This window comes from Miniopterus natalensis, chromosome 2 (genome assembly GCF_054644295.1).
Source record: "Miniopterus natalensis isolate mMinNat1 chromosome 2, mMinNat1.hap1, whole genome shotgun sequence".
NCBI lineage: Eukaryota > Metazoa > Chordata > Mammalia > Chiroptera > Miniopteridae > Miniopterus > Miniopterus natalensis.
The window spans coordinates 144,066,683-144,127,630 of NC_142082.1; the positions used below are offsets into that span (position 1 = coordinate 144,066,683).

The 60,948-nt window shown below is 54.0% G+C and overlaps 2 protein-coding genes across 2 annotated transcripts; one reads left to right on the plus strand and one right to left on the minus strand.

The window, feature by feature from the left end:
* The first annotated feature begins 13,815 nt into the window (after window positions 1-13,815).
* HDAC7 (histone deacetylase 7) lies at window positions 13,816-48,859 on the plus strand. The gene is made up of 26 exons (XM_087814696.1): window positions 13,816-13,958; window positions 29,001-29,051; window positions 32,154-32,341; window positions 32,467-32,569; window positions 32,836-32,947; window positions 33,554-33,669; window positions 33,802-33,927; window positions 34,270-34,361; window positions 34,529-34,639; window positions 34,780-34,960; window positions 35,148-35,344; window positions 35,575-35,748; window positions 36,950-37,169; window positions 38,458-38,591; window positions 38,753-38,873; window positions 39,127-39,176; window positions 40,421-40,528; window positions 41,479-41,534; window positions 41,671-41,758; window positions 42,864-42,983; window positions 43,219-43,316; window positions 44,522-44,640; window positions 44,890-45,023; window positions 45,333-45,417; window positions 46,649-46,787; window positions 46,955-48,859. Exons 1-26 carry the CDS (start codon window positions 13,940-13,942, stop codon window positions 46,998-47,000), a joined length of 2,988 nt encoding a protein of 995 aa, XP_087670822.1. The 5' UTR covers window positions 13,816-13,939; the 3' UTR covers window positions 47,001-48,859.
* A 242-nt stretch (window positions 48,860-49,101) lies between these two features.
* On the minus strand, window positions 49,102-56,245 carry SLC48A1 (solute carrier family 48 member 1). Its single transcript, XM_087814697.1, has 3 exons — window positions 56,105-56,245; window positions 50,862-51,029; window positions 49,102-50,283 (listed from the first exon to the last, which is right to left on the minus strand). The coding sequence occupies exons 1-3, from the start codon at window positions 56,238-56,240 to the stop codon at window positions 50,147-50,149; spliced, it is 441 nt and encodes a 146-aa protein (XP_087670823.1). The 5' UTR covers window positions 56,241-56,245; the 3' UTR covers window positions 49,102-50,146.
* Between the last annotated feature and the right edge of the window lie 4,703 nt (window positions 56,246-60,948).

A 60,948-nucleotide genomic window follows, 5' to 3' on the forward strand; every position in this document is an offset into this window, starting at 1 on the left:
AGGGGACGGCAGGGGCCCCAACTGTGTCTGCGCCTGGTTCCTGTTTCTCCATTTGCCTACCCAATCAAGCAGCCCATCAGAAGAGGCTCAGCCACCAAGGCCAGCCCACCCTGGGTGCACAGGACTGTGGGCACCAGCTTCAGAGTGCCAGGGCAACCCTTCCTGGGGTCCCTCTGCTCTCTCCACCCCACCCCCCAGTCCCACTCCCCGGTTCCACTGATTTAAATGTCACCCCCTCTCCCACCCTGGAGCTCCAGGGCAGTGGCAGGGAGGGGATGGTGGAGGAGCCCTGGGTGATAAAGTGGGGATGGGGAGAAGAGATAAAAGGGGTGGCAGAGAAGCCAGCTCCACTTCCGCTCTGATAGGGACCCCACCCCAAGGGACTCACTGCCTTCTGCTGTGTTGACAGGAAGGCCTTGAGGTGGTAGAGGAATGGATGGGAGGGGAGGAACACTGTCGCTGGGCAGGATATCGGTGGCCTTGGGAGATGCCCCTTGTTGGTTCGCTTGGTTGTTAGTTTGTTCTTTGAGCAAATGCTTACCACAGCTCCTCCTACCATGAGCCAGCAAGGTGCTAGGCTATGAGGGCTGCAAAGTCAGAGAGAGCTCAGGTGCTCTCCCAGTCCCCTTGCCCTGCCACTCCCAGCCTCGAGGGAAGCAGCCAAGGCAGTGAATAAGAGCATGGACTTGGCTGCTAGGTCGCCTGAATCCTGATCTTGTCTCTCACTAGCTGTGTAACTTGAGGGAAATTACTTGACCTCTCTGGGCCTCGGTTTCCTCTTCTGTAAATGGGGACATAGAGTCTTTGTGAACACGAAGGAAGGAAGGAAGGCAGCATGGTGCCTGGCAGGGCCTCATCTAGGGTAGCAGGTGAGAATAGCAGAAACAGCATTGAGGCGGAGCAGGATCTGAACCTGCCGTGGGGCTGCCGACAACCTGTACTTGTTCTGTCTCTTTGTGAAGCGAAGATAATAATGGTGCCCACTCCGCAGGTGTTGTGAGTTCACACACCGCACTTAGAATTGTGCCTGGCAAGTAGTGAATGCTTGATAACTATTAGCCTTTATTAGTATTTTCATCACCACCCGGGGACCCTCTTCCTTATAAGGATCACCCTCCCCCCAACATCCACACGTCCCAAGTCAGGGCTGGGAGAGGTGGAAGTTGGACTCATAGGCGGGCCAGCGCCCCAGCCACGCACTCAGCCCTGTTCACCGTGCCCCTCCCAGCTCCACATGCAGCAAGGCAGCTACTGTCTTGAGCGAAGCCACCCTAGGCAGGGGACGCTGTGGGGGATGGGGATGGGGACAGCTGGCAGAGGGGCTCCTGGCCCTAGGGCCCCTTGTTCCAGGCCAGGCTCTGCTCCGCCCCATTATCTCCTCCTGCAAAACCTCCTCCACCCCGTCAACCCCCAACCGAGATTATAGGCCCTCAACTGTCTCCAACTGCTCTGATTCGGGGATAAGGCTGGACCATCATCCCCATGCCACAGCGTCCCTGGCCACCCCCATCTCTGCCACAGGCGTTGAGGGGAGGAGGTGCCTGCTTCTCTGGGAGCTGGGGAGCTGGAGGAGTAGGTGTCCGGGGGGCTGGGGGACCAAGGAACAGGGTGGCCAGGGGGACACTTTTCCCACCTGTGGGTGGCCTCCAGAGCTGGAAGAAGAAAGCCAGTCTCAGATGGGGAGGGATCTGGTCCTCCTCTGTTCCCATCTTGATTCAGTGCCCGCTCAGTCTGTCTGTCTCCAGGCCACGCGGCAGTTTCTGCCTCTCTCTCAGGCGGCTCTTCCCCCACCCCCAGTGCACACCTGGCTCCTCACATCAGATAACCCAACCACAGCAGCTCCCCTCGCCCCAACCCTGCTTCTAGCAGCCCCCTTCTCGCCCCTTGCTCTCTTCCTCCCCCGCCTCCCCCACTTTACAGCTCCCCAGGCTCACCTAGATTCCCCTGGGGAGGGCTGGGGGCCCCCAAAGCCTTACAGCCTTACTGGGTAATGAGTGTGTGAAAGACAACTCTTCTTACCCCCAACACACACACACACACATACATGCTCATGCACACACTGTGGAAACTTTATACCCCTGTACCATGTAGGAGACAGAGTGAGGGGGAGGGACCCAGGGACCAGCCTTGAGGGATGAGGGAAATCCAGCCTGAGGAAGTGAGGGGGTGGGGACCGCAGAAAGGGGCTGCCTCTGGGGCTGGGGTGGTCCACAGCTTCCTGCTTCTAGGCAAAGAGAAGTTTCTTCCCTTTTCCAGGGCTTTCTGTTCGCATGAGGTCATCCTGAGTCCCAGGGCTGGAGGCTCCCTCAGGCTGGGGAAGCAGAAGGATGTGACCTGGGCCATTCAGCCCCAGACCCTGCCTCCCACTCCCCAACCAAGGCCAGGTAGGCAGGAGCTGGAGCAGAGGTGCAAGTGGGACTGGGAGCTGCTGGGTTCAGGAAGCAGGGTTGAGTGTGAGTCGGGCAAGGGGGGTGGTAGGACACAGGAGAGAGTGGGGCAGGGACTGGTGGGTGCCTAGGAGCTGGGGTTTTAATGCCTCTTGACAACAAATGAATCATAGGCAAATGATGTGGAAATGATGGCGTAAATAAAGATGTGTTATTTCAAGGCCCCGGTGTGTCACTGTAGGAAGGGAGCTGAGAGGGGAGGAGCAGGAGGCTTCCCGGGCCAGATGGTGCCTGTAGGTGGGGGCCCAGGTAGAGTTCCTGTAGGGGGTGGTGGAGGTGATGGCCCACTTACGTCTCATGTCACCTTCAAGGTGATGTGAAATGGCAGGTGGCTGACCACAGCCCACCAACCCCTCCCCCAGAGCAGAGCAGCCCTCCCATCCCCTAAGCTCCTTGGTGATCCTCCCAACCCTCCCCTAACCTCACTCGGGACCCTGCTAACACACACACTGTTCCCTCTTCCCCAGTACCTGCTCTTGACTTCCCTTGTTCTGTCCCTCGGTCCCCTTCAGGACCAGGACAAGGTCTCGCCCCAGCAGTGGCATAGGAGCCAGTGGAACACCAGGAGTTTCCGGTGGACAGAGCACCTCTGGAACCCAGACAGAAAACCTGAGCTTTTCCCATCAGTACAGCACTGAACTAATACCCACAATGACAGTGCCCGGCACAGGGGCAGAGCCCAGTGTAGACCTATACCTGCCAAATGAATACATTTATGACCTCCATGACGATGTCAGGGCCTTCCTTGTAGCCCAGTCTAGGCTTCTGGTCAACCTTCATTCCCAGTCTCCACAGCTCTTTACAATGTTGGTAATTATTAAATAACTACAAAAACGTGTATACTCATACCACCTTACATAATCATTACCTACTGCACGAATTTCCTCTGAATCTTTTTCTCTATGCTTACCCTGTTTTGTTTTGTTTTTTTTAAATACAGTTGCCATCACAGGGCATGCACGAATCTATATTCTCCTGTGATACTATGTTGCATTCATATGCATATTTTTAACAGCTTTATAATTTTCTATTAAGTGGAAATATAACATACTTCACAATTTTCCAGTTGTAGGTGTTCAGATTGTTCTGATTTTCCACATTACAGCTAGTGTGGTGATGAACATCGTATGCACTTATTCCACTCCCCGCTCCCTGAGTTTTGGCTACAGAAATCTAGTTTAGGTACATTGGGTGGAGTTATTGAGCCAAAGGGTAAAAACATTTTATAGCTCTCACTATATATTGCCAAACTGATTTCAAAAGAGATTACACCAACAACAACAGCGTGTGCATTTCATCACACTCTCGCTGGTGCTTGAAAGTGGCTCCAACCTTTATCTTATTTTAATTGGCGTTGCTTTGAACATTCCCCTACCTTTGCTTACCAGCTGTGTTTCCTCTTTCCCTCAAGAGTCGTTTCTGTGCTTTGAACTTGAGCGTACCACCGGTTCAGTGTTTCTTATCAATCTGTGTGAGCTCTCTCTGTAAGAATGATTTTAAAGCATTGTCGACTGCACTTGAGCCCAGTCTCTCCTTTTTGACGTCTTCTCCTGCTTCATTTAAATCTCTCACTGCTCCCCCTCAACCTCCTTCACCGGCCGCCTCCCTACCCCCTCTGACCACCTGAAACCTTCGTTTTCTCGCTTCTGTACTTAGCCTTCTCCCTGGGTTCCCTTGGTTTCCCTTCTCTCTTTTCCTCTGCTCTGGTGGTCTCATCCACTCCTACCTACAACCCCGCTTCTCACTGATGATCCCGGATCTTTATTTGCCCTTTCCCCCCATTCAGAGCTCCAGGGAACAACTGTCCACTCAACACCCCCACCCCTGCGATCATCCCACCAGCACCTCAACTCCACATGTCCCCAGCCTGATTCTGTATTTCCCTCCCGCTTAGCTTCTCCCCTGTAGGCCCTAGCTCTGCTGCCCCTCGTATGCCCCGGCTCTGCGGCCCCTCGTATGCCCCGGCTCTGCGGCCCCTCGTATGCCCCGGCTCTGCTGCCCCTCGTATGCCCCGGCTCTGCGGCCCCAGTGCCTCTGGACTTGGTGCTGCCTTTGGAAGGGGAAAGAGGGTAGACGCTAGCTCTCCTGAAGGGCGAGTGAGATTCTACTCACCTTCAGCGTGGAGGAACAGGGCTGGGAAGAAGAGACCGTTTGTCTAAGAAGATGCTGCTTTGTGACTCAGTTTCCCTGTTGGGATTGGTTCCAGGTCTAGAGATAGATGCTTGAAAGCCAAAGCAGATGGCCATCCTGCTAGAGCAAGTTAACTCTTAACTTCGACCTCACTGGTCTCCTCTGCTCCTTGAAACTCCTCCCCAGCAAGGGACTGGAAGGCAGAAGACGAGGTTAAGCTACGAGTCGCTGAAGCCTGTGCTGGTCAGCACAGTAGCCGCGCGCCACTGAGCACCTGCAGCCTGGCTAGTCAGAACTGAAATGTGCTACAAGTGTAAAATCTAAATTGGATTTCAAAGACTTTGTATGAAAGAAGGATGTTAAATATTAACAATTTTTTTGTTTTGATTGCATGCTGACTTGACAATATTTTACATATATTAGGTTAAATAAATATACTATTAAAATGAACTTCACCTTTTTACTTCTTTTAAAAGAAAATTTAGTTACGTATGGGGCTCACATTCTGTTGCTATTGGACAGTGTTGATCTAGACCCTCCCTGCAGGGGCTCCAGGCTGAGATGCAATGACAGGTCATGACAGATATAGATACAGACCCTACTGGGGATGTCACCAGCCAGTCAGACACCACGGGACAGACTTTCAGTGGCCCAGTGGCCCAGGCAAGGCGGAAAGCAAAGCTAACTCCTTTAGCCCTGGACCTCAAGAGGCCGTCTGAGCTGGGCATGGCTCTCCAGAGCTTGTCTCTTTGGATGCCCTGTTACTCCAGACAAACAGTCCCCCAGAGCCACCCAGAGCTTTGGATCTCCTCACCTCCATGGTTCATGGGGAAGTTCTCCATCATTCATTGGGGCCAGGGCCTGGGCCTCTCTCCAGAAGCCCAGAGGCATCCTTCCTCCTGTCTAAGGCCCTCTCTCCCACCCACCTGGGCTTAGGCTCAGCCCACCTGTGGCTGGGAAGGGATGGGAGAGGAAGGCGGGCTTGACACGCCCCTGGGCCTGCAGATACATTGGCCGTCCTTCCTGTTGTCCCACCGATAGGGGAACAGAAAGGGAATAGGAGGGAGCCAGGAGGGAGGGCACAGCCTGCTGGGCTGCCCTTCTCTACCTCCTTTTCCCAGGCCTGCGCCCCAGAAGAGCCATAGGAGGGCACCAGGAGCTGGGGCCACAGTCTGCGTGGGTCTGCCCCTCCTCCTGCCTGGACGACTCCACCTCTCCCAGGTCCTGGCTGGGATCCGAAGGCCCCAGGCAAGTGGGGGAAGAGGAGCCACTCCTACTTTCCCAGCAGCTGCTGCTGCTGCCTCTTCCTGTTTTGCTAAAACTCTGGCTCGGGACCCAAGGGGGTGGGGGAAGTTGCCAGCTGCTCCCGCCCCCCAAAGGTCAACTTCGTCCCCCTGGTCCTCTTAGCTAGTTATTTATAGCCCCCCAGGCCCTGGCTGAGGAGCTAGATCTCTCCTCCCTCAAATGTCAGCAGCTGTGGCTATTGCCCCAGGGATGCAGCCAGATGTGCAGATCACTCCAGATGTGCTGCTGCCAAGATTGGGGAGAGGAGGCAAGGCTCTTTCTGCAGTTGGCTTGGGCATTCCCTGCAGCTGGGTCCCTCAACTCTGACGCAACTGAGACAATACCAGAGGACCTCAGGAGGGCTGGGGAAAGTTCCAGATAGCGTCCCCATTCCCATAGCCCAGCCAAGCCACCCTGCACACCCCAGAGGGGTCAGCTTGGGCTAGAGGCCCATTCGGATTTCTTTGCATAAATTAGGTCAGCATCACTGAGACTGAATTTGTCGGGGAAAACTGTGGCTTAGAGGGACAGAAGAGACAGGACACTGTCTTCTGTTACTTATGTCAGCTTCGAGCTCCATCCCCAGCAGAGCCCTGTATGCGTCAGGCTCTGTGCTGAGCACTTCATGTCCTGATCTCAGGAGTCCTCACAACAACCCTAATATGGCAGGCACTCCATGCCCCTGTCTGCAGATGAGGAAACCGAGCCTCTGAGAGGTCAAATTACGTGCTTCAGATCACGCAGTGGGTAAGCAACAAACGCCAACCCAAGCAGCCGCCAACCCAAGCAGCGGAGTCCAAATTCTTGCTTTTGACCACAATATGCAGCGGCTTCCCTTTCCCACTCCTCTACAGGTTTTTAAATGGTTCCTTCAAAGCTCCGTGTGGAGAAGCATGGAGCACGTCCTCTGGGTCCGCTCGAGGGTAGTGGCCTTGTCTCTCAGCCTCCGAAGCTGGAGTGATCTAGACTCACCGTCCCAGGCACGGAGGGGGCGGGCCAGAGCAGGACTAGTGCCCCAGCCTACAAGGATGGGTAATCCATCAGGTCCCTCCCAACATGCGACTCCCGTGACTCTGTGAACGCAGCCTCTCCTTGGCAGCACAGGTTGTTGGAGCCCCTTGTCCGACAGCTCTCTCACTCCAGGCTCCGTTCTTCGGCTGTATCCTGCTCTCCAGGAAATGGAGAATTCCTCCCTGGTAGGAGCTGTGGCTTCTTCTGCCTCTGTGCCCAAGGACCTGGCCCAGAGGAGACACTCAATAAATAAGAAGTTATACTCAGTGAAAAAGATTGCAGTGGTGGTCACACGTGGGTGGGGTACTTCAAGTTCTTAGCAAGGACACTCCCACCCACGTCCCTTCCCTTCGCAGCCACCCTCACCCCATTTCACCCTCACTTCAGCTCATTGCTCTTTTCCTGCCTCCACTCCCCTGACATGCAGGGGCGCAGTCCAAACCCACCCTAAAAGACACTCCTAGGGAAGAGAGGTGAGTGTCCTTAGGCCGGGACCTCCTCAGGGTCTTCCCTGGAGGTTCCATGGCTTCAGGTAAGTGCCTCCTAAGAGGACACATTAAAATTTGTAACAAGATGGGACCCTGCCCTCCAGCTAATACAGCTACAGAGTGTGCTGCTGGGGGCATGTGGCAAAGCTGAAGCCCCAGGCCAACAGTGGGTAGACTACAGCATCCCTGCAGGGGCCCACTGGAGCAAGTAACTGTGAGCTGGCTGCAGAAAAACATTCTGCAACTCAGACAAATTTCTTCTTGCTCATGATTAGAGTATGGCCCGGTGGCTGCCTCCCTGACCATAATCTCTGCTGGCACAGGCATCTCCGGGCAGGGCAGTGCTGGCTGTGGAAGGAGCGCTGACCTAGAAGCTGGGATGCCTGAGTTCTCTGCCTGCTCCCATCACTGATTCAGGATTAACCATGTAATCTCCGGCAAGTTACTTTCCCCTTGGGTCTTCAGTTTCCTCTGTAAAAGGAGTGGTTTAGATTAGGCCAGGGGGCCCCAAACCTAACCACACTTTAGAATTACTTGGGAGCTACAGATTACTGGGTACCCCTCACCCCAAAGAGTCTGATCGGGTCTGTGAGGCGGCCCAGGAGTCTGTTTTCACAGGTTGTTCCAAGTGATTTTAATACATTATCAGGTTTTGGGAGTAGGTAATCTTATAAATCACTTGCAGCTCTTAGGAGCATGGCCATATCAAGAGGTTTTGGTGCTGTGAGGTTTTATCAGAGGGCAAGTGGGGGGTAGTTTATTTCATTATCATCATCATCACTATATTATTATTATTGTTATTCTGCTGGCATTATTGTTATAGAGGGAGACGGCAGTGCTCCCATCTGTTTGTTTCCATCACTAATGAGGCTCTGGCTTGGGGGAGGGGAGCCCTCACTTACCTCCAGGTTAGGGGTGAGACTGGGATAGAAGGGAAGGGAGGAATGGGCCTTCTCTGGTGGGTGGGGCCTCTTGGCAAAGGAACCTTTCTTTCCCTCTCTCCTGGGTGGAGTTTGGCTGGATGGGCTTTGGCACTGACCTCTGGGGCTGAGAGAGTGTCTTCCCACCCATACTCCTCCCCCACTTTCGTGTCTCAGCTGCCTCAGCCCTGGGGACTGCCCCTTCTCCTCCTCCAGTCCTGACTTCCTCCCCAGACTCCCTCAATCCTCACCAACCTCATTCCTGAGCCTGCTAATCTGTTTGCCACCCCTCTGCTTCCTTGCCTCGCCCTTGCACATGCCTTTCTCCCTACCTGGAATGTCACCCCCCTGCCCCCACACTGACTCACATTTCTGGGCTCCTGTAAAACCCAGCTCAACACTTGCTTGCTTCATTCCAGCCAGGATCTGCTCAAGTCTCCTCTTTGTTATGTACCCATTTACACTTGGAATAACAGAATTAGCAAACTGCTTTAGACTCAGAAAAATAGGTAGAGATTATCTAAACCAGCTCCCTCATTTGACAGATGAGAAAACTGAGGCCGGGAGAAGTTGTGACTTGGCCGAGATCGCACAGATAGTGAGATTTTTTAAATAGTTGGCTTCCCAAGAGGCTTTCAAGTATTTTATGTGTTTGTTGTGTTTCCTCAACACATTGTGATCTATATGAGGGCAAAGGCTATGTTTTTGTTTTTGTCTTTAACGTTCTTTATCTCCACTGTGATGCGTGTGTGTGTATGTGTGTGCACGCGCGTGTACGCACATGTGTGGGGTGTTGCACCCAGGGCTAGAGTAAGCAGTAATAATATTTCTTATGCTATCAGGACAATAATTCTAAAACTCACAGTGGTCTAAGCTTTTGCATATATTATTCATATGATCTCAGCCCAGCCCAGTGAAGTAGGTAGCCAAATTATTGTTATTTTACAGAGCAGGAAACTGAGACTTAAAAAAGTGAGACCCAGGAAGTTAATGGCAGAACTGGGCCTAGAACTCAAGTTCCTTGACTCCCACCCAGCCCCGGCCCAGGGCCCTGATACCCACAGTGCCTCTCTTAGAGCTCTCTCCTGATGTTTCTGGCTGAGCACCTGGAGTCATCAAGGCGGTGAGCTCTGCCATTTTGTGCATTCATGGCTCCTTCTTGGTCCTGGGGTTTAGGAGAGCCTGTCTTTGGCTTCCTGCCCCTCCCCATCCTGTCCCACTGCTTTCTCCTTGTGTCCCCCCACGACATTGTTGGCACATAGATGCATACACATATACTCAGAACTGCAGGTGTCTAGGGCAACAGACCACAGGGGAAACCACATCACCTTTGTTGACACTGGAGGGAGGGAGGGGTGCAGGGGAAGGGACTTGCTTAGTTTCTCCACCTGCCTAGGTCCTCACGGTCATCTGGCCTCCCAACCAGAGCTATGTGGATTTGTAGCCATGCCCCGGCCTTTTCTTCATTTATCCATCCAATTCTGGCCCAAAAGGATGTATCACTTCTCTCAGACCCTGAAATCCTGAATGGGGGTCTGCCTGGCTGCACCCCAAAGTCACACAACACCCTCCCCAATCCTAGCCAGAATACTTATGTAACTCCTTAATCCCACCTGCACAATAGAACTGAGAAAGGTGGGAAGCAGAGATGAAACGACAGGGCTGGGGTCAGTGAGGAGGAAAACTTGGCATCTAGGATGTCACACATAGGTCAGCTGGGACGTCAGATAACCAGGTTTATGCTGCAGCAGGAGACCTGACAGCAGCCTCTCCATCGCTGTGACCTGCTAGAAGAAATTGCACAGGCTCTAAGTCAGACATATTCAGGATTAAGGCACTTACTGGCTCTGTGGCCTCTGGGAAATCATTTTGTCTTTCTGAGCTTTCCTTTGCTCACTAAAACAATGGGGTTAGCAAAGAGATATAAGTGAAAGGGCCCTGAACATATGATACAAAGGAGGCGCTCAATAAAATCCTATTTATCTTCCCTCCCTTCCTTCCTTCCTGCCTTCCACTTGTTATATCTGGTCCTATGAAACCCTTTATTTGGAAGTGGGGACCTACCTCCCCTATTAATCTGCAGCTTCAAACCCCTATGAATTGGCATTTGATGCCAGGTTCAGAAAACAGAATGCAAGTCCCAGCCCAACCAATGAGATGGCTGCCCTCAGAGATCTCAACAGCCTTTGGGGATTGAGTGCTTCCTGATTGCCTTTGTGGAGAGTGTGTACAAAGTGTGGGCTGAGGGGTGGATTGTGGCTTTGGCTACCATGTCAGGAAGGCTGGGACAGGAATGATCTCGAGCCCTGAGTTTAGACCAGGTGACTTTCTGGAGCTTTGAATCCTGGCACAAGGTGAACACCCAGTAATATTTGTTGAATGAATGAACGAATGGCCCCATCATTTACTAGTTGTGTAACTTTGGTCAGGTTTCTTAACCTTTAGGGACCATACTTTAGTTATGAACATAACAAGGATTATTGTTAAGAATAAGTGATTTGATGTTTGCCAAGGGGATAGTATAGAACTGTTACATGGTATATAATCATAATAAAAAATTAAAAAAAAAGCTAAGTGTGGGAAGGAAGGGAAGGAGAGGAAAAAGAGAAAGAAAAAATCAAGTGGGCCCAGAACCACAAAGAAGAGCAGAAGAGGGTGCCCTCAGGCAGTGTACTGGCCAGAGATTCCTGGAAGACTCAGGGGAGACGAGGCAGCTCTTATGGAGCTAATCTCTCTGCTAGGTGCTTAGCTGAGCTGTCTATGAGAAGCCTGGACTTAAGAGCCTTAAAAAAAAATTCCCATGGTAACCAGGGTAGAGGAGAGAGAGGTAGCCTGTAGTTCTCTGCCTCGTGTCTCTTAGGGTTCTTGGAGGCTGACATATTCCAGCAAGGGACACGTGACTAAGAAACTGGCTTAAGACTCTGCCATAGGCAGCTGGGGTGTGAAGGGGTAAGTAAAGCCAGCAAGGGAGGCAGGGGCACAGTCCAGCTTCCCAGACGTGGGTCTCACATGCTATCTTTCTGCCTATACTCCGGGGGCAGTGAGTCCTGGTGTGTGGAGAACGCCATGTGCTGGGTGCTGTGGGGACAGACACAGGCAGGGGAGGTACCCTTTTTGCTCAAATCTCTCAGAACTCATTGATTAGGGCAAAAAGAAAAAAGAAGGCTCACAAATAAGTACATGATTGATGCACATGGTAGAAATGAGCAAACAAGGGCCTGATTTCAGTCCAGAAATAACTACAGGAGTCCTGAGGTGATTAGGAGGCTACAGGAGAGAGACACAGGGGAAAGGCTGAGAGTCTGAAGTAACCAGGCAATTTTTCTGGAGGCTGTGGGCACAGAGCAGGGATCTGGAAGGAGAGTGATCTGGTTTGGAAATAAGGGCTGGGAAGAACACACCTGAGGTGGAAGAACATGTGTCTTGCAGAGTCAGCATGGAGAGTTGTGGGGGGAAAAGGATGTATTGGATGTGTCCAGCTGGGGCATGGTCCTTGAAGGCCATGCATATCTGTCTCAATTCAGCAAATAAGCATAAAGAGCTTGAATCTGTGTAAGGCACTTAGCAAGACACTACAAGAAATGTGACCATGACTAAGGCAGTAGCTGGGCTCAGGGATGTCCACTCTTGAACATTCTTGGGAAGAAGGAGAGCTGAGACAAGCAGGCAGACTAGGTGGATAAAGGCCAATGTAGAGAGAAAGACTGACAACATGGGGTGGGGTCCTTTAATAGAAGGAAAGATCCCTCTGGCTATGGGAATCAGGGAAAGACTCTTGGAGAAGTTGGTATAGACTTGAGGTTTGGAAAGATTTTAACAGGAGGAGAAAGGGACTGTGAGGACATTCATTTTTGGAGGGAACACAATGAGCCAAGGTGAGGGAGTGGGAAAGAATGAGGCCACAATGGGGAGAAGCCAGCAGCTCACTTTGGCTGAAATAATAATAGTAATAATAACAACTAACATTATTGAGCACTAAGTACCAGGAGGCACTGGGTAGAACATCAGAAAAAAGGAGAATGTATGTGTACTATGGTGCTATATAGCAGGAGGGCTTGGAGGTCAGGAAAGGACTTTGTGAGAAGTTAACAAGTGCACTCACTGCCTGCTGACAGCGCTGGGACAGGGAAAGCGACTGAAGTAGAAAGTCAGCTGCTAAGAATCCCAGGTAGCAACAAGTGGTGAGGCTGGAGCTGTGCTTGTGGGGACTAGGAGCCTATGGCCAGAGCTGGACCTCAGTGTGGCCAAGCCCTCTTAGGCCACTGTGGACTCGTTTCCCATTGTGGCTCTGCCTCTGGCTCAGCCTCAATTTCTCCTTCTGTAGAATCCTGAGGCCCTTGGGGTTTCTAAAATTAAGATTGCGCTCTGCCTTCCAGTGGAGACGCCTCACAGGACAGGAGAGCCTAGTGTATCAGGTTGTGGACCTCTTCCCTTCCCAGGAGCCACTGTGGCTCTGACCCAGCAGATGGCCAGAGGCGACAGGGCTGACAGGCTAGGCAGGGAAGCAGAGTGGTGATGTCCTCAGCTTCTGACCCCTGAATCTGACCTCCTTCAGCTAAAAAGGGGGAGGGGGCGGGGAGGGTTGCTGCGCAAAGCCAGCGGGAGCTGAGTTTATTAGCTGAGGGAGGCCTGGAGGCGGCTGCATTCCGACTCACAGACTGGAACATTTCTATGATCCGCTGTAATGCACTGGGAGACACTGGGCACATTGCTGAAGTTTGACTCATAGGGACCGGGAGGGGGAAAGAAGGGGGGAGGTTTGTGGGGGGAGAGGAATGGGAGGAAGAGAGGAAGAGGAGAGGAGGGAAGGAAATCCCTTGAGAAATTTCTTTAAAAAAAGAAAACTTTCAAAATCCGCACCGCCCCCATCCCCTTTCTCTTTTAATAGGAACAGGCTGGACCCTTCGGTTCCCCTCAGCAGGCGTTGGGTGGGGGGTGGGAAAGGGGGAGGGCTGGGCAGTGATTCAAATCAGATCCTGGAACTTTCCTCAGGCAAGTCGGGGGGGGGGGTCCGTCTGAGATCCCTCGCAGAGACTTGGGGCTCCACGCGTGTCCCGCTGTTCCTAGGTGTGACTGTTTGCTCGTGGGCTGTGCTTGTTTGTACTTGTGTGCGCGGGGGTCCTTCCCTGAAGTGTGTCTGCGTAGATGACTCTGGCCCTGTGTAAACATGGATGCGAGTCCGCGTTGAGCGTGTTGAGCGTGCACGGCTGCGGGCGCTCAGGTAGCCGGGTTTCCGGGAATTGTGCGCGGGTCTGGGCGCCACGGCCCGGGCTGGGCGGCAGGCAGCGCGGCGGCCACGGCGCGCGGGTCGGGGCCGCGTCCCGCGTTCCGGGTCCCGCGTCCCCTCCCGGGCTGCGCGGTGCGTCCGCCGCCGCGCCGGGCAGCGTCTGCCGGGGTGGTGTGTCCCAGGGCCGCGAGCGCCGGCCCCCTCCCTCCCCTCCCCCTTGGCCCGCTCTCAGCCTCAGATAAAGCATTTCCTTCCATTGTCATCCTACCCGGCCGGCCGGGCTGCCAGGGCCCTCCCCCTCCCGGCCCCCTCCCTTCCTCTCGCCGTCTCGCAGTCGCTCTGCAGCCTCCGGCGACTGGGGGGGATGTGAGGCCGGCGCCCCAGCCCCCCACCCCGCCATGAGCCCCCCGCTCTGAGGGCCTCGGCCCCTGGATGCACAGTCCCTGCGCTGGTGAGTACGGGCTGCCGCCCCCAGCCCCGCCCGCCCCACCCTGCGCGGTTCCCCAGCACCGCCCGCCCCGGCTCGGGCTCGGGCTCGGGCTCCGGCTCGGGCTCCGGGCGCCCGGCGGACGGGTCCCGCGTGCGACCCCCGACCGCGCCCGCCCCACCCAGCTCTGCGGGGCTCCGGCAGGCTCCCGGCCCGGCTGGTTCCGGGGCCGGAGGGCTCGGGCCTCCCGCTGGGAGCCCACATCCGCCAGCCCCAGGGCAGCGACGGGCCGGAGGGAGGGAGTTGGAGGCCCCGGGCCGCCGATGCTCTGGCCCGGGGTCCCTTCACCCCCTTTCCTGGGGAGGACGGACTGGGGGACCAGGAAGGAGGGACGGCCGCCGCGGCCCCGGGAGGGGGCGGTGCTCCAGAGCGGAAGGTTTGGAAGCGCGAGGGCAAAGGGCAGGACCCGCTGAGTTGGGGCCCGGCTGGTGGTGGTGGACATCAGTCCCCCTCGTCTGGCGGACCCCGGCAGGGCCTTACCCCAACCCCTCGGCTGGAGGAAAGTGAGCCCCTGGATGGAGGGTCCGGGACAGAGAGGTTTCTCTGAGCACTGCCCCCCTCCCTTGCACACTCATTAGGGTGAAAAGACACCTGTGCCCAAGCGGGCTGCGGAGGGGCTGACAGAGGTGGGAACCGCAGGCTGTGTCCTGAGTGGTGGGGACAGGATGTGCGCACCCCCTAGGCCTGGGGTCTGACGGTGCTGGGGAGTGTGAGAGCAGGCTGCAAATCTGGAAGCTGGGCTGGGCTCTGACAGGGGAGTTTCTAGACCTGTGGGCTAGGAGAGAGCCCTCTGGGACCTGCAGGCCACCCAGCTCCCCCCACCCCCATTTCCTTCTCTCTGGCTGCCCGTTTGGATCTGACCTCGCCAGCCACTGCTGCTCCTCCCACCAAGCCCAGGCCATTCCCTTGTCCCTGTTGGCTGTCCTGCGTACCCAGAGGCCTCCCCCTGCATCTGGACACTGGCTGTCTTGCTGCTGCCCATCCCTTCTCCACACACTAGTTCAACATCTGCTTGAGGCCCAGTTTGGCCTGCCAATTTCTAGGGTGAGAATGGGGCATTGAATTTTAGGGGCCCTGCTGAGGACTCAACATGTGGACTGTTCAACCTGTTCCCGGGACTTACATCTGGACCCAGGGATCTTCCTCAAAACTCCTGCCCAGGCATTGGGCTGAAAGAAGGGAGACTGTGACTCAGTTTCCCACTCCCTAATGGGGCACCTTGGCAGCCCATTTCTCCCCAACAGGGTCTGTCTGTGAAGTGGCTTAGGCTGCCACACACACTTCTCTTCTCACACCAGCCCTCTTAGACATCCCAGGCTCCTTTTTCAGTGTCTGCAAGACATCTCATAGCTCCTTATTGCTTAGCATCTCGTTCTTTTCTGCTGTCTGTTCCCTCTACCCACCTCAATTAATAAGAAATTTTCCTCTTTTCTGCAGTCACTTCTGAGGGAAACTAAGGCACAAAGCAGTCCCGCTGTGTTGTGTGCAGTGACCAAGACTGGAACCAGGTCCTGGACCTGCTGGGACTCCTCCCTCACCTTTAGTTCCCTGATGCTCCTCGAACCCAACAGGGCCAAGCCCAGAGTGCCTCTGGTGTTACATCTGGAATGGTCTGGGGAAGTGTTCTCCTGAGGCCTCTGTGTTTGTTAGCTTGAGCCCATGGATGGGTGTCTCTCTGGCCACCGGTTCTTAAGCTGGGATCCTGAGGCTAGGAAGTTGCATTCAGGTCTTGCATTGACCCTCCCAAGAATCGCAACAGGTCACTTTGCTTTAACACTGAAGTTCAGTTTCCCCATCAATAAAGTGGGAAGGAAATTTCAGGTGCACTTCCCAGAGCACAAAGGAGAGGCTGATTATAAAGAGAGGGATTAGTGTCCAGTGTTGCGGCTATTATGCCCTCCACTACCTTCAGGGATAACAGACCCCAGCTTTCATCCTTGGTGGCTTCTGGGAACGAGAGATGGAACGTTTCCTTCTTCTGTCCCCTTCTTGATCCTGATAATGGGAGTGAGAAACTCACGTGTGATGGGGGTGGGGAGTGGGGATCCTCTTTTGGCTGTAAGCATGCCTCCCCAAGCATCCGGGAGCCAGGAACCTATGTAACCCCCACCTCGTCTTTGTCTTCTTTCTCCGGGCCTTTCATTACTAGCTGGTAATTTAGAAGTTGGCAGAGGCCTGAGAGAAGATGAGCTAATGCAAGGCCCAGGGTCACACAGTAGGGAATGGCAGGCTGAGCAGAGCTGGAACCAGACTTAACCCTGCTGGCGCTTATCCTCCTGGCCTTCTCCTTGGCCTGGTTCAGGTCCTGCCCATGCCTACCCCTCACAGCTCAGCCCTGGCCTGTCCTCAGCCAGTCTTGAGAGTGGGGCCTATAGTGGGCCTGGGAGGTGGGGGGAGGGCATCTGTCCTCCCTGAGGCTCCAGGACTGTGTGTTTGTGTGTGTTGGATTTGTTCACTAGATGGGGCACTTCCTCTGGGGCAGGAAGCTTTGATTTCCTGTAGTGGGGGCATTGGTAGGATTAAGAGTGGGGGGCTCAGCTCTGGGCCATCCCTGATGTTGTTTGGAACCACAGAGGAGCAGACTTGTTGCATAAGGCTGTGTCCCCCAACCCCGGGGAGGCAGGACAGAGAGTATTGGTGAGGAGGCCCAGGCTGAGGCTGGAGAAGGAGGCTGTGAGGCCACTGAGATGAGGGGGGCGGTGGGCAACACAGCAGGAAGCCTGGTCACCAGGTGACCCTGCCGGGTATTGTGTTTCCCTGTGATATTTCCCCCTGTTTCTGTGGTAACCTTCCCTGGGGGACCCAGGCCTTTGGGCTGCAGGAAGGTGCCCCCAGACAGCCCTTTCCTTAGAGGCCTGAGTATTAGGAGGAGTCCCTAGATCTGGCCACCTCCCTAACCCTTTTGGCTGCTAGGACCAGGGCCTGGGAATCTAGGTGAGTGGGCAGAGCAAGCACTGAGGGGTGGCTGGGTGGAGGCCGTTTTGCATCTTTTTGGGGTGAGGGGTAGGGAAAGAGGGGCTGTTGGACTTTGGGGAGGGCTCTGTGCCTCCCCTCATCCCATCTCTCCTTCAGCAGCCTGCAACACCCCCCCACGCCTACAAGGGGAGGTGGACAGCATGCTGCCTGTGGGGCAAGGGGTAGGGGTGGAGGTGGCAGAGGCGGGAGGGATGTTTTCATCAGCAGAGCATAGCTCCTTTGGTCCTGGACCAGTTCCCAGAGGCAAAATAAATTCAGGATAGTGTCTGTTTAGTGTGGGTCAACATGTGATGGGTGTGTGTGCACAATGGGTGTGTAGTGGGGGCCTGTGTGTGTGCCCCAGGCTGTGTTTGTAGATGTGGTTCTGTGAAAATTTGTGATCCATGTGGTGGATTTGTATAGTGTATACCTTTGCAGTTTATGGCTTTGTGTGGGGAACATGTTCATGTTTTGGGGGGATGTATACCTGTGCAGAAATGGCTCTTCAATAGAAGTCCAAATGTTGGCTGGAAAGCACCCTCTCATTCGTGGTCCTCATATGTCAGTTTCTGGACCATTTGCTTCGGAGTCACTGGGAGCGTGTTAAAAATAAAGATCCTCAGACCCCATCTAGACAGATTCAGAATCTACAGGGGAAGAGCCTGGGAATCTGGATTTTAACATGTGCTTTAGACAATTCTGGTGCAAAGTCGTGTTGCATCAGTGGACCTGAGGACCACTGATCGGGGCCAACCTCTTCGTTTTTTCTTTTGAAGAAACTGAGACTTTTAGAAGGTATGTGGTTTGGCCAAGGACACAGGGCTATTGAGAGGAAGAACCAAGACAAAACTCAAGCCTTTGAAGACTGGTCCACAGTTTAGCCATGCATCCTCTGTGTATGCAGGTATGCCCATGTCCACACTAACTGGGCCTTGACCTTTCCCTCGGGGTCCCAGGCTTCCTGACCTTGCTCTTCCTGTTACATCCTGCTTCCTCCTCTCTGGGGAAATCCTGGAACTATTGAGCATCAACCCTAAAGGTGATGTTGGCAACCAGGAGACCCTATTTACTGAGCTAGTCATTCAGCTATTCATTCACTGGATGCTTACTGAGCCTTGCCGTTGCCAGGTACCGGGCACAGATATGCAGTGAACACATAGCAGAGCATCTGACCTCAGGGAACTTCCACTCTAGTAGAGGAGACAGACAGTAACAAGTAAGCAAGTAAAGAAATGAGTATATATATATCTAGTTACACATTGTGATAAGCCCTAAGAAGGAAATGAACTGGGTGCAGCAATAGAGAACAACAAGGTGGGACTTCCTTAGAAAGGGTGGCCAGGGGACGCCTGCCGGAGAAGGTGACATTGATGCCTTCTCTCACCTCCCCAGACTAGAAGTGAGCCCTCAGAGCCTTCTGAGCATGCTTGGGAATGGCTGGATCCAGGTGGGTGACCTGAATTGCCAACCTCTTGCCTGGCATGGGATACAACGGGGTCTGCACTCTTCAAGCAGCCCCTAGAGGTTGGCCAAGGGGAAGAAGAAGAGGGAGAGCAGGACAGGGCCGACCTCGAGGCCGCTCTGTCGCTTGGGGGAGCAGCAGGTCCTTCATGGCACCAAGTCCAGGGCCCTGTGGACATGTTGGATGATGGGAAGGTGGCAGCCTCTCTCCAGGAGCTCTCAAGCGCCACCCGTTCCTGACCCTCCAGCCTTACCTTCCTCCCACCTCATTCCCTTTCTCCCTATCTCCCCACCCAGGAACTCCTGTGCCAAGTCCCTCCCTCTGGGCCTAGCCTGGCTGCCTCTGTGGCCACTGGAATTTATTTACCTGGCTCAAGAATCACTGAGTAAAGAGAGAGGGAGTCACAGCTGAGAGAGGACCTAGACCCTGGAAGAGAGGACAGAACCCTAAAGAAGGGTGTTGGGGCAGGTGCCATAGAGGACAGGGCAAAGAGAGGGCCGAGGCTGTCCAAATACATCAGGGCAGGAGAGAGGGCAAGGAGACCTTTGGCAGTGAGCTGCTGAGCCTCTTTTGGGCCCTTGGAATCTGCCTCCCAAACTGAGTGAGACTCTCAGTCCAGGGGGAAAAACACCAGCTTGAAGGCAATGCCCATCTCGGGTCCCCCTGCTTTCTTACCCTCTCCTCTCTCAGGTTAACTTTCACGTGGGCAAGCAGACTTCAGACCCTTTCACCTCCAACATCCTCCGGTAGGTTTTCCCTGGGGCGCCCAGAGCTGTAGGCTGCAGAAATGTGCATCACTTTCTTTGGAGAGCTGAGTATTAGAGGAGCCCTCATGGAAAAGAAGGACTCCTGTGCCAAGCTCAACCCTAGCCCTGCACAACCTCCACAGCATGGTGGGGAGGGGACTTCTCCTAATGAGGAGGGCCCTGGGCTAAACTCACCATCCCCGCCCTGTCTCCAGCCACTTCCTTTTTTCCTCCTGTTGCCTGCAGGGATTGGAAACCCTGGTGGTTAGAGACCTTGGGCCTTCAGGGAGAGCCTGTGCCCTGGAGTGAATGAGGGGTACCCTATTCCCCTTCAGGATTCCAGCTTAGCTCCCTGCAGAGCCCATTCCTAGGAGCCCAGCTCTGGCTCTGCCGTCACCCCATTCCTCCCTCCCCCAGCTCCCAGGATGGCAGGGAGAAGCGGGGCAGGCTGGGAGCCACAGGGTCGGAAAGAGCCGGGGTGGGGGAATTCGGCAACTGGGCTGAAACCTGCTTGTTTTGCTTGCCCCACAAACCTTCATGGGCATCCGCTGCGCCCTCTGGGGCGTTCAGGTTGTGGAACTGCTCTCAGAATGACAGGCTGGTGGCACCCAGTTGGGTCGGGGATGGGGGTGGGGTGAAGGCGGGGAGCCCCAGGCAAGGGGGAGCTGGAGGATTAAAAATAGCAGCAGCCGGGTTTCAGTTAGCAAATGTGGAGGCGGGGAGTTGGAGGCGGGGCGGTGGCAGGCCGTGTTTGCCCACAGCGCAGGGCTGTTTCCCCTGGGTCCCAGGAGTGAGTCACAGTGGAGCTAGCTACTGAGGAGGTGCTGGCACCTCAACCCTGGCGCGAGGAGCTGGGCACAGGCTTCGTCTCTGGGTGCTAAAGGATGTGCAGCTCCCTGCCAGGAGCTTCGGGGCTGTCATGAGAATTGGGCCAGGGGGACTGTGAGATATAGGGGAAGAAGTGTGCTGTTCTGAGGCCAAAGACCAGGGTTTGAATCTCAGCCGAATGGCTGCAGGACCTTGCGCAAGGTTGCCAAGGGCTCTAAGTCTTGGTTTCCTAGTCTTTCAAGTGGGGATTTTCTCACTTGCATGTGTAAGCACTTGGTGGATTCTAAAGCACCAGACAGATGTTAATATCACATTAGATCAGCTGTGCCCATTGCAGAGCTTGGTGGGAGGGAATTCCTGTAAGGACTCAGGGAGGCATGGATGACCTTTGCAGAGTCCTTCTTTCCCCTGCAACAGCCCAATTGTAACCTTGGGCACATGGCTCTCTGTGCCTCAGTTTCTTCATCTGTCATGTGAAAATAATAATGGTTTCAGTCTCACTGAGTTACTATAAAGATTAAAGTAAGTAACATTAGCATCGTGCCTGGTATGAAGTCAGTGTACACAGAATATTGGTCGTCATTATTATTGTTATTTTTCATACTTTTGAAGGTCAGGGATAGGGAATATTGAAGACATGAAGAACAGAAACTGGGCCCAGCCCCAGTTCACAGAAAAAACCAGGCCAAATTCACTGTTCCAGATTCCTCCACCCATAAGGGCCTGGAGCAGCAGGCGTCTGGAGCCAGAAGTCATAGGGTGGGCTCCTCTCTTTCACTTCACTGTCCCCAGTGTCCCCCAGTAAGGCAGGCCACCTAGGGACCTGAGGGTCTCAAATCCAGCTGGCACTGGGATGGAAGTGCCCCCGATGGCCCTGACTTGGAGCACCTTGCCAGCATCAGCTGGGGTGACCTTTATGTTAGCCCCTCCCTGGCAGCTCTTAAGAGAAACATGAGGCAGAGGAGGGATGATGGGAAGGTCAGTGATGTCAGCAGTGAGTATTCCCAGCACAGCGGCCCTGGAAGAGGCAGAAGGCATTTCTCTCAGGAAATGATCATTATTCAGCCTGCAGGCATTCACTGAGTAAGTCCTGATTATGTGCCCAGCCCTGTGCTCCGTCCTCTGCGTGATTCGGGAGAGGCAGAGGACAACTAGGTTGTAGATCATACAGAACCTCAGTAGATAGGGGGGTCTGAGAATTCAATACGTAGAGTTGATGAAAACCCTGTGGTCTAGGTCTGTGGGAAGCAGAGGTCACATCTTGACTCTGCAGCCCATTGGCTGTGCCAGTTTATATTTATGTGTGTGCACATATACATATACATTCTGTTTTTATTATAGAGGCAGTTTGTATGCATTGTAAGTAGACGACACAGACAAGCAAAAATTAAAACTAAAAACCTCCACAATTCCAGCTGTCAGAGGTGACTGCTATGATATCTCCATGCACACCTTTATACACCATATTTTTTCTGACATGTCTTTATGCACCATACTTTTCACCAGAATGAGATTATACCATGTGTGCTGTTCCTCCAGTCAGTGCTCTCCACCTTCCACTAAGTAAATTTTCATTTCACTGAATTCCAAGTTGGCCAGAAACTGTCCTTCACAACTGGTTTGTCCAAATCAGTACCCAGGACCAGACATCTGGCTATTGCGTTCCCTGAAGACTATGTAAGCACCCTGGCTGGATTTGTGGTCTGGAAAAATCCAGCTTACCCCTCACCAAGTCTTAAGGGAAGCCCTGGCCACAAAAGGGAATTATGTCACCTGGAGAATCTATCCTAAACACCTTGACCATCTTCCAAAAATAACAGGCAAAATGAGGAGGATACCAAGGCATAAGTGGGATGGCAATCTTGGGAGTATTTACTATCATTAATATTAATGTGGCTTCCCTGTTAGTGCCAGCATTCATCAATAGCTGGTTGCTATTCACAGACTCATACCCATGATGCTTCCAGGCCATGGAGCACGCCAGGATCCCCACAGTGGCTTCTGCCTTCCCCTAACCCAGGTGCAAGGGTGCCAATGGCCCTTTGGCTGTGTCCTTAGTCCCCAGGAGCCTGCGTGAAGGTGGGTGCTCCCTTCCACCAGCCCAGAGGTAGTGTGGGTGGGTGTGTAGCCTGAGAGAAAGAGAGAGCAGGAGAGCATCTCTTTCCAAGGGAATTTGCTCACTACGATGGGTGACTTGCTGTGGTTATGTAACCTGCATTTATACAGGCCTGACAGTTTCCAGAGTGCTTCCACACAGCGTGTGATCCTCCCCTGCAACCCCGGGAGGCTTGCTTGGTTAGTTATACCCTGCTGGAGGCAGCATAGAGGAAACAATAAAATGGTAACACGTACATGGAAAAAGCAGAGAAAATATGGGATGAACAAGGTTGTGAAGATGGGGTTGGGGAGTGCCTCCCGGAGACAAAAAACATGTGAGGGACACAGGCAGAGATTATTCTCTCTGTTTTTATTTTTGTTGTGGATGTTTTCTGGATGGAGGACCAGCACACTATGGGAACATGCTGGCACTGGGAATCACCCCCAGGCCTTCAGGTGCCGAGCCCCAGCTGTGCCCTGGGGCCCCTCAATGGAGGTGAGTGGAACTAGTTGTACATACCAGTGTAGTGATTATGAGCTTAGGTTCTGGGATCCCAGAAGCCCTACTTGCCATCTGTGTGACCTTGGCAATTTTCTTAACCTCCCTGAGCCTGTTTCCTTCTTTGTAAAATGAAGATAACAGTATCTACCTTAGTAGGGCTGTTGTGAGGATCAAACTAGATAGTACAAGAGAGATGCCTAGTACAGTAACCAGCACACAGTAAACATTCAATACATGATTGCTGATCATTATGAATATTAATTAATAATTGTAATTATTAATATAACTTAAACTTTAACCTGGCAGTCTCTGGAGTGGCTGAGTGGCCGCTTGGTTGGCACAGGTGAGAGGAGCTGAGGAAGACCCATCTCCTGGCTCACACTCAGCAAGGAGAGGCAGATGGGCAGGCAAACAGGAGTAGGGAACACACACAGGAAGGCAGGGTCTGGCCATGGAGGGCCCAGAAGCTGAGGGAACAACAAGGATGGTAAACATGAATATGAGACCTCTGAGGGGAGAAGGAGAGGCTCTGAGAGGCAGCCCCAGGGCGGTTACCATGCTTCCTGTTGGGGCAAGTGCTTGCCCTTGAGAAAGATTGTCTGGGACTGTCTGCTAAGAGGGAACAGCTGGTTTAAGTGGGGCACAAGGGGGTGGGAGAGGGGGAGGGACAAAGGCAGAAGCTGAAGGAACCTCAATGCTTCTCCCCATGTTACAGATGGGGCTCCCATCTTGACTGTTCAGGATGTTTTGCTTAAGATAGGAGTGATGGTGGTTAGACATCAGAGTGAACTTCCTATCTCAGATTGGAGCTACTGGAGCAGAGGAGTGAGAGTAAGTGGGAACATTTATTTTTGAGTGCTTTCAGGACCTGAGAAGGTGGGGCAGTCTGGACCAGGGCCTGGGACTGCGACAGCCTGCCTGCTCAGGAATTCCCTAAGTGCAGGGCAGGGCCCCTGCTGTAAGGAGAAGGCTGTGGGTGACAGGAAGTGGATGCTGGCCCCTCACACCTTCACAAAGAACAAGCAGGGAGGACTGAGTGGTGGGTCCCTGTGGCCTCGGAGGCCGGCAGGGCTGGGGGGAAACCCCATTTTTCTTTGCCAGGGGACAGTGAGGGTCTCCAGAGAGCCCTAGTCCCCGGAAACAATAGTTGCCCACAGTCAGAATGCCCAGCTCTCCCTGCCTTTGGGTCCAGGGCTCTCCACCTACGAGAAGAGGCATGGAGTGGAAAAGAGGACCTGGGGCCGGGGCAAGGAGCAAGGGAGGGCGCTTTTCCCACCCCGAGAGCTCAAGCTGCCGCTGCCATGGTTACGTCTGCTTCCTGTTTGATTCATCTCAAACTGCAGAAAGGGGGGGCGCGGCTCCCAGCTTGGCCACCACTGCGTGGGGCTGTTTACAACAGCCGCTTGCGGGATTCCCAGAAAGAGACTCCAAACCGGACATCCTGCGGCTGCAAAATACCCAGGTGTCAAGAGCTAAAAATAGCTGCTACCGGGCCCCAGGGCGCGGGGAAAGGCGCAGGCTCGGGCCAGCTTCGCGGCTCTCGCGTCCAGCCTCCCGCAGCGCGCAGCTGCCGGCCTGCGGAGCTTCAGTCCCCCGCCTGACTGACAGCAGGCCCTTGTCCTGGCAGCCCCGCGGCCCAGCCGCTTACCTGGGAACCCAGCCTCTGCCCCCGCGGGCAGCTGCCCCTGCCTGCACTGTGGACCTTGCTCTGGGATACTAATGGGAGAGCCTCCGCCGGACTTGGAAGCTTCTAGAGAAGGGATATGGCAGAGCACAGGAGAAGCCGATGCTCCTCTAAGACCTCACAATCTGTCGCCAGCCCATGTGCCCACATGCAGTCTGAAATCATTGCCTGGAATCTGGGAAGCCAACAGTTAGTTGCTATCTAGAAGGGATTCTTCAGGATTGTCTTCATGGGGCCCAGACATGAAGTAGGCAGCTTCTCCCTCCAACCTGCAGTGGGGTAGGGTTTACTGCTGGTACAGATCTCTGTGGGACTGTGATTTTTTTATCTTTCCCTGTGCCCAGCTAGGTCCTGCCTTTGCTTTCTCCACGCTGGCCTGTGGGGAGTGAAAGTGCTAGGGAGGAACAGTTGGGTGTATTGGTTGAGAACATGGGCTCTGGAGCCCAATTGCCTGGCTCAAGGCCCAGCTCAGCCACTTCCAGGTTACATGACTTCAGACAAGTTTTTTGATACTGCTGGGCGTTAGTCTACTGATCTAATTTAATGGGGATAAAACCAGTAACCACCTCATTGGTTTGTCACGACGGTTAGATGAATTAGCACATGTAAGGCATTTAGAACAACTCCTGGCACATAGTAAAGTATTAGTTTACAAAAGTTCAGATGGAAGAGAAAGGAATGAGACTGTGGTTGGGAGAAGCAGGGGATAAGAGGTGGGGCCTGGGGCTGCATCTGGGAGAAAGTGGACTGTGGTAGAGGAGGGGAAAATAAAATGCTTATGCCAGAAGGCAGGCTGCAGACAAGTTCAGGGGTGAGCAGTATTAATCACAGCCATTAAGGCAGCCCCTACCACATGGTAGGTGCTGCACACACAGTTTGCTAATCTCAGATCACTGTTCCCAAGCAGATAGTCTTATCCTCTTACAGGGGCAGCTGAGGCTTGACCAGGTTACATCGTGTCCATAGCTCTCCCTGCTGCCCCTGAGGGAGTCAGAGTTTGAACCCAGGTTCATCTAACTTCAAAGCCAATGCCCTCTACTCTGTGGACACTCACTCCAACACTTCATGTGGCAGGAGTTTCCAGCCAGCTTCCATCCCCCTGGGTTCTGGATAAATCTGAGCAATAAGCAGCTTAGTGCCAAGAAAATGAGTGAGAATTTCTGGAAAGGGGACATAAGAAGCTGTTAAAAAGGGTTGATTCTAGGGAAGTTCAAGGGAATTGGATGAGAGAGAAACTTTGTTTTATACTTCTTGAAGCTCTTTGAATTTTTTTAGTATCTGTAAGTAGCATACCTTTTAATTTTGAAAAAACTGTGTGCTTTATTTTAAACTCCTTGAAAGTGAGAACAAGGTTTCATTCCTATTTCCATCTCTTCAGCCCCCAGAAGAGTGACCTCACATGGAGGTGCTTAACACCTGCATTTGGGATCAACTTTTTGGGTTTCCCCTGCACTGGTCTGGTCTAGCCTGGCTGTACAACTGACCTGCCAGATGACCATGATCTAGCCCCTCTCCCTCTCTCTTCCCTTCTCTGTGAAATGAGAGTGTTGGCCTGAACAATCTCTAAAGCCCCATCAGTCCCTAAAGTTCTTGGATTCTGTGACCCTAGTGCCGTCAAGAAGGATTTCTCCTTGCTCAGCCCTCACTTTGTCAGAGAGGCCTGGCAACCATGATGTTGTTTCTTGTGTTTGTTTATTTTTGGATCTTCCTGAAGCCATTTCACCCCCAGCTTTCCTCTTCTCTGCCAGCCCAATACAGAGTCAAGCTTCGCCCCGCCTATGTCAGGGAAAACAACCAGAGCTGCAGCATGGGGTGTGCAAGGGGTCAGCCCTGACCCAGCACTTGGCCTCCTGCTGCTGCTGCCTGCTTTCCTCTAGCTGCTGGGTTTTCCTGCTCCTCCTCTTAGCTAGTCAGGAGACCAGGTAGGTGGAACAGCTTCAAAAAGACTTTGGAGGTGTTGTGAGGAGGCTTCTGGGTGGCAGTGCTCCCCTGGAAGTCCTCTCCCTGACAAAGGGCCTGCCACACGTGGGAGAGCAGGTGGTCAGGCAGGGCTCAGGTTTCTGCTGGGCAGGTAAGGGCCGGAGGCAACAAGGTAGGAGGGGAGAGCAGCTCATGCAGGTGCCCAGGGGATAGAAGAGTGGCCTTTGTGTCTGCTCTGGAGGTTGCTGAGGGCCGGGGTGGACGACTGGAGCAGGATTTCTGGGGCTCTTTGGTTCTGGAGAGCAGGTGTTGTGGTTTAGGGAGGTGACTTGGTAGGCCCTGTGCCTCAGTGCCAAGTAAAATGGCCTCTTCAGCCTGACTGCAGTTGCTTCCCAAGATGGTAGAAACAGAGGGGCAGCCAGGATTCCAAAAAGGAGAGGTCTCCACCTTGGCCAGGGGCTGCGTGGAGAAGGGTCCAACTGGCCCTATGAAGCGTTCAGTCCCTCAGGTTTATTCATTCCTGATCTTATTTCATTTAGACCCCAAATTAGTGGTAACAGTGCTCTGAGGAGGGGGCAAGGGGAAGAGGGGTCCCCAACTTTATCTCCAAGCCTGGGATGCAGAATGTTCACTTTCTGGTTTCAGTTCAGCCACTGACTGTGTGCCTTTCAATACCTTTTCTCCCTCTGAGACACAGGAAAGCTATTCCGAAGGTCTTATCTTTTGCTTTGGGCTCTTTTGAACTCAAAGGTTGTCAGCACAGAGCCAGGGAGTCAAGAGAGAAGCAGAAATTTTTCCAGGAATTGCTTTTGGAAGCTGCCCCTGTTGGCAACACACACACACACATACAGGCTCGCATGCTTGCATGCGGATTTTGTGAGCAGAATTTAGATCATCAAGCAGCATCACAAAACATCTCTTTGGGGCCAGGTAGCAAACACTGCAGAGTTCAGGACCATTAGTTTTTCTCCTATCCAGAGAGTGCATGGTATCCAGAATCTGGGGTTACCAGGGTAGTGAAGCACAGAGAACCTGGCTCTGTTCCCAAGCATGAATGCTGCTGCCCAGCCCCTAGACAGAGACCCACGGAGATAGGAGAGAATTCCCTGGAGGCTGGGACTCTAGGCCTGACATGGCCTCTGAGAGTGCACCCAGGAAGGAGTCTGGTTTAGGAACTTCTTTTGGGGGACCACGACCTGCAAAAGAAAGAGGAATCCTAAGAGAGCCTGGGATAGGGGTTCCATGTCCTGGGGCAGAGAGGCTGCCTCCCACACCAGTGTTCCTTGGTGCTCACAGACCTTGAGAAATGTTTGTGCTCTGTACTAGGCAGGGGGCCAGGGGAGAGTCATTACGTTCCATTGAGCAGTTTCTAACAGAGGCCGCTGTGTGCCCAGCAAGGTGTTAGGTGCACATGGGCATGGCTTACAAATGACACCCCAGAGAACATAATTAATGGAATGTCCAGGTGATGGACACAGAATGGGTGCTTTGGGAAGCCAGGAGAGGTCAGGGTGAGCTTCACGAGAACATGGGCTTGGACTGGACTTCAAAAGATGGGCAGAATTTGAATACATGGAGTGGCATTTCCCTACCAAACATTGTCATTCAAAGCCTAAGGCCCTGGTGTTTGAAGGCAGTTGGTGGGAGTCTCTCTGTGCCTAGAGTTGCCCCCTCCCCCAGGGTGCCTGCCTGCAGGGAGTTCTCCTTTTCAGCTCTGGAAGAGGAACTGTGGCTGCCCCTTAGACAGAGATCCAAAGGGCAGCACTCACCAGTTGTCCTCCAGAAAGTATTCCTTCTGCCTAAGAGGGCTTCTGTGTGTCCACCAAATGCCCTCTCCAGGCAGCTTTCCAATCTCCTGGCTTACTGTCTCCTCAGCCCTGAGCTGAGACAGCAGGAGGGAAAGTGTCCGTCTTGGACAGGTCGCCTCAGCACTCATATGTGTTTTCCCTACCCCATCCAGGCTCTATGCTGCTCAGGGCCTCTCTGACCAGCTATGGCCCTACAGTAGGGTTTCATGGGTTCTGAATGGGAGGGGTCTGGGCTGGGCTTAGGAGCCTGGGACAGGTGGCCATTTCCAGAAGGAAACACTTCTATTTCAGGGTTTTCGAGAAAAAGACTGAATTCTCTTTTGGGGGGGAACAGGCTGAAGGACACAAGATGGAGCAGTAGGAGGAAAGGGGTACCTACTTTGGGGTCCTTGGGCTCTGCATTCCAGACCCACCACTTCACAGCTCCTGCCTGATCGGACTTGACCTCCAGGCCATGATCCCTCCCCTCCCCCACAGTGAAGCCTCAGAGTGGGCTCAGCTTCCCTTCTCCCAGCCCGCTTCTCCTCCCTCCTGGCATCTTTAGCACAGTCTCAACGGTCTCACCAGCCATGCTGTCCCCGCCTCCACCTCTGGCCCCACCTCACCTCCCAGCCCTCTTCTTTCCCTTCGGGCTATGGGAGCCTGGGCTCAAGCAAGATTGTATCTGAGTGCATTGGGAGGGCTGAGGATATTGTTGGGTGAACTGGGGCCTCCTTGGATTCCTGCTGTGGACCAAGTCTTGCAGGGTGAGATGGACTTAGTAGATTAGATGAGGAAGAGGGAGCTGGGGATTGCTCTCATTCGGCTTGGGAAAGTGAGGAAAGGAATAGGGTGCAGTCTTCTCTTTTTGGTTAGTGTCTGTTGGAGGTGCCAGGTTTTGGAGGGCTCAAGCTGGAGGGGGGCCTCCCAGAGTGGTAGGGAGCCTGCCTGGCTTGGCCCTCTTTCTTCCCCCTTCCCTGCCCCCTTCCTGCAGCCACTTCACTCCATCTCTCTTCTCTCTACAGATGGGACCCAGGTGACCCCGGGTGCCCACTGCTCCAGTCCCCCTGGCACAGGTAAGCATCAGGACCCTGAGGGAGACTGTGGTGGGAAGTGGGAGATGAGGGTGGAAGGGACATGCGAAGGGCGAAGGGCGAGGAGCTGAGCAGTGGTTGGGCAGAGGAGCTGGCTGATCAGCCAGAGAGTCAGGAGGTTGGGGTTCTCGGGGAGAGGGTGAGTTGGGGTTTCATGGGAAAGGGGTGAGGAGTGGAGATAAGGAGGCGACTCTGGACCCAGGCTGGCCCCAGTGCTTAGAAACACAGCAGGAAGAGGAAAGGCAGGATGCAGTGAAACAGGAAGGCAAGTAGGAAGCTAGTATTTATACACAGGTCCCTGCCTCACATCAGGCTCATGTTCTCAATTGTTGGCTCATTTAGTCCTCATGCCAACCCTACAAGGTGGGCATGGCAGCCCTTCCAAGATGGGAGGATGCCTTGTGCTGCTCGGGTAGGAGGGGAAGGACCCCTCTTCCTTTTCTCGCACCTTCCTTGCCTCCTATTAGGCTGCACTGGGCAAGGAGGGGAGTGGACTCCCTGCTGCTGCTCTGGTCAGGACGTGCCTGTGGGCTGGGGCTGGATGAAGGCTGCCTCTTCCTTCAGCCAGTATCCACTGAGGGCCTACTAGGTACATACATAATGCCTAATAGTTACGCATGGCAGGGAGAAACAAAGGCCGGGTAACCTCTTTGCTTCTGTCCTGGCTGTCCAAAAGCTTACAGGCAGGTTGGGGAGATAGGACACATAAAAAGAAAAATAATAGCAGACTGCAGTATGTTACCAGTGGCAAATGAGGGGACAACTGAGTAATGTTCATCCATTCATCCAAGAAACATTACATTCACCACCTATTATTATTTAGTCTTCATAGATGTGTAATTTTTAAAAAATTAAATACAGAAATTAGAAAAAGAAATATTAATGAACCCCACCTCTGTGCCAGGGCACCTTGCTATGCATTTTGGGGGTACAGAGATTTGTTCCTTGATTCAACCAGTATTTATTGGGTGCTTATCATGTACTAAGTACTGTTCTAGGTTCGGGGATAGGGAGCAATAAACAAAACCAAGTCCCTGCCCTTAGAGCTTAACTCAGATGTGGTCCCCGCCCACGCAGTGCTTATGGGTCACAGAACTGTCAGCATGATTGAAATCCATGGGGCACTAGGCTGGGCTTGGAAGAAAGAGTAGGACTGGGAAAAGTAGAACTGAGGGGTGAGGACAGCACCAGCAGGAGGACATTGTGAGCAAAACTCAGAGGACAAAAGGCACATGGGCTCGTGACAGGATAGGAGCTGATGGCTGAGATGGAGTTTTGTGTTCAGGTGTAGGAGAAAAGGTGAGAGAAGCTGGGTTAGCACCAGATGGTTCAGACCTCCACATGCTGAATCACCCTGCGAACTGTTCCCAGGGTTTCAGGCAGAGCCCCGCCCACATTCCCAGAAGACTTCTGCTCTGGAGGTTGCTTCGGTACTGGGAGAGAGGGATGGGGCTGCTCTCCGGCTGTGTGTGGTTGAAGCACTAGCTGCAAGCGCCGTCACCTGCCTTGGGTTCCTCAGGGGAGTCACCTGAGGAAGCCAGGACACCAGATGAGGAAAGACTGAGACCCTTCCTGGGGCAGGAGTATGTTGGCGACCTAGACTCAGCCAGAATGACCTGAGTTCCCTGGGTGGATGTACAAATAAGAGGTCGAGGAATAAAAGCTGTGCATTGCCTGCTATGGGTACACAGCCATCCCCTCTGGTCTCCTGACATCCACCTCCCTGCTCTGCTCCTCTCTCTTCTCCATTTCATGGTGAGAGGATGTTAAAGCAGGTGCCCCTTAGCGACAGCCTACTCTAGGCCCGTCCTCTTGCCCAGTGAGAAACGCCAACAAGGGGAGGCAACTTCCTGAGAGTCGATGGGAAAATGGAGCTGGAACGCTGGCCTGGGCAGGACCATGCTCTCAGTCTGCCCCCAGTTGGGTGGCCTTCACCTGAGCCTCAGTTTCCTTATTTGGCATAATGGAATTGTAACAACTACCTCCCAGGGCCTATGGTGGTGATGAGGTGAAAGGGTTTTGCAGCCACATGTGCACATGTGCTACAGATGTAAGGAAAATGACTAGTAATGGTTGATTTAGGCCTGGAAGCCGCATTTCCTTATTTCTGGCTGGTGCTTTGCCGCAGTGACTTCAGTCCCCCTCAGCCTTAGGCCCTAGGACAGCCTGGGGCTGCCCTGATGGGGATTGCTCAGGGTTGGATGAGCCAAAGGAGGCCTCTCCAAAAGGGTTTCAGTGCTTGTCTGCTCTGTTTGAGGGCACCTGCTCCCACCCCCATCTGCCTCCCCTTCTCCGGGAGCATCTCCGGCTGCTCAGCCCAGCCCGGCCCGGCTGGCTGTGCTGGTGGAGAACCTGGTCCAGCAGCTAGTTATAAATAGCCCCTGCACCCACAGCCTTGGCAGGGTGCTCCTGGCATGGGTGCAGAGGACACTCGAGAAGAGGCAGCTGAACTGCATCCTCACCACTGCAGGCCCAGAGCTGGCATGAGGGCGCCCAGAGCAGGCTCCATGGGCACGTGGGCTGTGCAGGGCTGGGGTGGCAGCCAGAGCTCGGCTGCAGGTTTGAAGCTCTGCTTCTTTATCCTATGGCCTGGGATAGAGTAGGAAGGGTGGTGACTGAGAGGGCCTTTGGGGTTGGAGGCTGAATAAAAGTGCACCTCTCTGATCTCTGTCTGAGCACAGCTCCACTGTGGGCAGCTCGACCAAATCCTCATTCCAGAGGGTCAGAAGGGAAGGAGGGGGGGGGCCCAGAATGTACCACCAAAGGGCTCTCAGCCCATGTCTAGATCCCCACAGCCAGGCTCCCGCCTGGAGAGGCCAAGTATTTAATGGAAAAGCAGTATGCTCAGGGTCAGAAACTTGATTCAACCCTACAGCGACAGACTAACCATGGACAGTTTAGACCACCTCCTGTCTCATGAAAATACCTACCTTATGGGACCGTGGTGAGGATGGGGTGAGAAATAGGCCCCTAGAGCGTGTTTTGTCAATTTGAGTCAAGTGAGCCTGAAGGCTGATGAGGCTGTAACCGTGCACCTGCAGTCAGACTTTCCAGCTGACTCTGCTTCCTCTGTTGTGTCCTCAGGCTGCCCCAGGCTCCGTGCAGACACGCCAGGCCCTCAGCCTCAGCCCATGGACCTGCGGGTGGGCCAGAGGCCCCCGGTGGAGCCCCCACCGGAGCCCGCGCTGCTGACCCTGCAGCACCCCCAGCACCTGCACCACCACCTCTTCCTGGCAGGCCTGCAGCAGCAGCGCTCAGTGGAGCCCATGAGGGTAAAGATAGAGCTCCCTGTCCTTGCAGCAGCCTTGAGCTCAGCCCCTAGACCCCCTCCCTCCCTTCAGCCTCTCCCCAGACCCTGTCTCAGTGCTCAACTCCTTGCCCCTTCCTGGGCGGCCAGCCCTGCCCACAGCTCTCAATGGACACGCCGATGCCTGAGTTGCCCATGGGGCAACAGGAGCAAGAGCTGCGGCAGCTTCTCAATAAGGACAAGAGCAAGCGAAGTAAGGATGGAGGCCTCCCCAGCCCGGTGTCCATGGGCACGTAAGGGCTGGAGTAAGAGTGGCACCGGCTTGGGCCTCCCTCTGCCTGTGAATGTAGGTGGGGTGGAAATGGGGGCTGTCTGAGGTGGAGCCTTGGACTTGGCTCTTGCCTGAGGAGCCTCTGGGACACCTCATACTGGGGGTGTGGACAAGGCAATGGGCAGAAAATGTGCAGGGAGGCCACCTGTCCTCCCACCCCAACCCCACTTGGGGTTTCACCCCTGCAGGTGCTGTAGCCAGCAGTGTAGTCAAGCAGAAGTTGGCGGAGGTGATTCTGAAGAAACAGCAGGCAGCCTTAGAGAGGACAGTCCATCCTAGTAGCCCCAGCATTCCCTACAGGTAACCCCCACTCCTACCTGCTACGTGTTCCTGCCATGCCCTCTCCTCCCTGTGTGTCCACCTGTGAGTACTCAGATACCCTCCTCTTCTTCCCAGCTGCCTATCGCCTAATCCTTACACCTCACCTCCCTTAGTAATACCTGCCCCAGTCCCCTCTCAGCTGATACCTACCCTCTTCTTTAATTATCTCTCCCCATCCCCCACCTGAGCCCTTCCTCTTTGTGCACACACACTCACACCCACACACACACAGGCTTTCTTCTTCCACAAGAGTCCCTTGTCTTTTTTGTGTCTCCCCTAAGCACAAAAATATCCTGGTTCCTAGAGCAGGTTTCTCCCACCAGATACAGTCCCCAGTGTGTCTGGGACCCTGGCTCTTCCTAGATCAGAGGTCTGCATGTGGGCTGCGGGTAGGATGGGTGGCCTGATGCTGCCACCTGGAGATGGCCCCTGTTCCTGCCAGCCCCACACTGCCCACCCTGATGGCTGCCACCTCCTGGCAGGTCCCATGGCCATGCTCAGGAAGGGGCACCTGTGGAATGAGGTGGCTGCCAGGCCTCTGTGCATCCCCACCCCTCTGAAGCAGCCTTGTCACTCACCCCACAGGACTCTTGAGCCCTTGGAGACAGAGGGAGCTGCCCGTTCCATGCTCAGCAGCTTTCTGCCTCCTGTTCCTAGCCTGCCCAGTGACCCCCCAGAACACTTCCCTCTGCGTAAGACAGGTGAGTGGGACAGGCAGGTGGGGACCCTCCTGGGGAGTTAAGGAGGAGGGCCTTGAACATGGAATTACTGGGGCTAAGGAGCAGAAAGGAGGAGGGTGGGTGTAGGGCCAAGTAATGCTGGTGCTCCCACAGTCTCTGAGCCCAACCTGAAGCTGCGCTACAAGCCCAAGAAGTCCATGGAGCGGAGGAAGAATCCACTGCTCAGGAAGGAGAGCGCCCCGCCCAGTCTGCGGCGGCGGCCTGCAGAAACCCTTGGAGGTGAGGACCTGCATAGCATGGACAGGGGTGACTGATCTTGTCCTCTTGGGTCAGGTCCTACCCAGATAGGGCCCTTCCTCAGGGTTATTGTGGGTGGTTGTACAGGGTTTTTCCTACCCACTGGCCAGGGGGTGAGTTGGGGCTGAAAGCCAGCCCCGGCTCTGCTGGTTAAGCTGACTTCTGCCTAGAAGAGGTGCCTTAAAGTGTCCAAAGGCCCTGGAGACTGGTGGTAGCCTGCCTTCTTCCTGCCCTTCTAGGAGGAAAGCAGATAGCAGAGGTCACCTTCGTGGCTACTGGCTACTACCTGGCCTCTGACTGTTCCTCGCTTTCTCCCACCCTCAGACTCCTCCCCCAGTAGTAGCAGCACACCTGCGTCAGGGTGCAGCTCTCCCAATGACAGCGAGCATGGCCCCAACCCCATCCTGGGCTCAGAGGTAAGGCCTTGCTGGCTGGACTCTCTGGGGGCAGTTCTGAGGCTCAGCCTTGCTCTCAGCAAGTGGCCCTGACCAGGCTGGGGCTTCTGGGGTTGGGTATTCTGGGGAAGGCATATCCAGGGGTGGAGGTCTGGGACCAGTGACCCCTGCCCTGCTCCCCATGGCAGGCGCTCTTGGGCCAGCGGCTGCGGAGGCAGGAGACCTCTCTGGCCCCGTTCGCCTTGCCGACAGTATCCTTGCTGCCCGCAATCACATTGGGGCTGCCCGCCCCTGCCAGGGTGAGTGGCTGAGGCGCCCTCCCCCATGCCAAGCTCCCCAGCTTCCTTCACTCCTTTCTCCTGCTGCCTCACCCCATCACCTTCACTGTTCCCTCTGCTGGAACCTGCTCCCCTGTGATTCCTCCTCACCTCTCCCCCAGGCTGATGGTGACCGCAGGACCCATCCAACTCTGGGCCCTCGGGGGCCAGTCCTAGGGAGCCCCCATGCTCCCCTCTTCCTGCCCCATGGCCTGGAGCCCGAGGCTGGGGGTGCCTTGACCTCTCGCCTACAGCCCATTCTCCTCCTGGACCCCTCAGTTTCTCACGCCCCCCTGCTGACTGGTGAGTCCTGCTACTACTGTAGGGGAAGGGGTGGATCCCTGTATCCTGGTAAGGGCCTGTCCCCTCTTCTGCTCCCTGTCTTTCTGTGCACCTCCCTGCTGAGCCCCTGCCCCCCACCCACACCCTTGCTTCTTTCCATTCATCCCCATGGTTCCCTCCTTATGCCCCCCCACCACGTTCTTTCTAGTGCCCGGGCTTGGGCCCCTGCCCTTCCACTTTGCCCAGTCCTTACTGACCACCGAGCGGCTCTCTGGGTCAGGCCTCCATCGGCCACTGAGCCGGACCCGCTCAGAGCCTTTGCCCCCAAGCGCCACCGCCCCCCCATCACTGGGCCCCCTGCAGCCCCGCCTGGAGCGGCACAGTCCTCACGTCCAGCTGATCAAGGTGAGGGCAACTGGGTAGGGGAGGTGGTGAGGGGTTGCTTAACTGGGCCCATGGGGGCTGAAAGAAGAAGGGAGGCTTTGGAAGGGCAGGGATCTGGAGGGCCAGAGTGAGGGCGTGGTTCCTGGGGGCCACTGGAGTCCCAGCCAGATAAATGGCCGCCTGGCTCACCACATCCCACCCCATATCCCACACTCCAGTATGGCTTCTTAGCTGGCATCTTCCCTTCCCAGAGGTCAGCCAAGCCAAGTGAGAAGCCCCGACTGAGGCAGATACCCTCGGCTGAGGACTTGGAGACAGATGGTGGGGGAGTGGGGCCACTGGGGGATGACAGCCTGGAACACAGGGAGTCGAGCCATGGGCAGCATGAAGCCAGAGGCCCTATTCCTCTCCAGCAGCACCAGCAGGTATGGCAGTCCCCAAGTACTTCTCGGAAGGTATAGTCAGTTGACTCTGGGGCCTGGCATAGATGGAAGGGAGGGAGATAGGACATTAGTGCAGGGAATAGCTCTGAGACCCATGGTTGTCCTGCCAGAGCCACACTGAGGTGCAAAAACACACACCTGCCCACACACACATACTCACATGGGGGCATACATGCCTGTGGACACACACTTACATGCGCACTCCAGCAGCCTGCCAGGCTCAGGGTGAAGCATGTCCCTTGTCCAGCAGTGGCGCTAGCCTCTCATGGAGTCATACACGCTCCTACCCTAGTACTTCTCCCTATGACCAATTGTACTGTTTGTAGGAAGGTGGTTAGGGCAGGAAGTGTGGGGCAGAGCCAGGCTCAAGAGCTTCAACCAGAGCGCTCTTACCATGTGAGTCAAGCTATGGGGTAAGTTTGCTAGGGCTGCTGTAACAAGTACTACAAACTGGGCATCTTAAGCAACAGACATTTATTGCCTCAGTTCTGGAGGCTGAAAGTCTGAAGTCAAGGTGTTGACAGGGTTGGTTCCTTCTGAGAGCTGTGAGGAAAGGAGCTGTTCCAGGTCTCTCTCCTCAGCTTGAAGATGGCTGTCTTCTCCCTGGATCCTCACAGTGTCTTTCTTCCATCCATGTCTGTGTCCAAATTCCTCCTTTCTAAGGACAAGAGTCATGTTGGTTTAAGGCTCACTCTAGTGACCTCATGCTAACTTGGTTACCTCTGTAAAGACCCTGTCTCCAATTAAGGTAACTTTCTGAGGTGCTAGAGGTTAGGATTTCCTTCATAAATATGAAGTAGGTCCATAGGATATGCTAACAGTCCCCACATGTGCACTGGCTCACCCAGGTCCCTGTCCTTGGGCAGTTGCACAGTCCTTGGAGACGAGATCTTGGTCAGAGCTGGGCCTGAGATCTCTCTCCTGGGTTCTGGTTTTGGAGTTCTGAGGGCTCAGGGAGCTCTGGGGGAATGGACTGGTTACTTCTGGGGTATAGACCTTTGGTGGACTGGTGGGGATAGGGAGCTTAGAGTCAAAGGCCAGAGGCTGGCTGGGAGGCAAGACTAGAGGCATACTAGAATCCCTCCGGAAAGGGGGCCCATATGGAGGTTTCCGAGACCTTGGGCAGAAACACATGGAGCTGAATCCTGAGAACCTGGAGACTGAGGCCCCCTGTGTCCCGCAGGTGTTCCTCTGGGAGCAGCAGCGACTGGCCGGGCGGCTCTCCCGGGTAGGCACTAGGGATTCTGTGCTGTTTTCCCTGGCCCAGGGTGGTCACCGGCCCTTGTCGAGGACTCAGTCATCCCCAGCCGCGCCTGCCTCACTGCCAACCCCGGAGCCCCCCAGCCAGGCCCGTGTCCTGCCCAGCTCAGAGGCCCCCACCAGGACCCTGCCCTTCACCACAGGTAAGACTTGGGTTAGAGCGGGGCAGGAGGAAGGGGTTGAGACCACAGAGGCTCGCGCACAAGTCCATGTCTGCGTCATGGTACCACTCAGGACAAGGCCACAGAACACTTTCTTGGTCTTGTTAGAGCCACACGGTATCCATGAAGTGGGGGAGTAGGTGGTGGTTCTCATTTTACACACGAAAAGACCAGGCTCAGGAAATCTAAGGTGATAAGCTTGTGGTCAGATAGCAAGCTGGCAGTCAGGCCAGGCTAGGAATTGTCAGGATCTCCTGACAACTAGTTCAGGCCTTTAAAAAAAAAAAGGACACTTATTGTTTTTGCTCTGCTTATAAAAAGAGCTCAAAAGCATTTTAGAAGTTTTGAGAAAAGCATAAAAATAGAATAAAAATCTCCAATTAGTATCCCGCCACCCAGAGGCAGCCACTCTTAAATGCTGCTGTATTGTCTTTGTTCCAGCCGTATGTACACGTACAACCCCATATTTATCGTAGACACATTGTGCCCTGCTTTATTCAGTTAACATATTATGAATATTTTGTGATATAAGCAATCTTCAGAAATGAGGTTTTTATAGTATTTTGTCATAGTATTTTATTTTTACTTAAAGATTTCTTACTGGTTGGGCAGTTAGTTACTCGTTTTTCCTCATTTGAATTTCCTTGTACCTAAATCTTCACTCATCCCTGGGACTGTTTTCCAAGGATCACTCTCAAGGAGTGGCATCCCTGGACCAGTCACGTGAGCATTTCGAAGACCCCGATGCCCTGAGACTTGTGAAAGGGACCATCCTACAGGCAGTGCACAGGGCCCTCCCCTGGCTGAAAGTCACTTCCCAAACTGCATCTGTCACGTCACATGGCTCAGTGTCACTGTGGGCTTCCCAGCTCCTGTGTTTGGGGTTTCTGAGGATTCTTTCTCTTGCTCCCCCTATTTGAGTCAAAATATCCAGTGTGAGACCCCAGCCTCAGGCCTCCCTGGTTAGGCTCTGAGTTCTTGATGTCATGGTGAGGTACTGCGCCACATGATGAGGGTCAGTGTGTCAGGAAGCAGTGGTTGCATAGCAGTCGTAGCATTCGTGTTGGCTGGGACTATGCTGGTGTGTGTGTGAGGTGGCAAGGCTGCCTGGGTGAGCAGCCAGGGGTGTGAGATTGTGTGAGAGGCCAAGGTTCGGGATGGGGTATGGGGTGTGTGTGTCAAGCCCCTTCCCATATGGGGGAGGGCGGCACTGGGGACTCCCTGGGACCCTGGCTCTGACCATCTCCACCCTCACCCCTGCTCCCACCAGGGTTGGTGTACGACTCAGTCATGCTGAAGCACCAGTGCTCCTGTGGAGACAACAGTAGGCATCCAGAGCACGCGGGCCGCATCCAGAGCATCTGGTCCCGGCTGCAGGAGCGGGGGCTCCGAGGCCAGTGCGAGGTGAGGAGGCGGGGTGGGCTGTGGAATCGCGAGGAAAGAGCAACGGGAGGGAAGGGGGAAGAGGCTCTGGAGCCAGCATGAGACGAAGGGGTAGGCAAGGTGGTGGTAATGGTAGGGGAGGGGCAGGCAGGGCCTCAGGAGCTCTGTGGGCCTTTCCTCAGTGTCTCCGGGGCCGGAAGGCCTCCCTGGAGGAGCTACAGTCGGTGCACTCTGAGCGACACGTGCTCCTCTACGGCACCAACCCTCTCAGCCGCCTCAAACTGGACAACGGGAAGCTGACAAGTAGGTGCCCAGTGGTATCTGGGGCCCATATACCTCCCCTGGCTCCCCTAGCCCACCCATCCCCGGTCTCTTGTCCCAGCTCTGCCCAGCCTGTCCCTCCAGCACCCTCAACATCCCCACGCTGCCCCTGGTCCCTCTGCTGCCCACCCCCTCACCTGTGCACTTGTCTAGCCCTCTTTTTAGGGCCTCCTTGCTTCCTGGCCAGGCCAGAAGCTGAAAGGATTTGGCTCATACACCGGGCCTCTCTCCACAGGGCTCCTGGCACAGCGGATGTTTGTGATGCTGCCCTGTGGTGGGGTTGGGGTAAGTGTTCCTTGGGAGTTTTGAGCAGGCATTGCCACAGGCTCTCAGATCTGCTCCTTTCCATTCCCCCAGGCCCAGGCCCTGCCTGCTTGTTCTTGTGGTTCTGCCAGACCCAGTGGGCCAGGGGTTTTCCCATAATGCCCCTCTGCTGGCTAGAAGCCTCTTGTGGACAGGTGTGTCCTCAGCCCACCAGTGTCTCCTGAGTGTGGAGCCCTGTGCCTTGCACCTAGAAGGTGCTTGGTAAATGTTGAGTGAGGCTCAAAGAGTGGGGCCAAGATCATCTCCCTTCATAAGAACCCAGGGGTTGGGACTGGCCATTCCACTGGAGTGAGCCTCCAGGCAGAGTTGGGCTGCCTGGGCTGGGACTGTGGGGTGCCTCCAGTGTCCTTGGAGACTCAGGCACTGCCTTCCCGCTCCCCAGCTTTCCTTCCTCCCTCCTCACCTTGCTTGGGGGGGCTTCCTGCCTCCCTAGCAGTGCTCTCCTTACCTAGAAAAGTCCCTGCAGGTGTCCCAGCCAGGTGTGTGGAGCAGGGGATGGAGGCCTAGTTCTGGAGGGAAATGGGAGCTATAGCTGGGGGGACTGTTGGGAGCCAGTCAGCACCCTATTCACAACTTCCCATTTCTTGCCACTTTCTGATTTTTCCAACTGTTTTTGCTTCTGTTTTCTCCTCCCTCCTCTCCCTCTGTCTCTCTGTCTCTCTCTCTTTCTCCAGCCTCTTGAGACTCTCTCTGCCTTGCTCGCCTCTCTTGGTCAGCCTCGCCCTCCCCATCTCCCCATCATGCCCCCCGGCCCCTCCCTAGCCTTGAGGCCCAGGGACTGGGTTTGGGGGGCCTCCCAGCCTGGGCTAGGGGCCCTGAGTGGAAGACAGTGGTGCAGACGGCCCCTCGAGCTCCGACCTGAGCAGAGCCAGCTGGGGCTTAAAACCCCCTCCCGGCCCAAACCCCAAGTCCCGCCCAGGTAACGCCATGCCCCCTCCTCTGACCGGGGAGGCAGGTGCGATGCCGCCAGCAGAGTGCTGGCCAGATATGGGCTGGTGATATGGACTGAAGCTGGGAAGGAGACGTCATGCTGGGACTGGGGGATACAGGAGGCCTTGCCTTTGGGCGGTGGGGCACTGGGGAGGCAGCACTGTCTGCCCAGCTCCCTGCCCCTGGGGTCCTGGCCATGGGGTGGGCACCACCCATGGGCCCTGGCTCCTGTGGGAAGCCTTGGATGATGCGGGCCCTGACTCTGGCCCCCACAGGTGGATACCGACACCATCTGGAATGAGTTGCACTCCTCCAATGCAGCCCGCTGGGCCGCTGGCAGCGTAACTGATCTGGCCTTCAAAGTGGCTTCCCGCGAGCTAAAGGTAGGAGATATGGGTCGAAGGTGGGCAAGCCCTGGAGGAGGTAGCAGGATGGGGCAGCAGGGAACTCCAGAGCCAGAACCCCGGACACCTCAATTCTCTTGGATAGCGCCACAGGGTTTTGGAAGGGAAATTGAGAGCTCTGGGGACCAAAATGAGATTTGAACCCTAGGTTCATGTTACTTGATAGAGAGTCCAGCCACTGTGACCCTGGACCTTTCGTCTCTAAGAGATGCAAACCCATGAGCATCCAGGATTGTTTAACACAGACCCAGTGTGTGACTGTAGGCAGGTTACAAGTGTCTCTGGACCTCTGAGCACTGGCGGATTGTTCTTCACTGAAGTTTTATAAATTGGGTTGGTGCTCTGGGCTGGGCATCTTACAGGAGCTTGTCCTGAGGTCTACCCATCCCCTCATTGTTTAGGAACTCAGCCCAAGGTGGTCACAGTGTCCCCAGTATCATATCCCCTTGGTGGGTCTTTGCAGTTAAGGGCATAGCCCTGGGTTTAAAATCCTGGCTCCACCGTTTACAACCAGGCACAAGTTGCTTAACCCGCCTAAGTTTCAGATTTCTCCTGTCTGTAAGCAAGAGACAATAATAATGTTTATCTTATGGAGATGTTGTGAGGATTAGATAACATTTACCTCAGAGAGTTGTTGTGAGGATGAAATCCAGTGTTTATAAAGAGCTTAGCACAGTGCCAGGCACGTAGTTTTGGTCCAACAGACAGCTGTTGTTATTACAAAGTGCTAACAGCCAGGACACATTCAGGGCAGGGGGTTCTGTGTTCATGTCCAGCCTGAAAGCAGAGGATGCCCAGCCTGGGGGCCGAATACCGTGGCCCTTCTGACCCATCCTGGCTCTGGGAGGAGCCTGGAGTTGGAGGCAGGTTTATGGAGATGGGGTCAGAGGGCTGGCAGTTTGGTAGATAAGCATTCTTTCTGTTTCCAGAATGGTTTTGCTGTGGTTCGGCCCCCTGGACACCATGCAGACCACTCCACAGCCATGTAAGGCCCGGGGAAGGCCTGGGTGGGGTGAGACTTCTGGGGCTGGGCCAGGCCAGGAGCTGGTGGAGAGGGGTGGCTGGAGAGGTGGAGGCACGGGAAGGAATGGGGTGTCAGGACCTCTCTTTCCTCCTTTCAGGGGCTTCTGCTTCTTCAACTCGGTGGCCATCGCCTGCCGGCAGCTGCAACAGCAGGGCAAGGCCAGCAGGATCCTCATTGTGGACTGGGTAGGTCCCAGTGCGTAGCCCCTTCAGACCCAAGAGCCCTGTGGAAAGAGCCCTGAGCCTGGAGTCAGAAAATGTGGTTTCATGTCCTAGTTCTGCATTGGCCTCCTGAGCCTCAGTTTTCCCCTTCTGTAAAATGTGGGTGAAGATAACACGTCATGGGGGCTGTTGGGACGCCCAGAGGAGATGGTGTGTGGAAAGGCCTTTAGGCATAACAGACTCCCACAATGGGAGGAGCCATTTGAGTGCTGTCTTTTGGCCTCTATTGGCTTCTTTCTGCAGATCTAATTTCTGCATTTCCCCTATAGGTAGTGACAATAACAATAACAGCAGATAACACTAACATTCCACTAATTGCATCCAGGCACTGATGGATTTTACATATGACGTATTTATTCCTAACGATAACCTGGTTTTCAGATAAAGAAAGTGGGCACAGAGAGGTTAAGTAACTTGCACACAGCCACATACCTAGTCCGTCCTGAGACTGGGATTTGAAGCCAGATGGTTAGCTCTCACATGCATCTAACTACTAAGCTACCCCACTCTGCATTGATACCTATGAATGGGACATTCCTATGCAGAAGCTGAGGACAGTGGAGGAGCTTTCCACACTTGCACCCACTCAGGGTCCTGTGAGTTACCAAGTGCAGAGCCACAGCTTTTCCTAGGATGGACAGCGTTGGGCCTCGTGTACCTGCCTCTCTCTAACTGAGCTTGGTCTCTGATCACCCGCATCATTCCATGACCTTGGATGAGGGTTTCTGACATGTGTAATCCTGGACTCTTCCCCCTCCTCCTCTAATCCATTTCCACACTCTCTCTCACTGTCAGACCTGCCATTGGCATGCCTCTTCCCCTTTTTATATTATAGCCACCCCCATTCAGCATGCTGTATACACATCTATACATACATGGAGAGACTGAGGCTTAGAAGGCCCGTGGATTATTTGGGGCCACTCAACAGTTTAGCTCTAGAGACCCCAGTTTCCTCACCCAAAGTCTAGGGTCCTGACCCTCAGAATAGTCACTGACTCTTCCAACCTGCTCCAGTCTCCATCTCTCTGCTTTCAGACCTTCTATAATCCACTGCCCATCTCCCACACAGGATGTTCACCATGGCAACGGCACCCAGCAGACCTTCTACCAGGACCCCAATGTGCTCTACATCTCCCTGCATCGCCATGACAATGGCAACTTCTTCCCGGGCAGTGGGGCTGTGGATGAGGTAACCACATGTTGGGTCTACCCCTTCCAGCCCCACTGACTCTCCCTTGTGACCCTTACTCTGCCTGTGTCCCAACTAGCTGTGTGATCCTGGGTAGATTGTTTAGCCTCTCTGATCTCAGTTTCTGCATCTGAAGTGAAGGGGGTGTATGAGCTGGTCTTGCAGCACTAGCATCCTGGGACTTCTCTCCTGGGACTCTACTCTCCTCATGCCTCTCTTGTGTCCTGTTTTCCAGGTGGGAACTGGTAGTGGTGAGGGCTTCAATATCAATGTGGCCTGGGCTGGAGGTCTGGATCCCCCAATGGGGGATCCTGAGTACCTGGCTGCCTTCAGGTAAGTGCTCTGGGGGCCCAGAGGAGGCCTGGCCCATCAAGGCCACCCTCTGCTGCCCTTTTTCCCAACAGCACCAGGTTGGAGGCAATCAGTTGGTCTGTCAGCCTGTCCTCATTCAATTACCAGACATTGTAAGCCAGCCCCAGAATGAGGCACTATTACACTGGCCTCTGGTAGCCTCTAGTTCCAATGTGAAGACAGGAAACAGAATGAAAAAGTGCTTTATAAAGGGTGCTTTATAAAGTCACATGCTACCAAGAGCCAATGTTGAACTGAGTGCTGGGAGACAGTCAGGGTAAGTGGAGTGAGCAGAGCAGCCACATTCAGTCAAAGAAGGCTGCCTGGAAGAGGCGGGCTTAGTGCAGAAGATGAGAAACTTAAATTGTGGAGAAAGAGGGAAGGAAAGCAGATGTCCATATTGGGGGAGTTGCTTAAGAAAAGCTATTCTAAAAGAACAGCTTTGGGCTCTGTTCAGGAGCCCTACGTATTTCATTTTGGGGGTCCCACTACTCCATATGGGAAAAGGAACCCTGGAGGTAGTTCTCCAAATATTTTTCTGGGATATTTTCCATGAGAGCTAATTCTGTAGGAGCCCTGGACTGAGTTCCTGGCATCTGTGTGCCCATAGCCCAGGGCCTTGAAAGACACCAGAATGGACCCTAGAAGTGGGTCAGGGATGGAGGGAGGCAGCTGGAGCGTGGGCAGGGGCCAAGGAGGAGGGAGAGAGTAGATCTGAGTAGCCCAGGATCTGAGTCTGGTCACCCTGGACAGCTCTTAGGTGGTGAATGGCAAGGTGTGGTCAACTCAGTCCAGAATGGGTGGCAACTAAATACCGAATATTTCTAGTCCCTGAGGCTTAGTGACTGTCCCTTTTCTGTGACTCTGCCCACTGCCCTCTATATACACACAACACACATACTCCTCTTTCATTCCCTTTGGTACCCCATCCTTGGCTCCTTCCTGTCTTACACCGGTTAAGCACACTCGATGGCTGAGTCTTTAGGCTGTGCCAGGGACATAGTGGCCAGCCAAGGTCAAGGAAGTCAGAGGGATCCACTAATCCTTCTGAGAGGTGGGGTGTCTTGAGTCTTAAGAGTAGGGTGCCCCATAGTCAAGTTGGCGGAGAGGGCCGGCACCAGGCAGGGCCCCTGCCTCTGTCCCAGCAGCCCTACAGTGTGGTGAGCCCTCCTTCCGTACCCTCACAGGATAGTCGTGATGCCCATCGCCCAGGAGTTCTCTCCGGACCTGGTTCTGGTGTCGGCTGGGTTTGATGCTGCCGAGGGTCACCCAGCCCCACTGGGTGGCTACCATGTTTCCGCCAAATGTAAGGAGGGCCCAGCCTAGGGGACTGAGGGCTAGGCTGGGAGGGGAAGGTGACCGTGTCTGGCCAGGACCATCAGTGTGAGGATGGGGGCGTGGCAGCTGGCCCTGGAACTCCCTGGGTTCTCCTAGCCTAGTACAGCCCAGGGTCCTCTCTCATGAAGCAAGCAGGGACATAACAGGACAATAGGTAGAGGGGGTCCACCTCTCCTCCACCCCTACTCCCTCCCATTGCTCCCCACCAACCTTCCAGGTTTTGGGTACATGACGCAGCAGCTGATGAGCTTGGCAGGAGGTGCGGTGGTGCTGGCCTTGGAGGGTGGCCATGACCTCACAGCCATCTGTGACGCCTCCGAGGCCTGTGTGGCCGCTCTTCTGGGTAACAAGGTGAGCCGCTCACCTCCATCCATGCCTCTGTGGGACAAGGAGCGTGGCTCTCCCAGGACTGCCCCAAAGAGGAGACAAATGGGGGTGCCTCCATGAGGGCTCACAGGGCGGGGGTAGCCAGGTCTAGAATGAAGGGGACAGAGAGAATGCTGCCTCTTCCCCAGGTGAGGTCTGGAGGCAGCACCTCCTGCCCTAGGCAGAGCCAGAAGCACATGCCTATTTGTGACCAGAAAGCCAGGGCCCTTGGGGTGGGAGAGAGCTGGGCTATGGGTGTCCGAGACGTTATTGATGTACTGTTTTCTTCCGTAGGTGGATCCCCTCTCAGAAGAAGGCTGGAAACAGAAACCCAACCTCAACGCCATCCGCTCTCTGGAAGCTGTGATCCGGGTGCACAGTGAGTGTGGAGAGAGGACACCCTGCTGACCCCAGACTTGGGAGAACCTCAGGGGTGCTATCCCCAGTGACCCAGACCCCAGAACTTCCACTGCCAGCCAGGCCAGGCCAAGAACCCTGGGGCTGGTCAGGAGTAGGTTTCCTATAAGTTACCTCAGCTGGAATGGTAGGGCAGCCACCCAGGTGTGCATACCCTCAGAGCCCCCCAGAGGGACCTAGCAGGGACCACCGACAGTGGCCTCTTCAAGGCAGGACTGACCACCCATCTCCAGTCACAGCTGTAGGCCAGGGCCAGGCGAACAGTTACACTCAGGCCTCGCTTGCTAAAAGTGCTGGTTCCCGTATTGACCCTCAGTCCTGGCCGCAAGGGTCTCGGGAGCTCTGCCCGCTTTGGGGGCTGGGTCTTAGAACAATCCCACATTTGGAAAGCACTTTAAATTTTCAACTTCAACTCAGCATCTGTGGAGCACTTTGTGTAAAGACCCATGATCCATGCTAGGGGCACAAAAATGAATGAATTAGATTTCCTCATATCTGGGGCTCAATGGGGAAGTGTAGGTAACATAAAGACGCTGCTGGGACTCTGTACAGAGGCCTCACGCTGGGCCAGGCTCTGGGCATGTTCCCAACTTCACTTCTCACAACAGTAGGCAGGGTAGGCATGTCCCCGTGGGAGTCCTGGGTGGTGAGTGGCTTGCCGATGGCCATGCAGAGCAGCCATGAGGACGGTCAGCTCTCCCCATGCTGTGCCCTTCCCTCTTCCCACCTGCTCCTGTCCTGTGTGCTGGATTGACCTTGCTTGGGGCTGATGTGAGTGGAACCCTGTGCTCTGGGAGACCAGGGTCGGGATCTGTGAGGTCTTTCTGATACAGTCCCTGTCTGTAAAAGTGGGCCCCATCAGCGCTCTTAGGAACCCTGCACCTATGGGAATAGGCCAGAGGCAACTTTTCAGCCAAAGGGGTGGGAGAATAGCTTGGGCACCTACAAGGCCACCTCATACCCATGCTAAATCTGCTCTGCTCACCTTGTTAGGACTGGGGAGGCCAAGTTGAGGAAGGCATTGTGTCGAGGGTAGAAGTAGGTGAGAGGACTGGCCCCGGATTGAGAACCCGCCTGCTACTCTTGGACCCTGGCCCGAGATATGCAGTCTCAGTATCAGTCTAGGATATGTGGTGAGGCATGCTGGACGACTTGTTTTCCCCAACCCTTTCTGACTTGCCTTCTTGTCCCAGGTAAATACTGGGGCTGCATGCAGCGCCTAGCTTCCTGTCCAGAGTCCTGGGTGCCCAGGGTGCCAGGAGCCGACACAGAAGAAGTGGAGGCAGTGACTGCACTGGCATCCCTCTCCGTGGGCATCCTGGCTGAAGACAGGTAATGTCAGACCCCCAGCCGCAGCCTTTCTACCCCTTGGGCCCTCCCAACATGAGGATCCCAGATTCTGGCATAGCCACCCCAGCCTTCTTAGTCTTCCTGGGAAGGTGGGCTGAGGCCCTTTCTGCAGCTGGCCCTCCAGCAACCCCATGCTTGTCCTCCCCCAGGCCCTCAGAGCAGCTGGTGGAAGAGGAAGAACCTATGAATCTCTAAGGCTTTGGAACAGTTCTGCCGGCCTACCCTGCACTTCAGACCTGGTTCTCTTCTTATCTCTGGCAATAGTACCTGTTCCTGGGATCTTCGGAGATCCTCTGGGCAGGTAGTCGTGGCCAGAGAACAGCCCCTTGATAGTCACCCCAAGGAACCTGAGAAGGCCCCTGGGTCTAAGATAGGGAGCAAAGAGGACCCTGAGGAGGCAGGCAGGGCAGCGGGCCAGGCCCCAGTAGGGCTCTTCCAAGAACAGAGTCTGCCCCTGTGGGGTCCAGGCCCCTGCTGGGCCCCCATTCCTCAGGACTGCACAGAGGAGGACTGGCTCAGTTGGGCCTACCTGTAACCACTATTCTTGGCGCTGCAGACCCCGGACTTTGCACACAGCCCCAGGCTCCACACAGAAATGTGAACTTGGCCTCAGCCAGGGTAGCCCTTCCTAGGCTCTGAGGGCTGGAGTGGGGGTTGGGGAGCGGATAGGAGGAGCCAAGGGGTCCTATATCCCTGAGTACAGGGGGAGTCCCTCCTCTTGCCTGTTTACTCAAATGACTATGGAAGCCACCCCAACCCCCCGCCACCACCACTGGGCAGTGAGACAAAGCTCCCTCAGGAGCAGTCATCCCTAGGCCTCCCCTCTGGTGCCTGCCCCTGCCAGAGGCCACCCTACGTCAACCATCTCAGTGCCCTGGTGGAGGAGACGGGTGCTTTTGGAGTTCTGTGCTTCCTGATCCAATGGTGCCAAACCCTCATCTCCCCTCAGAAGCACAGTGTGACCCCCAGGGATCCCTTGGTCACTGCCCCCTCCAGGAGTATTCTCTTTCTGGGGTCTTCCCCACCCCAGCTCTGACTCCTGCCCCACATAGGACTAGCTTGGCTGAGGGGAAAGGGGGTGGGAGACTAGATACAAGACATAAGGGAGGGAGGGGAGGCTGCCATGGCAAAGTCAAGGCTTCTGGGGTCCCGGCCCAGAGCCAAGAAGGAAAGTATTTGAGTGTGTGTGTGAATGAGTGTGTGAGTGTGTGTGTGCGCGCATCTTCCCTAGGACTACCATACCCTGTGTATGTATGCATGTTTTTGTAAAAAAGAGGAAAAAAAAAAAAAGGAAAAAAATCTGAATAAATGTTTTATTTGCTTTAAAGGTGCACGTGACGGGATGGGGTGTGCAGTGGGCACACAGCTCCATAGCACAGCGTGCATCTGATTTTGCTGTGGAGAAGGGACCAGCCCCCCTCCAGCTCCTTGCCCTTTGTGGCAGCTGCCCTGCAGGAAGAATCCATTCTGACACGCCCTAGCTGCCCCTGCCTGCCCCACCTGGGGTAATAAAGAGGCGGCAGCTTTGGGCTGAGTCCATAGACAGAGGGCCCAGTGTGGGAGTATAGGGGATATACAGTCACTCAGACCTGGCTCACTAACGCATCCCCAGAGAGTTGAGAATCAGACTTACCTGGTTCCAGTCCCAGCTGGAAGATCAGGTATGTCATGTCACCTTTTACGGCCTCTGTTTACCAGTTAAAGGCTCCAGAAATAGACACTGTTTACGGTTCCTGCTATAATGCACCATGACTTCTTAAGTGTATACTGAACCTCAGAGAGAATGGGTGAGGCCACAGGCCCGGACAAGCTCATCCAGTGTGAGCAGAGACAATAGTGCCAGGGCTGCCAGTGCCTGTTCTCCATGGTTTTGAGTGGGCCTGGCTTCTCCAGCCAGCAAGAGTAGAGCCTCATTGCCTCAGACCTGGCCCCAAGCCCTCGCAGCCTGGGAGAGTATGAAGGGACGTGGGTTTATCTCCCTTCCCATCTGTTCTGACCTCTTAGTTGACAGACACTAAATCCCATAGGGGTGGTTGAGGCTGTATTCATGGGCATCCTCACCCTGGCCAGGGTGTGCTGAGAACCAGAGAAGGACAGCCAAGCCAGTAGGTTCCCCTATGGCAAGGGGACCAGAGGGAGAGGGTCTCCAGCCCCTGAGACACCAAACTCTCCCTGCCCACCAGGGCACATGGTGAGCTAAAGAAATGGCTTCATGAGATAACGAGACCCAGCACCACCAGCCTTCCCGCCACTGCTCTCACCCCTTCCCTCAAGAAACAACCAGAGACTGTTTGATACAAAGAGTCGCTGTATTCTGCTAAAGTGACAGTGACACAGATAAGGCAAAGAGCTGAGGAGGTGGACACAGGTAGGAAAGGGGTAGACCGTGCAAAATGGCAACCTAACATAAAACGACACATGTACCAGTAGCCCCTTCCCTCCCGAGTCAGGTGAGCCCTTGGGCCAGTGTATGGGCAGAAAGCAGGTTTATCTTTCAAAAGGGAGATAAAAAAGATACAAGCTCTAGGTAAGGGGCAGGAGTCGGTGGGGCATCTCATAGAGCGGGGTGTTCCGGTGATCAGGGTGTGACCGGGGCAGGTGTGAGAAGGCAGAGTGGAAATGCAGGGCTGGAGGTGCTTAGGCACAGGTCTGAGGGGTCCTTTCTGCCTACACCATGCTGCCCCCTACTCAAGCCCTTCTGGGGGTAGGAGAACCTTCCCCAAGATCCTTAGTCTGACTTCATTTGGGGAGTACTGCTCTGGTGTGTGGTGCGCGTAAGAGGGAGGACTTGGGTGGTGAAGGAGATGACTGACTAGCACACTCATGGGAGACCAGCTCTGGGTGGAACAGGGATACTGAATTCTCTGCCCAAGTTCCCAAGACTCTTGGGGTAACAATAGGATGAGATGCTGGATTTGGGGAATGAGGCCTCTGCTAGAGTCACTTCACTTGACCTGACCTTCCCAGGTTTCCAGTCTGGCCTGAGGGAGAGTTACTGGGGCAGCAGGGACCAAACCACCTGCCCTCAGGCATAGGTCAAGGCCTCTTTGCCCCTGGCCCTGCTTACAAAGATTCCTCACTGGGTGCTAAGAAAATAGATCCACTTGAAAAGCTTCCCTCCAGCCAGGCTAATGAGGAGCAACAGGGCAGGACCCCTTTCCACCATACCCAGGTCTCCCCTAAAGTGGACAGAACACCTTCCCTGGAGACCAAAGTCTTCCTGCTGTGTATTTTCTGCCATAGTTCTGGGGTACTGCAGGGGTGGGACAGTCCCACCTGATGTCTCAGAAGTTGAGTCCAGGTCCTGAGGACCCCAGGTTGCAGAGACCTCACCCCCCGGGTCAGAAATCGCTGAGGATGCTGATGTCAGCAAAGTCAGCCCGGTAGCGGTGGGCATAGAGGCTGAGCAGGAAGGCCCACTTGAAGGCAATGAAGCTCCAGACGCAGGACAGGTAGTAGCTGTTGGGGTCTGTGAGGCCTGCAGGGGGGAGGAGCCGGGTTGTGACTCTAGAGGGCCTTACCCTCTTTCCCAGCTCCCATCCCACAAGCCCGGGGGCCACCCCTCCCCAACCTACACTAAAGGCTGAACCAATCCCACAGAGACTTTGAGTGTGACATTTCAGGATCTGCAGGCAATGGGCATGACAGGTCTGTATCATCTACTCTGCTTTTGTCACTTTTACCCTAGGCTACTTCCAACAGGCTTGAGCATCAGATTTCCTAGGGGCAGGGGCAGGGGCAGGGGCAGGGGCAGGGGCAGGGGCAGGGGCAGGGGCAGGGGCAGGGGCAGGGGCAGGGGCTGTTGGCTCCTTGCTGGTTGCAGCCACCAGGGGGCACTCCCATCCCACTAAATGGTACTTCAGTTATCTAGCAGTGTGCTTTGTGCTCAGCACTTCCCACACATTTCACCGAACCCTTCCAACCCCAGGGGATGGAAACTCTCATTCAACCCACTTTAACAGTGAGAAAACCCAGACGTGGGAGGTTAAGTGATCTGCTCAGTCCCTTGGCTGTAAGGCCCCCTCACACACACCCCCCTCCAGAATCAGCCCTCACTCTGGTGTCGGGTGATGGCCAGCACGAGGAAGGTGCAGAAGGTGGCAATGGAGACAGCCGAGAAGAGGACACCCACGAAGAAGAAGCCACGCAGCCCCTTGAGCCAGGTCCTCCAGTAATCTTGCATGTACATGACGTGCGTCACCAGGACCCAAAGTGCCAGCACACCTGTGGGACAGACTTGGTCAGAGGGATAGACACCAACCCTCTTCCTCCTCCCTGTCTCCAGCCAGGGATCCCAGGGCCCTTTCGGTCCCCTAGGCCAGACTTATTTGCATAATACCAAGGTATTTGGTCTTTTCAGTCTCATTTTCTCATGACTAAGAAATGGAGTTTTCTGAGGCTACAGGGCCTGTCATATCACGAGGATCCGATTGCAAAAGCAGATAAAAGAATCTGTCTTTTATTCAGTCACACAGGAAAGAAACTGGCAAAAATATAAAACCATACCATTCTCTCTAATTTTGTTTTGGAAAACATGACTATTTCCTCATACACACATATACAAAATGTTGAGTTAATGTAATGTTATTTTTAATATTACTTTACAATACTTAAAATGTTCTCAGTTTTAATTTTCTAATATGGTACATATCAACAGAAATAACCCATATAAACATTTTCTTGGGGTTTCACTATTTATCTAGAGTGTGAAGGGGTCCTGTAGCTGTAAAGTTTGAGGACAGCTACAGTCCAGCCTGTTTTTCTAGGGACTTCCCACTGCTGACCCTGAGGGCCACAGAAGTGGGAAGCAGTCCTCCACCCTGATGCTCCTCCACCTGGCCCACAGGGGCCACAACCTCAAAGTTTCAAGACCTTCTTGCTCGTGGCCATACTCCATGTCACTCCCTCCAGTTTGCTGCAAAGGGCAGGCCAGACGCCCCCAGCCTTTCCTGGGCCCACTCTTTGGGCCTGGCTGGGCATTACCCCTACAATGCCAGCTGCTGCTCAGCCAATACAATGAGTGCCCTCTGTGCCAGGCCGTGCCTGCCGCTCAGCCTAAAGAGTGGCACAAATATCAATTCCATTGGCAAGGGTCTGGAGGAAAGAGGCAGAGCTAGCTGCAAGCCTGGTGCCACACAGGCCGAGGGTCCTAGGAGTCAGGAGACCTGTGCACACATGCACAGGAAGGATGGCCATCTGGATGGGGAAAGTGGTTGGTTATCTGTGGCAAGAAAGAAGAAAGGGAAGTTGATAAGGAGGTGGGGGTGGGAAGAGTGACTGAATCTATATTTTATTCCTTTGGTTGGATGGTAAGTATAAGAGAGTTTGTTAAATCATCTATACTTTTTCAGATGCCCAAAATATCTCATAATTTTTTAAGTTAGGAAACACAAAAGGCAGAGAGGAGTGTCATCACAGAGCTATGCTCTGGTTACCAGCTCAGAAGTTGACACAATTTAGGCAGCCTGGCTCAGGACTAAAGCCACGAGAATGCAAGCCGGGAAGCCTGGGCCTGGCACTGTTGTGCCACTCGTGACCTTTCACAGCCTCAGTGTTTCAAATCTAAAGATGGTTAAGCCCAAAGATCCCGCCAGCAAGTTCCAGGAAACTTGGCGCCTCCAGGGTTCCACCCAAGTGGGGGTGCAGCCCCGCCAACCCCCGCAGCTTCCCCTCCCACCCTATTTCACCAACACTCTCCCAGCCCTGCCCCTGCCCACCCCAATCTTACAAGGGAACTGGGGGCCTGGAACGTGGGTCCCTCCACCCCAGAGATCAGGATGAGCCCCGACAAGCATCTCTCCATCCAGGCTGAGGAGGAAGTGGGAGCAGGCCATAGGTGAACAGAGGAGCATCCCACAGCTTCAGCTCACATCTTAAGCGATCTGGATTGTGTGCCAGCCACGCTTCCCAGAGTCTATCTCTTCACATGCATCCTAAGTGTTTATTTGGGGGAGCCATGTGGTTTCTTAAAGGGACCCAGGAAGGAGGCTTATTGTCACTGAGTGCATTTGAGGAACAGTCAGAATGGCACCTGTCTGGGACAGCCCCACTTGCCCTCTGTCTCCTTAATATGCCACGGAGGGGCTAGAGTAGCTGAGCTCTAAGATCTGCCACTCAAAGATTCTGAAAGCTAGCTCAGGAGAAAAATAAGGTCAGAGCAATTCCTCTGTGACTCAGCAATTTCTGGGTTAGGAAATGCTCAACTAGGGGTCGATGGAAATGCCATCTCTTAGTCCACTGACCATGCTCCAGTGGTGCCCCCAAAACACCCACCCCCACATATACCCACATGCCAAAAAGGGCTGAGCAGAGGAAAAGGATGACGGCTATTTTGGGTGTTCCAGGGCCCAGTCCTTTGTTAATAAGCAGGCACAACCTTCCCCACCTCTTACTTCCCCTGCACACAGGCCTCACCTCCAGATAAACACATGCCAAGTCTGGAAGCAGGCTCAGTCTCACCCACCCTGGCTCTCACCACTTTCTGTGGAAGAAGGATGTCCCCCACCAACTCTACCCAAAGGTGCTCAGTGAAGGAGCAGGATCCCCCTCTGGCCCCTCAGGCAGGAGGCAACTTCCTTTAGCCCCGCTCCTTTCCCTAGGGCATTGTGGGCTCCAGGAGCCTGGTCCACACAATTCAGGGCAGATTGGACAGATCCCTGGGCCCACCAGATGCATGTCCATGCCAGACCTCACCCTTCACTCCACCCCACCTGCTTCAAGGAGCAGACAGCCTGCTCCACTCAGGGCTCAGGGGAAAAGCAAGGCCCAGAGCCTAGTGCTCCTCTCGCTCACAGCTCTCATAGGAAGAACACAGCCATTTAGTTCCTGGGGCAACTTTTCTATTCTTTCCTTGTCTCCTAGATGTAGAGCAAGGGTGTGTGTGTTTCCCAAGGATTCCCACAGCAAAACTATTTCTTCGGCAACTGCCTTTCCTCCAAGCTTCTTCCCAGGTGCCACCAGGATGGGAAAGAGCGGATCTCCACCACGAACGCTCTTCCCACTGGACCCAGGGACTCCAGCTAACCCTGCCCCCGAAACCAACACCCCCACTGGCCACTGCCTGGTACTCAGGGAGAAGGAACACACTAGGGCTGCCTTCTGGTGACTCGGCAGTTTCTGAGCTGAGAAATGCCAAGTCAGAAGTGGGGTGCTCACAAGTTAGTAAATTCGCTGATGCATCACCCCCAAAAGAGGAAGAAGTCTGACTGGCTACAGACTCTCAGAACCCACGTGCGTAGCCCTGGCCTGGCAAGCCCTCCCTCGCCCCACCACCACACCACCACCACCACCACCACGTAGCTTTGGCTCTTCCATGGCCACCTCCTGGTTGTCGAAGCCAGACTGTCAGGGAGGCAACAGGACCCTGACCCTGCTGGTTGCTGCCCTAGTGGCTCTTCCTGCAGGCAACTCCACAGCTGGCCTGCCTCAGAGGGAAGCCCTCAGTGAGGGAGAGAGGGCAGAGAGAGTTTAGGTCAGAGGGAACCCCAGGACTCCCTGAAACATAAGCCAGAGGACCTCCAACTGCCAAGTCACCAGAAGGCAGTTGTGAGATGAATGAGAGAGTACACAAAATGGCAACATTTCAGACTTGAACGGGGGTTCTCTGAGATCATCTCCTTCACTGGCATCTCCCACTCCTTAGAGAGGAGGAAACTTGAGGCCCAGGAGGCATCCATGGGCCCAAGCTAGCTAGGGCTCACTGCACCAGGCCAGGCTCTAACAAACCCAGCTCTGATCCCGGGGATGCCCCTCCCTCCTCACCCCTAACCAGCACTGCACCCCCCTCAGGTCTTATCAGTACAACCATAGGGCTGGCCTGAAGACACCACCTTTCTGAGGGAAAAGCAGCAGGGCTCAAAAGAAACAGGAAAAAACTGCAAGGAGAAGAAAACCAGGAGAAACACGGTAGATGGGGAAGATGCTGGGGTGGAGGGAGAGTCAGGGGTCTGTAGATAGGTGAGCAGAGATGGCCTGGCTGCCCCCAGGAAGAAGAGAAAGCCACAGGTGGTGGAGCATCCAGGCAGGCATGAGAGCAGCCCAGCCAGGGCACCCACCACCCTTCTTTGGTGACTCCCCAGTGCTCTGCTTGGCATTGTTTAGGCTGTGGCTATGTATGCCCCTCTTATAAGGCAGAACTCTCATATCTCGTTCCTTCTCTATCCAGGATGGCTCTCAGTAAGCTCGGGGAGCAATGAGTAAATCTAGGTATTTGTCATTAGTTCATTTAGGGCTCTTTGGGCAGAGGATTTTAGTAATGGTGTAAGATTATCTATCATATGTAAAAGCATTATCCTTACATGTATTTTTTTCCCCAAAGTTCTTTTCCCACACATATTATTTCATGTAGCTGTGTAACCCCAGGCAAGCTATTTATTTACTCGAAACCTCAGTTTAAGCCTTACCTGTAACATGGGCACAATAATAATGCCTCCTTCACAGAACTAATGTAAAGATTAAATGAGACGATGGAAGCAGATTGTTTAACACAGTGCCCCACACGTACAAAGCATTTTTAAAAAGTCAGCAAGTAGAAATAACATGTTTCATTTTCACACCAATTCTACAACACAGAAAGGTTAATGGCATGCCCAAAAGGTGCACAGCGAGTGCAGAGCATTGGGGAGCGCCGGGTTCCACCAGCGCACCGACGCTCTCCCTCTAATTGCCTCTCGGTACCTCCCAGAGGCAGAGAAAGGGCGGCCAGGGCGGGCGAGCAGATATTGGCGGAGCCACACAAGGGTGGCGGAAACAAAATGTCCTGTTTCCATCAGATCCCTCGAGTGCTCTCCAGGTCTCCACTGAGGACTCTGCCGGGCGGGGGCCACACTAGGAGGAGGCAGGTGGGCTTCCCCAGGAACGCCCAGCCCTCCTTTCCACTGACTCCTCTGCCCTCACCCAGCCCCCAAGGAAGAGGCGCTTAAGGGGCGGGACCCCCAGAACAGGTGTGTGCGTTTGGAGGGTCCTCACACTTAGCCCCGTGAAGCGCGGGGGCGGGGGGGGGGAGCGAAGCGGCGGCGCAGGGAGGAGGCTGTCACTGGGCAGCGGGCAGAGGTCGCGAGCTAACGCGGGCGGCGGCGGCGGCCCGGCAGGCAGGCTGGTGCCAACCTCAGCGGCCGGACGTCGGCGCCCGGGGTTGCGCCGGGGCTCGGAGAACGCTCGGGCCGCGAGAGGCCTGCGCTGCTAACGGGGGCCTGGGGGAAGCACCCCGCCCGCTCCCCGGGGGAGTGCCGCCCGCCACGAGCCTTGGGAACAGCGCGCCTCCCCGCGTCCCCGCACCCGGCCCCGGCGCCCCGGGGTACCTGCGAGTCCCCCCATAGCTGCTGTCCCCGGCTGGCTGTAGACCACCGTCCAGACGAGGAAGATAGAGAAGCCGGCCACGGAGCTGAGGCCGGAATAGGCGGCGCGGAGGCCGAGCTGCCTGCGAGACGGGGCCATGGGCTGCGGGAGCCGGGCTTGCGGGCGAGCGCGGCGGAGAGTCACAGGTGCAGGGCCCGCAGCCCGAGCGGAGCCGGGAGCCGGCGGCCGCCCCGCGCTCCGCCCAGGCCCGTCCCCCCGCCCCCCGCGCCGCCGGCACAGCGCCCTCCCTGGCCGGAGGCCGCCCGCGCCCGCAGCCGCGCACGGAGAGCCCAGAGTCTGGCACCGCGCGGCCGTGGCGCAGTCTGATCAACAGGGGGTACCTGCGGGAAAGGCAGGTCTCGGGCTTACCCTCGGACCTCCCGTCTCAGGATATTTGGGCTTTGGGGGGCCAGGCAATACACGTTTATAGAAGCAGCTGCGGTGACTGCTTTTAAAGTTTAATCTCTGAATAGGAGGCGCATTCTTGTTTAAAATTTGAGATTTAAATGTCTCGTTAAAAATTAAAACAAAAAATTAAGGAACACGAAAGTACACAGTGAATATGATTCTTTCCACCCTGCCCCTGTCAGCCAGGTTCCCTCCCAGACTCTTCAAGCACCTTCAGGAGGTACTTCCTGCTGAAGCTGGACAACCCCTGCCACCGTCACCCTCTAACCTTAATCACCCCACCCTCACTGACAGCCCCCCTCTCCTTTCATCTCCACACGCCCCATCCCCCACCCCCAAATCCCTGCCAAACACCACCTCCTCCTCCAGCATTCTAGAGGCTGGAAACTATAGCAGGAATATTACACTGAACTCCCACTGTAGGTCCAGCTTCCTACCCCGGGAGCTGGGGGAAAAACCCGACCTGACACAGAGCCCTGGAAGCACTTAGAATCTAGTGGGGGAGGCTTATCACATAAGAAACCTGTACTTTTTGCATTCATTTCTTTTTGCTGCAAATTACCACGAATTTAATGGCTCAAAATAACACACGTTTATAATCTTATAGTTCTGTAGACCCCAAAATGAGACTCACTGGGCTAATGTGAAAGGGATGGCACGCCTGCCCTCCTGGAGGCTCAAGGGGAGAACCCTCTTGCTTACCTTTTCCAGCTCTAGAGCTAACCACATTCCTTGACTCGCCGCCCTTTTCTTTCATCTTCCAAGCTAATAAATCACATTACTTTGACCTCTGCTTCTGTTGCCACATCTCCTTCTCTCTCCCTGACTCTGCTCCCTCCTTCTTTTCCCTTATAAGGACACTGATGATTAAGAATCTGGATAATCCAAAATAATTTTCCCTCGTCACAATCCTTAACTTAATCACATCAGCAAAATCTCTTTTGCCATGCAAAGTGATATATTTACTTTAAAAATAAGTAAATAAATAATATATATATATATATATATATATATATATATATATATATATATATATCTTTACTGATCTCAGAGAGAGGAAGGGAGAGGGAGAGAGAGAGAGAGAAACATCAATGATGAGAGAGTCATTGATCGGCTGCCTCCCACCTGTCCCTGACTGGGGATGGAGCCCGCAACCCCAGCATGTGCCCTGACCGGAATCAAACCTTGGTCTCCTGGATCCTAGATCGATGCTCAACCGCTGAGCCACGCCCGGCAGGGCAAAGTAATATATTTACAAGTTCTGGGGATTCAGACATGGGCATTATTCAGATCCTGGGGGCCAGGGGAGGCATTATTCTGACAACCACACCCTTCTGAAATTAAACTCTGTGAGCAGGGACTGTACCACTTTTGTTCACACCAACACCTAGATGAGTGCCTGGCACATAACAGCCCCTTAATAAACAATTATTGAATAAGTGAATTTGAGTGAAGAAAGGTAAGCATTAAATAATAATCCTGCACATGAAATCTAGGCAGGACATGATTAATTACCAAATGAGTGATTTAAGCAGTGTAAATAAACCCCATTTGCCTCATTTCAGAATAGCCTGAGAGTTTCTTTAAAAAGACCCCAGATTCCACTCCTGGCCCTTTATAGTTGAACCTTGGGAGTATATTTTTAAATGAGAAGTGATTTTAATGTGGTGAGCTCAAAACCCAGCCCTCCTCCCGGAACAGCTGATGGAGTTAGAGCTTGATGGTCAGAGGAGGGAGCCAGCCCCAAGGTCCAGAGTGCACTGCCATGGATGGCTTCAGAGCTGGCCAGCTGGCATAACACTCCAGACAGTGGGAAAAACATGTATACAGACAGCACAGAGGACAGAAATAATATGTCAGGTTGGGAATCTGTAAGTAGTTTGTGGTCTAAGGGTAGAATGGTGGGTTTTGAAGTTAGAAATATTCTGAACATAAAGAACTTTGAGTGCTCTGCTAAGAAGGCTGTCCCCCTCCATATGGAGCCAGGGCAGGGAAGAAAGTAACATTTCTGTGTTCTAGAAATGTGGCCAGAGTAATAGTGTGAGGGTGAAATGCCTATGAAGGATTAGAAAGTAGAGAAATAAGTCCTCGCCCAGCTGGAGCAGCTCAGTAATGAACCAGGAGGTCAGGGCACATGATGTTTCTATCTCTCTCTCCCGCTCCCTTCCTCTCTCTGAAATAAAAAATACAAAACCAAAAAACCAAGTCCTCTACCTCCCCGTGCTTTAGTTTCCCTGTCTGTAAAGTGGGGACAGCAGTGATATCTACTTCAAGTGTTATGATGAGGACGTGGTGCTTAGAAGAGTGCCTGGCACATAGTAGGTGCTCAGTAAATATCCACAAGTATCATTAGTAGCAGCAGAACAGCTGCCATGGCAAGAGATGAAGTGGGGAGTCTGAAAGGTGGTTTAGGCTGAGGCAGTGAGAATGGAAACAAGGGAGCTGATTCAGGAGATACTTAAGCTATTTGAACCTTAAAGGTCAGGTAGGAATTAATTAGCTGGGAAGACAGAAAGGAGGAGAGCAAAAATATTATAAGTGGATATATTAGGAGCATTGGAGAGTAGGGAGAAAACTTGTTAAGCTGGCACATGAAATTGTGCAAGAAAATAATGAGGAAATAATTATGTAACAGTAGCTTGGGCTCAGGTTGTACAAGAAGGTTAAGAGCAGGCTGTAACTTTTTAATTGTGGAAACTTTTTCTTAACTGTCAAAGGATTTTATACTCAGATAGGGTTACCACTGACTCTGTGACCCTGGGACCCTTATTCGATAGAACTTTCTGCCAAGAAAAACATTTTCTGTATCTGCGCTCTCCAAAATGGTAGTATTCACATGTGGCTATTGAGTTTTTGATATGTGACTCGCTGAATTTTAACTTTTTAAAAAATATGTCTTTATTGATTTCAGAGAGAGGAAAGAAGAGGGAGAGAGAGAGACAGAAACATCAATGATGAGAGAGTCATTGATCGGCTGCCTCCTGCAGGCCCGCAACTGGGGATCAGGCCTACAACCTGGGCATGTGCCCTGAATTGAACAGTGATCTCCTGCTCTTAACCTTCTTGTACAACCTGGGCCCAAGCTACTGTTACATAATTATTTCCTCATTATTTCAGAGGTAAGGTGTGAATTAATTGAGCTCTTACCTGGAGAAAGATCATGAGAATGGAAAAAAATGGAAGGATTATGGACCTGTGAGCTCACTGGCATGCACCATGCATACAGTTCTTCCCACATCAGCTTCCTTTCCAAAGCGCTTTCAGAAAGCACACTCCCATCCCAACCTAAGACAGATACCTCTGCCTGCCCGGCCCCCAAGACAGCCAGCCAGATCCCTGCCTACAGCAGAGACTACTAATGCCCACCATTAGCAGCTCTTCTTCTGGCACATGGCCTACTAAATTTGAACTGTGAACACTTCACAGATTTCTTGCAGTTAAATTGATGCCATGGGATGGAGTTCTGAGCAATGGAATAAAAACAGAAGCAATGTGTGCCATTACCAGGCTGGACCCATAAAAACCTCCCATGTATTCTCCATTCCCTCTTCCTATTCTGTGATTATTTTAGAGGCCACATGTTGAAGACAGCTGTGCCAAATGATGGAAAGAGCCTAGGGCCCCTGAATGAATGAATGAATGAATGAATGAATGAATGAGTGAAACAGAATCACTCCCTCCACCCCCCAGCCCCTCATCAGACTGTAACAAGAGTGAGAAACGCACCTTTGTTGGGCTTAGCCGCTGAGATTTCAGGGTTGTCTGCTGCAGCTAACCTTATTATCCCAAACCATCCTCACTGCGTTTCAGGTCATGTAAACATATCTATGTGGCTAACCTGCCTGAACTATCAATCCCTCTGAAGTCACTTTAGAATTGGGCTCCAACCAATATTAAGACAGAATCCTGACACCCACCTGCAGGGACCTTGCCTCCTAAGACATTTCTTTCTCACTCCCCCAAAGCAGGCACATTCCAGACAGATATCTTCTCCCACAACGCTACCTCAAGGTTACCCCCACTAAGCTATATTGCTGTTGATAAGATGCCTCAGGGCTTCCTCCTCTCTGCTCTTGAATCTTTATGAAGCAGGATGTCATCTGGGGCATGTCCTTGTTTTCTACGGCTCCAGCCTCAAACCGAGGCATCATTACTGAGCTCTCCCTTTCCTTCACCCCCGACATCCAATTCATTAGCAAGTACAGTCGGGTCTGCCCTGTCCTTTCTTTCCAACCCCCTGCCAGCCCCCTAGTCCAGCCATCATCATCACTTCCATTTGCCTCCTGCAACAGCCTCCTAACTAGTCTTCCTCTGCTCATTCTTTCCCCTTCAGTCCATTCTCCACCCAGCAGCTGGTGTGATCTTTAAAAATAACAATCCAAACCCTAGCAGGTTTTGC

What these genes read in the sequence shown, in the direction of transcription:
- HDAC7 (XM_087814696.1), top strand. An exon ending in CTCCAGTCCCCCTGGCACAG is followed by an intron (nt 29,052 to 32,153) that starts GTAAGCATCAGG and finishes TTGTGTCCTCAG; the next exon opens with GCTGCCCCAGGCTCCGTGCA. An exon ending in GGCTCCGAGGCCAGTGCGAG is followed by an intron (nt 38,592 to 38,752) that starts GTGAGGAGGCGG and finishes GCCTTTCCTCAG; the next exon opens with TGTCTCCGGGGCCGGAAGGC.
- SLC48A1 (XM_087814697.1), bottom strand. Translation starts at nt 56,240, where the DNA reads ATGGCCCCGTCTCGCAGGCAGCTCGGCCTCCGCGCCGCCTATTCCGGC. An exon ending in AGCTATGGGGGGACTCGCAG is followed by an intron (nt 51,030 to 56,104) that starts GTACCCCGGGGC and finishes TCTGTCCCACAG; the next exon opens with GTGTGCTGGCACTTTGGGTC. An exon ending in GGCCATCACCCGACACCAGA is followed by an intron (nt 50,284 to 50,861) that starts GTGAGGGCTGAT and finishes TCCCCCCTGCAG; the next exon opens with GCCTCACAGACCCCAACAGC.